General features: G+C 35.5%; 3 protein-coding genes across 6 annotated transcripts; 2 read left to right on the forward strand and 1 right to left on the reverse strand.

The window, feature by feature from the left end:
* The first annotated feature begins 11,713 nt into the window (after nt 1–11,713).
* Nucleotides 11,714–13,325, forward strand: LOC116174604 (locomotion-related protein Hikaru genki-like). Its single transcript, XM_031492545.1, has 5 exons — nt 11,714–11,900; nt 11,964–12,107; nt 12,531–12,752; nt 12,805–12,996; nt 13,047–13,325. Exons 1-5 carry the CDS (start codon nt 11,714–11,716, stop codon nt 13,244–13,246), a joined length of 945 nt encoding a protein of 314 aa, XP_031348405.1. The 3' UTR covers nt 13,247–13,325.
* Nucleotides 13,326–19,757: 6,432 nt separating this feature from the next.
* LOC116173832 (polyadenylate-binding protein-interacting protein 1) lies at nt 19,758–26,279 on the forward strand. Its single transcript, XM_031491544.1, has 5 exons — nt 19,758–20,363; nt 20,409–20,678; nt 25,304–25,482; nt 25,535–25,663; nt 25,725–26,279. Exons 1-5 carry the CDS (start codon nt 19,857–19,859, stop codon nt 25,810–25,812), a joined length of 1,173 nt encoding a protein of 390 aa, XP_031347404.1. The 5' UTR covers nt 19,758–19,856; the 3' UTR covers nt 25,813–26,279.
* Nucleotides 26,280–27,776: 1,497 nt separating this feature from the next.
* LOC116174428 (TGF-beta receptor type-1) lies at nt 27,777–60,562 on the reverse strand. Of its 4 annotated transcripts, none has more exons than XM_031492343.1 (10): nt 59,965–60,562; nt 59,618–59,741; nt 47,116–47,273; nt 38,524–38,757; nt 38,240–38,470; nt 38,024–38,191; nt 37,804–37,976; nt 37,577–37,758; nt 37,324–37,526; nt 27,777–30,088 (listed from the first exon to the last, which is right to left on the reverse strand). In XM_031492343.1, exons 1-9 carry the CDS (start codon nt 60,023–60,025, stop codon nt 37,343–37,345), a joined length of 1,515 nt encoding a protein of 504 aa, XP_031348203.1. In that variant the 5' UTR covers nt 60,026–60,562; the 3' UTR covers nt 27,777–30,088; nt 37,324–37,342. The 4 variants fall into 4 exon arrangements, with proteins under 4 accessions (XP_031348203.1, XP_031348202.1, XP_031348204.1 ...); XM_031492342.1 differs by lacking the exon at nt 47,116–47,273 and adding an exon at nt 45,807–45,979 and having other exon boundaries at nt 59,965–60,561; XM_031492344.1 differs by lacking the exon at nt 47,116–47,273 and adding an exon at nt 46,405–46,556 and having other exon boundaries at nt 59,965–60,560.
* Between the last annotated feature and the right edge of the window lie 386 nt (nt 60,563–60,948).

The raw sequence follows: 60,948 nt of genomic DNA on the forward strand, positions 1-60,948 counted from the left end.
GCTCAGCATTCTCGATCGCCACTCACGTTTCATGTTGTAACTGGAGCACGTTGACGGATTTCATTTGACTGGAATTTTACTTAATTTTTTTTGTGATTTCATATTCATATTTCGTGTTACGTTGGGGTTACCCGTGTATGTAGCACTAAAATTCGTGGGCAAAAGATGTTTGATTTTTTTTTCTATTATTCTCCTGGAATACGTTCTGACTTTTTAATGCGTGCGAAAGCTGGCGGCGACGGTGAGTCGTGAGATATGACGTGGTTTGTTCAAATTACAACAATTATTTTGCAGTTGTTATCGAGGGTGCTGTGTCGAGCGCGAATTGTTGATTCAGAGGGATTACCCGTAGTGTGGATTTTATATTGTGTTAAGAAGCGCGTGTCACTTAGACTGTCTGTAATTTGCCACAAGGTGTTTTTATATATTAGTGTGACAGTCTAATAATCGAAATGGTGTAGTATTTCCGGAGAAAGTTAAGTGCGCATGCGTGGTCAAACGCGTGAAATTGCGAACTAAATTTTCATTTCCGGTTTAGAAGCTATTACCATAATTACGAACAATAGTGGAAGTTTAACCCACACAGAATTAAAATCGTGTAAGCGGGATTGCGAGATATTAGATAATATTGCGAGTACGACGTCAAACGAGACGCGAGGAAATATAAGAACGTACTACTTGAAGAATCAGTATTTAGAATTTACACGACTAAAGAACATCGACGTGAATTTACTATATACAGCTGTGGATGAGGTAACCATATTTTTTATATTTTTATACTCTAAATAAACCGATTCCTTTAAGGGTGTTGAAAATGTAGACTTTTATCACTTAAATAGAAAAGGAAATTTAGGCAATTTTCTCAGGGTGTGCATGTTAGTGGAATAAACTTATAACCAACAATTCGCTGTCGAAACACGTATTGAGCACGAAACGGTGATGTGGTTTTCTGTTGTTTCTTTATTAAAGGCCAAAGTGTTAAGCAGAAATTCGTCTTCGTATTTACAAACAAACAACGTACTTTGCACATAAACATCGCATTTATAAAAATCGCCCAACGTAAAACTGTCTGCTTATTTTATATTGCAAAGTTTCTCACATAAAAAGTACTGATCTACACCGGTCAAAACGATGTAACAAAGTCAAATACACCTATTTCCGCAACACTCATAAAAGCATCCCCTAACTAATACCTAAAGTTGAACAATTTGGAGACGCGAAACTTCCAATTTACACGTTATCCCATTTGATGACCTTCCACGAATGACGTCTTTGCCATTGCCGATTTAGTTAACGCAACAGCGGCGACGATTCCATTTTTTTTTACTTTTTGCTTTCAGTTGGCGCGAAGTTTTATTCTAAATAAAGTTTCCAAGTTTGGCCGTCCATCGTTTGAGATATATTCTACATGGCTGCGATTCAGTAAAAGATAGATCAAAACAACAGTTTTGCCTCTTTCTACCGGATGCCTTCATTAAAACTTTGACTTGTTTTTATTTGCAAAGTTGAGGCACAAATAATTTTATTTTGGATTTAGGGAAATATTTACCAGTTCTAAGTGACTTATTATATGTTGCTTAAAATACAACGACCACTATCAATTAAGTCTGTTTTTGGTGAGAGAGGTATGGACTTGAAACTAAATATTACGATTTTGTAAAATTTAAGATTAAACTTTAATTCCTTACATTCATACTCAAAAATTTCAAAATACGAAATTTCGTCGTCAAGATCATCAATTTGTTATGCACCCATACAGGGATGCTACTTTTTGGGTAAAAATACTTTATACAATCTGGAAAGACATCCAAAATCCTAGAAAAAGTCGTTAATTCTGTAACGAGTACTTACAAAACTTAAATTGCCTTTTCTAGCTAGGTTAATACAAAAAAATCACATATTCTCTCTATTAAGAAGCAGTTGTAACGGGTCGCCCGCGTCATTTTAAAATTAAAAAAGTAATTTTTCGAATTTATTTTTGAAGTATGGGAAAATTTGCAAATGTACCGCTTCATAGTGATCTTGAACAAAGATATGTCTGGCGATCACGAGACATGTCAAAAAGCGTACCATTTCTAAAGAGTACAATTTATAGCAGAAGAGAATTTTACTCACGTCAATAACTGCTGTAAGTTAATATAATTTTTTGAATTGTATAAATTAGGCGTCGGTTATTTTTGGGAACTTGCATATTAATTTGGTTTGAAGTAATTTCAATTTTTCCTGAATGAATCGCCCCATCAAAATTAATTGCATGAACAGATTTGTATTTCATGTATCGATAGGGATCAGGTTCAAACAAAAGGTTTGGATTATGTCGTTTTATTGACTGAGATTCGCATATAATTTCAGTATTTAGTTGGGTTACTTATGTATTTCTCAATGAGAAAAAATAACTAAATTTAACGTTAACTTCAATTAAACGTATCTGAGAGGACTAGGTGAATACATTTGTTTTAAAACCGGCTCTAAATTTAGGAAGTAAAACACTTTTGGTTTTAGTCTTTTAGTTTGTATACGAGATGACCATAACAAACCGCAAAAACCGGGTCCGTTAACTTGCCCCCCCCCCCCCCCACTGAGAGATTTGATAGTCGTATTATTTTGAAATGAATGCGCTCGTTATGCGCTCATATGCGCCACCGATAATAACTCTTGCGCCATTATCGTTTTTTAGAAATCCGAAAAAACATTTGGGGGGGCCAAGTGAACGTAGCCCCCCCCCCCAGTACGTATTTTGTCCCTTGTAACTAGGTCACCTGATACATTTGGTTATGCGCTCAATTGCGCCACTTGAATTAAAGCTAGCGCCATTACGGTTAAGCCGTGACAAATTTTCAAAAAGTGGGGGGGCCAACTTAACGCCAACTTACTTTTTTTTAACATGTTTTCATACGAAATTGTACTCTCAGGTATGCGCTGAAATGCGCCGTAAAAATATATCTTTGCGCCATTATTGTTTTTTGGTTGTCCTTAAATATATTTGGGGGGGGCCAAGTGAACGGAATCCCCCATAACGCATTTTGCTACCGGTATTTGTGCCACTTGATACATCTGGTTATGAGCTCAATTGCGCCACTTGAATTAAAGCTAGCGCCATTACGGTTAAGCCATAAAAAATTTTTAAAAAGTGGGGGGGGGCTAACTTAACGTTTTCAAAAGTTACGTTTTTTAACATGTTTTTTCTACTACATCGTACCTTTCATCATGCGCTAAAATGCGCCGTAAACAAAAATCTTGGCGCCATTATAGTGTTTCAGAAACACTCTACAGGGTGTTTTTTTGGGAGCTTTAGTTAAACGATTCTGGGAAAGTAAAATAGGTAGGTTTTTAAAAATTTGTATTTAGGAGTTACTCCGAAGGCCGAATCGATGTAAAATATTTTCAAAATGGACGCACTTCCGGAAATAACTTTTGAAAACGCTAAGTTAGACCCTCCACTTTTTAAAAAATTTTTATGGCTTAACCGTAATGGCGCTAGCTTTAATTCAAGTGGCGCAATTGAGCTCATAACCAGATGTATCAAGTGGCACAAATACCGGTAGCAAAATGCGTTATGGGGGATTCCGTTCACTTGGGCCCCCCCCCAAATATATTTAAGGATAACCAAAAAACAATAATGGCGCAAAGATATCTTTTTACGGCGCATTTCAGCGCATACCTGAGAGTACAATTTCGTATGAAAAGATGTTAAAAAAAAGTAACTTTTAAAAACGTTAAGTTGGCCCCCCCCACTTTTTGAAAATTTGTCACGGCTTAACCGTAATGGCGCTAGCTTTAATTCAAGTGGCGCAATTGAGCGCATAACCAAATGTATCAGGTGACCTAGTTACAAGGGACAAAATACGTACTGGGGGGGCTACGTTCACTTGCCCCCCCCCCCAAATGTTTTTTCGGATTTCTAAAAAACGATAATGGCGCAAGAGTTATTATCGGTGGCGCATATGAGCGCATAACGAGCGCATTCATTTCAAAATAATACGACTATGAAATCTCTCAGTGGGGGGGCCAAGTTAACGGACCCGCAAAAACCTTCCCTTAATTACGTTCCTGGGTGTCCTACTAACACGAAATCGAACAAAATCGAGAAAAACGAGCAATTACTAAAAGTGCAAGTGCACTACCGCAAAAAGACAACGCTTTTTTCACATTCAACTTACGCCACTGATGAAAATTAAGCATTGTCAATATTTATAAAATAAATGATTAAAATAATAAATTAACTAAACTAACTCAAAGTACTCATAATTAATCGTAATTGTCTGTTTCTTCCCTTTAGACATTACAACACTAATGACCGCAAACTACATAAAAGAGAAATAAAAATCGGAGAGGCAATAAATTCTCACATTTTTCTTTAAATTTGTACTAATTACAGAATGATATAAAACCACCCGTCTTTTGCTACTTTGCTAATTACACTACTGAACCCTTTGACGTGTAATTACGATCAATAAATCGCTAAACTTAAATCCGCAAGTAATATGGAAATAAGGCCGACAAGTTAGGCTCCAATTGAGTATACCCCTCGACGTAATTCGTCGTTTTCACTGACATTCATCATGAAATTATTAACTTTATCTAAACAAATTCAATAATACCAGCTTAATATCAATTGTCTTGCGCGAACTCGAATAACGTTTTTAAACACAGATTTCTTTTCAATAGTTTATAAATCTGTACAGTCAACTACAACGCAAATTTAAAATCTGGTTAACACTGCAAACGCTGCAAATTACTATAATTGGCAAACTACAACGCTTACGAACTATAATTGTTCATAAATAGGTACCTTTATTGTTCAAGAACTTGCGGTACTAGTTGCGGTTTGATCGTTTCTTCGACATCGAATGGGATTGGTACTACTGGTTCCACTTCTTGTAGTTGGCATGAGCTGAATTCTGCACGGACCGCTCACAGAATTCAAGAGGGGTCTTTTTAATCTTCTCGAAAAACTAATACTTAAAAATTATCGTTGAACTTTTCAGCTTCAAATTCATTTCCATTTGAATGAAGACTTAAACAAACGCCAACTCGGGTTATTATTAATGAAATAATTATTTTCCTTCATAGAGCATTCGGATATGCGACTTTTTTTTTTTTTTTAATTAAATCGTGTATTTTCAGATCAACATACAAGTGTTATACATGACATTTATGACAGTAAAGACACAAAATGACGAGAATAATGACAAGACTTATTCTAATGTCTCTGACGGATCATGCGAATTTATAAAAATTGAATGTATAACATTTAAAGGATTGGCTTAATCACTATCGTCTTTGGAAGCTATAAGATCTTGCCGCATTTTTCGTTTTAATCTAATGAATAAGTTTTTTTGGCAAAGATTGAAAAACACTGCACCGTCGCACGCACTTGCATTTTTAACGAACTTCTTTGCACATTTTAACGTGTCTTGAATAGATGAAACGCCTAATTCGTAGTGGAGCTGATTGTTGCGTATGTACCAAGGGGCGTTTACAGCAATTCTAAGGATTTTGTTTTGAAATCGCTGCAATTTCTGAATGTTGGTTTTGGAAGTGTTGAGCCAAATCGGACTAGCGTAGAGTATTAATGGTCGTAATAAGGTCTTGTATAGCAACGTAGTGCATTGGGGTTTGAGTGAGGACTTTCGATTTATTAACGGATAAAGCTGTCTTAGTCGATTGTTGCCTTGGGAGAGTTTTTGGTTTATATGGTAACTCCAGGTGAGACGAGTATCTAAATGAACTCCAAGATATTTGACTGCACTGTCCTTTGGGTTCCATGGTATGATAACTGCGCTTATTTCGATGTTGGGTGGGTCAATAATTCTTCTCAGAGTGAATATCTTACTTTGACATTTTGCTGGGTTGATTCTGATGTTCCAGTTATTGTACCACTTAATAATTTTGTTTACGGCATTCTGTAATTCGTGAACTGCTTCTTCCAATATTGTTCTCTGTGTAATGATGGCAGTATCGTCGGCAAATATGGCTAGGGATGCTGTTACTGTTGGTATGTCTGCTGTAAAGATATTAAAGAGAAGTGGCCCCAAGATGCTTCCTTGTGGAACGCCAGCGTGAATTGCTTTGATTTGTGATGTGTAAGAATTTACTTTAACTGCAAATGTTCGATGTTCAAGGAAGGAGAAGATTATTGTTTGCAGGTAGCTAGGAATGCTCAGATCCAGTATCTTTTTCTTCAGACCTTCGATCCAAACCTTATCAAAGGCTTGTGCTACGTCGAGAAGGGCCATTGTGGTGTAACACTTATTTTCAAATCCAGTTGAGATAATTTCGCTGGCGCGATGCTGAGATGGTGAGGATCTCCCAGACCTAAAACCAAATGGCAAAGGCCTGTCTACAGTTCTCGGATAAATGAATCTTATTTTCAAATCCAGTTGAGATAATTTCGCTGACGCGTTGGAGCTGGTGACATGTTGAGTGCCCTCTCCTAAAACCAAATTGGGAAGGTGGCAGGGTATGTAGTGTTTCAATGTCTTTCAATAATCGAGTGTAAATAATTTTTTCGAGGACCTTGGAGAGAGTGTTTAGTAGGCTTATAGGTCTGTAGTTATTGATGTCGTGTTTGTTTTTGCCCGGCTTGGCGAACATGAGGATATGTGCGACTTGTAACGTGTAGGTAGAGTTGGCGCTGCGTTATCTCAAGCTCGCCCCATAAACGGCCAACTAGCTTAAGGTTAAACACAAAATAACAGCTTAAGAATTTTCCACAGCGGTAGTTCGTTCTCGGTAAAACGATCTTCATAACTTCGTTGCACTTATCAAGGGTTAAGCGCCACTCAATTTCTAACTTAACTCTCCCCGTATGAAATTGAGAAGTACAAAAGTACAAATCAATGAAGTACCAAACAAAATACTGGTTTATACAAGCAAATGATAAAAATCAAAATAAACACGGACAGCGTAAACACAAATATTTATTATTTTATTTTGCATTTATTTTTGAGTGGGCGGGGTTTCAGCCAAGGCTGCTCTACCAACCCAACCCACTACACATTTACAAATATCCATGCCCGAACCCGGATTCGAACCAGGGACCTTTAGCACCACAGTTCAGCTTTAACTGATAAATTGATGTTCCGAACACAAACTCGAAAGTAGAGGCTAAATATAATTAAGTAAAACATAGAAAGAGATGCTAACCTTAATGTAAATTAGACTAAAGGGCCTCGCCTTACTCGTAGTAAGCTTACTATCAAAACTACGATACTGGACTCGGTAAACGGTAATGGAAGTTGTTTCATGGTTAACGATCGAATCCTTGATATCAAATCTGGTGCATGACCCAATGACCCAATTTCAGCAAATGGCGCCCCTGATCTGCAGATAGAAAGGATGTCAAAAGGTGTTGACACGCGCAGGCAACGGTGGTTTATTTATTTATGTTATTTTATCCTTCACTTGTTCTGGGCCCTCAACAGGCTTGCGCCCAATTACAGAGTGACCCGCATAATGCTTTTTTAGAGGTGCCTCTGCAGAAGGTCTTAAGATTTAACCCAAAGTTACACACTCGTACATCGACGGCATGGTAGGCAAAGCGTCTTTCAACGTAAGCTGGTCCTTACAATTGAATTAAATTCAATTTGTCCGTTAAACTGATAACAATTAACTTTAACCCTAAATTAAAACCCTAAAAGAAATTAAATGTAACCCTCTTAGTTGATAACCAAAAATGTACATAACTCTTTAAATAAGAGGGCTAATTATAGATGAATGAAACAATCGTCCATGGAAAAGGTTTTACAAATATCAGCCGAACCTAAAGAAAGATACACTTCAAGTAAGTGTAATGCAAATGGAATATCTACGAAGAAGCAAAAAACGCGGCTAATATCCTCTATAAAGAGTTAAAGGTGAATCCGATTCAGTAGCTACTGCGGAATCCTCCGATTAAAAATACAATCGCCAAAGATTTAGAACATGTGCGTGACGGCAATTAAAATTCCATGCGTTTCCAAACTAACGCCTCAGCTGTTTTTTTCGCCGAACTGTCACTTCGTATGGTTCTCGACAGAAAGACGAAAATGAATGTGTACAATCCATAACCACTAATCGCAGCGCCGCAAAATTTAAGAAGTGTGATTTATGACGTTTATAAAAGTGACTTCGTTCACGCTTTCAACTTGTTGAATTATTTTATGAAAATCAGCATTCCGTGAAGCGTTTTTAGAAAATTACATTAATTTTATAGTACTTTTCCGTCCATCTAAACGCACTATTGATGGAATTATTAAAAAAATTCAAGAGACAGGTTCGATAAAAGATCAAAAAACTGAAAAATACAGTCGTAACGCTCGTCCATAAGAAAATATTGATTTGGTTCGTAAAAGTGTTGCTGAAAACCCTGAAATGTCCATTAGACCACGTTTACAACAAGTTGGAGTTAGTATATCAATAACATGTGGTTATCCTAGGGATTATCTGAAAAAGTTATGTCTATAATAATAATCCAGTGTCGATTCCTGAACCTAAGAATGAAATTATTCGTGTCATTAGTGAGATATAGAACCTGAATTATGTCAAAATGTCATTGAAAATATTATCAAAAAAAGGGGACCTCTATCGAGCTGTAAGAGGAAGCCATTTTGGTAGATATTATTTTTCATATATAAATGTCATAACTGATACTTCAATTACAGCGTACGTGACGCTAATAAGCCCCCCAGGTATGATCATGAAATTGATAGAAATGGATAGAGGGCACCTTAATAACACGTTTTCAATTAAAAAAAAATGCGGAAGAAGGCCTAAATTTTCCACAATCTTAATTAAAAGTTCACTTCATTTTCTGGAAATCTGGTGTTATTTTACGTATATTTCGTCACTCTTAAGTTGGCGAAACTGAAAAATTTTATGTGACAGCTAATTTTTGTAGGAGGTTAAGTTAACTTCTTCGTCTACTAAATTGAAATGTGCTGGGTTTAACGTGTATATTAACACATACCTAATACAATAAAAGTTGTCTTTTCTGTATCGATCACCGAGAGGGGAAACCAGGGCACTTCCTGCATGTTTCATATACCAATCTACTCTGCTGCCGATTAATTCGGAACACCTTTTTCGTATGAATCGCCGCTTAGCATCCACCGCCTTATACAGCCGAGAGGGGAAGGCACATCTCTCGCATCTTCCATGGGTAGCCTCTATGTTAGCGATCACCGATTAACTTGGAACGCCTTTTCCTTATGAATCGCTACTTAGTAATATTACATGTAAAGAACTACTTAATGCTTATAATGGTATAATAATAAACAAATGTATAATAGTTGTATATCATTGTTTAAAGTTTATTAAATCGTGGAAAAATAACATAACCTCTTAAGAAACTAACTACAGTTGGCACTCAGGAATGTTAAGAACACCACTACAACTGAAAAACAATCATGAACTTTGGAGAAATATAACCTCACTTTCGACGAAATAAATTGAACTTTTAATTAAGATTGTGGAAAATTTAGGGCTTCTTCCGCAGATTTTTTTATTGAAGACGGTTCGTTAAAGTGCCCTCTATCCATTTCTATCAATTTCATGATCGTACCTGGGGGGCTTATTAGCGTCACGTAACCTCTTTCATGTAACATTTACCTGCAAAATTTCATTCAAAGCGGCCCATTCGTTTTCGAGATATCGTCCTAGCGGACAGGCGGACAGACGGACAAACATCGCAAAATTATGAAACTCACTATGAGCTCGTTAATAATTTACATGAAGAGAGCTCAACTAAACTTGCGTGTGGTGTAAATTGACCTGAAATAAATGCATAAATGTAGTCGCTGGGGGCGTAGTGCACGGAAACTTAATTAACTTTAAGCTTGACGCACTTGTGTTGTGCGCTTTAATTATTAACTAAAATTTTGCCCTTGCGAAGTTAATGCGAATGTTTGCACAAATATGCTAGCAGTGAACGTAAATTATATTAAGTTTAGCTGAAAGGATTATTTCCTTTTGATTGGTTCTCTTCTATAAATTATATGTTATCATATTATGAACATAAATTGTGGTATTTTAAAGAAATGTGTGTTGATTTTGGGTAGTTTTTCCATTATAGCTGTGGGTAAGATCAAGATTGAATTTTAAATTTTGGTTTTGTAAACCGCAAACCATTTCACTGCAGCTGCCAGTGGGGGCGAAATTTCAAACCATAATACCAGTTCGCGTTCCCGTCGTCAATTAGTCCTGAGTACTACCACTTATCTTGCGCTCGTAGTAGTCCGAAAGTTCAGGACTCAGTCAACGAAAAAAGAAGTCGGTAACTTACCGGAAAACCTAAAATAACTGTTTTGCTATTACGATACTTTAAAAACGCGTAACATTGGGTTATATTGTATATCATGCTGGCTTTGCGTCGTGTGTCGCTTAGATTATTTTGTTCAAATGATGGCCTACGAAAAATTGGTTCTTACTAATGCATTGCCTGAATCAAGAGTGTGAGTCATATCTAACATAAGCTTTCGAAATTACAAAAGCTGTCGTCAGCAGCAAACATCTGATCGCTTTGCCGACGATTTCCTTGTGTTAGTTTCTGTTGAACATTTGCGGATTATCCATCAACATATAATTGGACTGCGCGTGTCAATGATAAGCGCGGATACTGCAGGTGAGAGCGAAGGGAAAACTAAGAGGGCGAGCTGTAGGTTACGGTTACGAATCTGATTGGTTCGTTCAATTTAATTTGAATGTGATCGCGTACGCATCTGTTGAAAGAACCAATCAGATGCGTAACCATAAGAGACAGCTTGCCCTCTTAGCTTTTCCTTCTCTCTTCCCTGCAGTATCCGCGCTTAGAATTTACACGCGCAGTCCATTTATTATATGGGATTATCAAATAACCTAACACACTGTTGTCAGATCCATGCAATTCTTTACGAACGAACCTGTAATCGGTTGATGTACATGATGAAAACGAAATAAGTAAGTAAACAATTTTAAGCCCGTCCGAAGGTTAATCACAAAATAATTTAATATTCGTGCCAAATTATCTGCGTACAACGTTTACTAATAACTTAAGAAGATAATAATTGTTCTTGACTGTTTTAAAAGTTAAAGGCATTCCAATTTCTCAGCTTTTAATTAAGCAGCTCTTCCGTTAGAAACTTTATAATCACATTAAATGTTGACAAAACTTTGCTAATTACGTTACAATGTTTTTGCAAGAGAATACAATACATCCTATCGATTTTTAGTCACTTCTCATTTTACACGATTTAATTTGTATTTCTATTCCCGGGAATATATTGTACTAGTTACGAGAGTTAGGCAGGATACAGTATTGCGATAATTGTAATCGGTTTATGTACGTACATCCCCTTTAAGTAACCGGGATTACAATTTCCCTCAGGATTTTGCTTTTTGCAACGTTTTTGTTTTCCTTGATTAATTATTTGGTAATTGTATTAGTATTTTTCAAGCACGATTACTCGTGAATTATTTATTTTTAACTGTAGAAGGCGCATCTAGATTTTTATTGTTGGTGTGTTGCTAGTAAAATGATGAGGGATGATTGGAAAATGAAGAACCGTATTTGATATGTACCGACATCAGATGGGAAAGAAATGAATTTTATATTTACTATGTATTCGCTTTCGGTTTTTATAGTAGATTATATCAAAAATTCCTTTGCGAATTTTTAAGGCTCATGTAATATTAAAATACATCGGTTACTCAAGGATCCCTTTAGTGTCGCAAGAAACTTTCATGTTTATAACATATGTATTGGCAACTTTTCGTGTCGACAACTGATATTTTATCGTTTGCTTCAGGATGGGCGATAGCTTCCGAAGAAAGAGATTGGAAGTACAGATTATCAATTTATTACGCAAAACCGCAAGATTCGGGAACGTTCACGTGCTCAACACCTCGAGGGGTAACAAACAGCATATCGCTTCACGTCGCCGGTATGGATTTATCTTACAGCATACAATATGCATGCGGTACGTAATCTAATTTTCTTTTCGCAGCCGTACATTGTGGCCCGATTTCCGTCTCGAGCATGCATCTTACTGTTCGAGTTGAGGGCACAAGATTGGGGCACACGGCAATTTTCCAATGTCCTATTGGATTTAAAGTTAACGGAAACGCTAATCTCACTTGTCAGGCTTCAGGTAATATTACACAGTCTGTAGCTTTAAACAAATTTTACATGAAAGCTCGTCTCCGGTTCACGTTTGGCGTTAGAGTAAATAAAGTACATTCAACGAAATTCATTTTACCTTCCGTTATTCCATTAGTACAGTATTTCAAATTCTCCTTTGGGAATTTCTCCTGGAATTAGTGGATGCTAGTATGTTGTTTCTAGTTTGATCTTATATATTTGTATGCAAGTGTATGATAAGAACCGAACAGCTTTTTATTACAGACATAAACATATGTCATAGTTATTCCATACGAATTTATTACATCTAAATAAATCCAAAAAGACGGCTTGATGGTAGGATCAGATGACAATGATTTTATGGTCAGTCCTACGTTCAGGACTATATATATCCAGCAAAATGCGCATTAGTAACGAATCCGAAATCTTTCAGGCAAATGGTCGTCATCAGTGCCATCTTGTGACCCAGTACGTTGTCCATCCTTGGTAACTCCTGGTGCTCTAGACGAACCCCATGTAAAAGTGATGGAGCACAACTGCAGCTACGGGGGACGCGCCGTATTCAGTTGTGCGTGGGGTTACCAACTCGTGGGGCCTCCGGGAGTCGAATGCGAACTCGACGGTAACTGGTCCGGACCAGTACCGAAATGCTTACGTAATTACATCACCAAAACGCTTACTTATCATAACCAACGGCTTTATTGCAGCAATCCAATGCTCTCCTCCAGTCATACCCGTAAACGGACACCTCATCCAATCCGAATCCGCTGGAATGGACGGCGGAAGGTACGCCGTTGGCAGTCTCGTCCAGTTTGCATGTCGAGGCGCTCACGTACTAGAAGGGGAACCAAGCATAATTTGTACCGAAACTGGGTACTGGTCGCATCCTCCCCCATTTTGTAAGTTACGTATCTCACAAAAATAATTGTTAGCACACGCACCCATTTAGGTAAACCGAGATGTCCGTATTTGGGCGAACCCGAGAACGGAGCGGTGGTACCTTCAAAGTTTGCGTACGAACCCGGCGATGAACTTCAGGTGATCTGCAATCCCGGTTTCGAATCGCGACTAGAAGCTCGACCGAAGTGTCTCGCTGACGGACGATGGTCGATGCCCTTGCCCCAATGTACCATTTACTCTGAAATATAATTGAAAACGGACTCACTGTATATTGTATATATGTTTGTGATATACTTAATTACTTTTAAATATATTTTCTTTTTTATGATGTATAATAATGATCTGATGCCGAATGTCTTATCGTAGATTTGAATATCAATTTTTTGAACAAAATAAAAATATATTGTGACAAACATTACAAAATGTATGCAGGAGTCGCTACAAACAACGACTGTGTTAAAGAACAAAATTTTTGTAAAAATAGTGCAATATAATATAGAAATAGAGTATTGTCCAATGAGTCTACTGCCTTCGGAAATTCATATAAAATAGTTCTTTATATTAACTGTGTAAAATAAATATCAATAATTTTTAATTGCTTTTATATCTAGCAGCACGATATTAATTCATATTTACCTTCAATGATACCTTGCATCATATAAAATTATAACAGTATCACCTAATAATCAGATACACAAGACTTATTCTACTTTTTTTTAAGATTCATAAAACCAAAATCTAGTCATTAATAACGGATCAGAAGGTTTGTAGCATTAAGTTGTGTTAAGACATCTGTTTTTGATCTCGGTTATCGAGATACAAGTCACATGGAAAGCAAGCTAAATCTTCTAGGTATGTACAAGAACACGTAAAAAACTTCTACGGTTCAATTTAGACAAAACAACTGGGAAAATGATAAATAGCATGAACACAAAGAAACACATCAAAATGGCACGGCCCGGTTCCAGCATCCACCTTTAATTTAACACGAAAAGTGCAGGTGAGAATTCAAGCAATATTCATGGTAAAGTCGATTAACACACTAGATCCCACATACTCAGCCGAAGATATGTTAATTACAGGATCCCCCTTTTTGGTATTGCTTACGCACCGTGTCGGTCAGCGGGCACGAGAGTGGAAGCAACATGATACAGCGAAGAAGCGGAACTGTATGAGGTACTTCCTCCGCGGTATAACGATTAAACGACTCATATAGGGCAACATCAGACTGATAATACACTTCCACGTGAATACCTAAAGAAATAGTTAATAAAAAGTATAAATGCGCAACCACCTGTACATTATAAACAAACAAACATCATTCTGCAACGTCATGCTCCAATAAACAAATCAAAGCCTAATGTAAAATGTAAATAATTGCGACGTGAAATTTGGAGATGCAAGAAATAATAAAATGTTTCTTCCCTATTACCGGCTTTATGGTTCAGTGGTAGAGCGTTGGACTATATATCCGGAGGTCGGGTGTTCGAACCTGGGTTGAGGTGAATTTTTCATCTGTGGAAGAGATGGGAATTATTAGTTCATTTGTACAAAATTCGCCATTTTAATTAATCTTATTTGTTTACGAAATCAACAGTACACTTGCAGCAAATAATTATCTCATTTGTGACACTTGTTTACTTTCTGGTATTCTTTTGTTTTTTTATTATAGCAGCCTACTCCGATGTATAAACACGTAATTAATTAATGAGTAGGTACTTTTGTGAAAAATATTGAATAACATAAAAACTGCGGGGTTTAAGGACAGGGCACCCCTTTTTGAAGAGACAAAAGACAATCGAATGGCGAAATAAAATAGTGGTAGTTCCATTTGAAAAAGAATAGTTATAGCACTTTGAACAAATGGCATTGAAACAAATAAAAATATGCAGGATGTTCTATTTAAAAAGATCAGTTATTTATTGACATCGTAAAAATGGAACACTCTGTACATTCAAAAATAATTTCTGTAGATCCGCAACCACCAATATTTTTTACCAGGTATCAGCTATGTAGGAAAACCCGACGCACTGTTGCAGGACCCTGTATGTAGTCAAAAACTATAATATTGAATCAAAAAATTTTTGTGGCTCTTTATAAACTGGGAAATTTTGTAAATTGTAATTTTTGGCTCTCCAGTTTCGAGCATGCTGCCGGCTACTCCGAATTAGGTTTTCCTGCAGTTTTCCTAATTCGTAAGGTAAATACCGGAATAGTATAGAATAACTTAAGACCTTCTGCAGAGGCACGTCTAAAAAGCATTATGCGGGTCACTCTGTAATTGGGCGTAAGCCTGTTGAGTAGGCATGGGAATTTTTTTTTATATATCGATAGGTATCGATAGTTATCGATATATCGAATAACAATAGGTAGAGCTAAAAAAAATCGATATATCGATATGTCGATAACTATTGATACCTATATCGGTAACTCTTGATATAACAATATGTCGATAACTATTGGTACGATAAGATTATGTTATTGTTGAGATTTCAACGAGGGCTACTATTTTTATTAATAAAATCCATTTTCGGGTTTACTCTCGTGTAAAATTACTATTTTTAGTTGCGCGGCGTTTCGGAAACTTAACTATGCTCCATTTCTCAAGAGAAGCGCTACGTCATCATCCATGCCAAATCCACGCAGTAATAAAATCTTTAAAAATTAGATCTTTTCTTCTTCAGCAACACACCATCTGGACACTGGCCATTATACTGCACCAAACACTATGAAAGAAACGATAGTTTCCGAATTTCGCAAATATGAAATAAAATACTTATCGATAAATAAGTAAAATATATCGATAGGTAAGTACCCGATACTTATCGATAGGTGAAAACAGTTATCGCCCATCCCTAGCGATAACTATCGACATATCGATACCTATCGATAGTGTTCATATATCGATAGTATTCATATATCGATAGTATTCATATATCGATAGTATTCATATATCGATAGTATTCATATATCGATAGTATTCATATATCGATAGTATTCATATATCGATAACTATCGACATATCGATAAGTTATCGATATATCGACAGTTATCGATATTTCGATAATTATCGATAAGTATCGATATTTCGATAATTATCGGCATATCGATAAGTAAAATATATCGATAGGTAAGTACCCGATACTTATCGATAGGTGAAAACAGTTATCGCCCATCCCTACCGTTGAGGGCCTAGAACAAGAGGGACAATAAATAAAATTTAAAAAAAAATTAGTTCAATAGCAGTGGCGCAAGGCGCGCTGTAACGTCGTTACCAAAAACTTCGAAGCAGCTTAAAGTGTAGGTCTCTGCTGTTTAGGAAAATTTTTCGAAATTAAAAAATTCCCTTTATATGATTGTTTTGTCCGTCCGTTCGTCTGCTCCTCGTTTAACTCGAGAACGAAAATAGACAGCGATGTTAAACCCTCGCCAATCTATTTCAACGAGTTCAAGGATCAGTGCTATTGAATGTGAGCCGGATTAAAAGTCCTGTTTCCGAATACGAGCCGATTTAATTAGGTTCGGGCGGTGCGCGAATAATTCCCCTACTCAAAATTGTATGCGATTCTTCGTGTCTTGTTTTATATTAAGGTAGTTTACGAAAGGGCGCAATTTTAGTGCTTTCCCTAGAGGAGCCATTTGGGCATGCTAAGGCAATTGACTCTTGCTATATGAGTAATAATCGAGGTAATAATTATTTATGAGTATCACCAGCAGAGCAACTACCAACGGCGTGTTCATCCAGCACAATAGCACTCATTTAGTCAATAATGCAACGCAATCATTTAATTACTCAGTATGAAACAAACTAAAGACAAAAAGACCTGAGGGCCGAGGTTGGTGTCCGAAGAAACGGTTCACCCACTCGATTCATTCGATCGTAGAAAAACCATCATCAATTGCACTTTTGCTTTGCTTCTGAGGGATAATGGGGTTCTCCGCTCTCCCCGCTTCGACTAAATTTCCCGCATTTGCTGCCAGCCAGCTAGCCAGCCGGCTCAAATGATTAAAAGCTACCTTTGACACAAATTTGCAAAGATGCGTTAAAAATGAAATAACTAATAAGGATATTTAAGTGAGTAAGTTGGAAGAAAATTGAGAATTTCTATGTTCAGACTCTTAAAATCAAGCCATTGAATCTATTAAAGGTAGATTTTCAACAAAGTATACAGATTTCTGTATGGATCTTTCCCTTTTAAATTCAAATACTTTCCCTGATAATAAAATTGTAGTCTTGCCTAATCATCTACTGGAAAAACGTTGCGAAAAAATGCCGGACCTCAGGGGCGGCTCTCTATAAAGAGCCAAGGAGCCATGGCACCACCTCAAGGAACCTGCTAATTATCAATTCTTAAAATATAATTAACTATTATTAATTGTGCTCACTAGAGTACGTAATTGTGTTTTAAAACCTTAAAACAAAAAAAGTAAATGATTTGATAAATTAGGTACCAAGAAAAATTCATTTGTGCTTATCCGTGGACTTCAAATACGGTCGAGCCGTGCCAAACTGAAACTGGCTCGTATTTTCCTACAAGTGTGGACTTCCGCGGGGAGTAGAGGGGTGGGAGGAGCGAAACCGAAGTAGCGTTTTATACGTACAACTTGAGCCATCAGAAGTTTGGCTCATAAGCACAATTGAATAATGTGTGCGTGTATTACTATGCTTTGCGCCGTTTTCCTTGTTTCAGTCGTGATAAGTCAAACAATTTTTTTTACTTCTGTGTAAGATTACACTTCCCGGATTAATTGTTACGTAAAATACACAAATTAAAAAATCATTTAAATAAACCTTTTTCCATGCATTCTCTGGAAAATAGACTTTAAATAAAGCAATTAAGCAGGCCGTTACCGGACTTAAATATCGTTAAAAAACGAAATGTGTCTGAATCTTCTTTAAGAGGACCACACGACAATAGCGATAAATCCGAAAATAAAGGAGTAGGTATTCAGGGAATTAATAAATTTCGGGTACCTACTTGTTTAGATAAAGATTTGAATAGTTATTTGTACAACTATTGCTGAAAATGATACTTCGGAGTTCGGCCTCATTAATACAACTGCAAATAAAATGTTGCTATTGTTTATAGATCAGACTAAACGCCATGGAAACGGATAGTACAAATCGTGAAAAAAGTAACACTTTCCATACAATTTTTTGTCAAAAAAATCCGCTAATTCTCATCTAAAACAACACAAAATGAATTACTGGAATGCATGCTTGAAGTATACTTATAATAAACAAGCCTCCAAAGAAATTAAAGGGGCTAGATTTGTTTCCGTCACTTGCATTATAAATATTCGAATTATACTCAAAATCTAAATAACTGGAATAATATGAAAACAAAAATTTGTAACTATTAAAATAATGGGGAGGAGGGCACAATTTGGCACTACCTTCTACGCAGCTTACGAGCCGCCACTGCCGGACCTGTTCGATTACGAGAAGAAATTTTAAGATCTTGTCGGGGGCAACCACAATTGAGATTTCTTGAAAAAAAAATGTATAAAAATTGTCAACCGTCCACCGCATTGCTTCCGAACGATGCAGATAAACAACAAAATGTAGATATCTCTAAAAATGCCGTTTGTGGTAGTTGTCAAAACCTGTTTTAGATGCTGTTAGAGTGCCAGTACCAGTAGAATTTATATCAAGAAACATTATAGCGAATATTCGAGAAATTCCGAGGCGCCATTAAAGAAGAAGAATCGGCGATAAAGAGCGAAGACAGATGTGACGCAATTTTTCCGGGAAATACGACGTGTTTGTTAGAGAACATTCTAGAATACTCGGGAACCTCCAGAAAGAACGACGTTTGCTATATAAGCAAATCGAATTGCGTTTCTATCAGTCCCAATTTCAACGCCGTAGAAATGAATAGTTCGCGCTTATAATTACTGTTATAAATTAATCCATTTTAAGACTTAACAGATTGTGTAACAATAATCTAGAAGCATTTATGTTGTTGGGAAATAATTATCAACAATCAGTGTTAGAAAACGCATAAATGTTTGAAATTAGGGCGCACGGAGTACCCCCTCCCCCACTCGCTAAGTGGGCCGATATATATTTCACGGACTGGTTTATGGTTCCCCATCCACCCCTGATCGCGATCGAATAGGTAACCTATAAGAAAATGCAACAAAAATCGAGAACTCAATTTATGAAACGTGTTGAAAAATGCCGATAAAGACTAGTAACGAAGAGCTGATAGAAGTAAGATAAATCACGCCACTTTATTAAGAATTACTTACAGGAGGACAAACTACCAAAAAAAATAGCATGCCTCACAAGTCATAGAAAATCGTCTAGTCTTAGTTAGACCGAAGAATCAATATTTCTGAAGGATTATACCCTGGAGTCTGACTCTCCAGGCTGGAGATCTAGCAGAAGTGAAAAAAATTACGCCAGTTTGATTATATTAAGAGGTATAGTGGACAAACTGCCAAAAACTAGAGCAAAGACTTTCCTCTAAAATATCTTAAAAAGTCGACTTGTCTAAGACTGATTAAAAATAAAATTTTCTGAAGGATTATAGCCTGAAGAATTGGCAGAAGTAACAAACATTAAGCTACTTTGTCTATATTATGAAATCCAATGGACAAACTATTAACTACCCCTAAAATTAATGGAAAATCCATTCACGACGATATGTGGACGTGGGCTACTTGTACTGGAGGTATGCGCTGTTGCAATATCACCAATTCTCGGCTACCTTTTCGCTGCTAGCTTCACCTTGATCCTATCACACTTCAAAATATACCTACTACACATGCGCCGAAAGAACATTCGATCATTGGTGTTTGTTATAATTCTGTTGTGTTGCAAATATTTTTGTAAATAAATTGTTCACAAAAAATGAGTGATGGGAACTCCAGTCATACGTGGGAGGAAAACTGTGCTAAACCTTTAAGACGTCCAAGTTCAGTAAGAGCGAATAACACGACTAATGGAAACAACTCCAATGGACAGGAAACTGAAAACAGAAATGGTCAGCGAAATTCATCTGAACTCGTCATTGTACAGAACAGCAGATTATCTCCGAGGGCCCCCGAATGGTATCCGGCAAATTACAAACAACCCAAACGTGCTCCACACCAAGCCGCCCAGGACCGTCTACTACATCTTAAGCAACACTTGAACAAAAAAAATGTAAACACGTCCGAAGATGAACCAAAAGTGGAGCCCGAAGACGGTGAAGATACAGAGTGTCGAGCAGTTGAAATCTTAGAGAATCTAATGCAAAATCTAATCAGAAATCCGGCGCAATTTCAGGACATTTTAGGCTCATTTATTGAAACGTTAGCCCCTTTCTATATGGACTTTCAATTCATAAATTACATTACTGAATTAATCGTGGAGAAGGTAAGAGACTGTCGTACGTATTTCGACCTCAATCGTCCATTTTAGGTATTAAGTGATCCGAATTTCCGGTATAGCGCTGTGAGATTATGCGTTGTAATCCAATCGGAGTGTGGATTGTTTCGATCGGCTTTATGTCTTCTCTGCCAGAAAAAGGCAAATAGGAATAACGACTTTAATTTAACTTTGCTCTTGGCGGAGTTATACACCCAACTTGATTATGACACGATTTACGCCGACTTAGTGATAAATAGTTTGATAGGTATACTCAAGAGCTACGATGAGAACAATGTGAAGGCAGCTTGTCAAGTGTTAAAGGTAATTATGATTTATGTTTCTTTTGGCGAGCAATGTGCCACTTATATTAATAACATGTGAAGTACAGTGTTTTATGAGCACATTCACATTTCACATGCTTGCCAAACCTCAGCAAGCCCTCTGACGTGCTGATAAAGCATTTGACTTGCAAGTGCTTGTAGCCGATCTGTCATGTGTCGATGTTTTGGTGTAAATCAACGGGAATTTGCTTCAAGTGCTTGCGATGTTGTTAAGCAAGAAACAAAGATAAGAGGACAATGTTTGTTTTGTACCAACATAACCACAAAGTTTGACAGTTAGAGGTAAACTAGTAACTGCACTAATTGCACAAACAGTACACCTTTTCCCCATTCAAAGAGTTCAGATAAATTATTAAACGTTATCCAATAAGTTATAAACCATAAAATGGGCTAAAAATCATGCAGAAATCAAGCTTTCTATTTATAGAAATAAACAAATCCTCTCATTGTCAAAAACGCTACAGCGTTGCCAACGTTGCCGCAGTTAAACATAATACAATTTCGTATAAGCTGTTTCATTTATACTTATTAATTGCTTGTTTTTCATAATTCGTATAAATATCTAAAAATCAATTTAGATTCTTCCAAATATATGTGTTATTAATATCATCTCGTGCAATGAGACTACTCAATGACCATTTTGCCAAACTGCACCAATTTTCATGTAAATTTGAATTTAGGTTCTACTTACGCTCGTCCGTAATGGCCTTGTATTAGGGGTAGCTTTGTGCTGGGAGGTGCATGAAAAAGGAATGGATTGATGGAATTTTGTTCTAAAATACTTTTCGACGGAGTCCCAAGTGATAGTGTCAATTTTTGAACCAAAACCCCCACATTTTCTGATGGTTTTTAATGAATAAAAATTATTCTTATTAAAAAAATTGTAGCTTATACACAAAAAAGGATGGTGTACTTATGGTGTATAAACCCAATACAAGTGGAGTAATTGCTGGTTGAAGGGTACTTTTTTGTTTTTTATAACAACCCCAGCATCATAAAACTGAGTTGAAAATAATATTGGTCCCTATTTTTTTTTGAGGGAAAATATCTGAAAATCGCCCCTTAGTTAACACCTCAATTGCAACATGCTCTATAGAAGTTTTACAATAGTGCTTAATTTTGAAAAAATTTGAGCTTTCTCGGCTTTTTCTGCAATTTTGCAAAAAAATTACAAAATAACAAAAACTGTTAATGTTACGCAAAATTTTATGGAACTCGAGCACAAATTTGTAGGTTTTGCTGTTCTGAAAGTTTCAGATTTTTGTATAGGATAAACATGGCACTTTCAACTCGAACCCCTTCAAAAATAATAAATAAATGCTGAAAGAAAATTTTTTGATGTTGAAAAACCTACATGTTTTTTGACGGACTTGATTGCGTTAAAACTACGCGACTAAGGGTTAAAAAATTCGTTAAGCCGCTTGTGAGCAAGAGACGAAGAGTGCACTTTCAAGTATGTTTTTTCGTTTTAATATGCCCTTGTGGACATTTCATCACTTTTTTTTTTGAAAGTGAAAGTGCACTAAAAACCTCGCTCGTTCGGTGCTTTAAATGAGCACAGAAAAGACGTTTAAATCTCGGTTTAAATGATCCATTTTTCAGTACAAAATGAAAGCTTATTAGATTTTCTACAAGTTTGATTATATACATCTTTAGGAACAAACAATCCTCGCCCATACATTTTAGGGGTAAATCGTTACAGTAAAACTTGTACAGCTTTAAATTCCCTATAAGAATATACAGTGTCCCAGATCGCGTGGGATTGCATGGGTAACTTTCTTATTATTAAAGATAGAGTATTGGTTAATGGACAGTGTTTTGCAGTTTTAGATGCTTATTTAAAATTTGCTTGTGGAAATTCAAAATGTCGAATAGGTTGGACGTAAATTCAAAAAAACTAAAATTGGTCATTTTCTTTAATGTCATATATCATTAGATCAATAGATTTTCTTTTGTTTTTTTTAATTCATCACTGACTACTTGATTAAAATATAAAAACCGTTCATATAACTGGTATCTTATTTTCAATCTTATGCTATGATAACTCGTTGAAAAGAGAATTAAAAAATCTATCAAATAATCTAAAAATCCAATGGCATGGTGCCTATTTAACTTTAGGAAGTTGGTAAATGTTCCTCAAAGGTAGCCATCTTGAATTTTTTTTGACATCAATTCTAAATTAGGCGTATCAAAGACAAAGACAGTAACTTTTACATAAAACTCTTATACTTTCGATGATATAAGACATTCAAGGAAATGACCAATTTGAGTTTTTTTGAATTTACGTCCAACCTATTCGACATTTTGAATTTCCACAAGAAAAGTTTAAATAAGCATTTAAAACTGCAAAACATTGTCTATTTAACCAATTCTCTATCTTTAATAATAAGAAAGTTACCCATGCAATCCCACCCGATCTGGAACACACTGTATATCATGTTAATTTATATTGGGCACGTCACACCCTACAGCCCTTTTAAGATTTCAACGAAAAATCTTGATTTTACAATTAAAATAAATAATAGTTTTGAACCATTTAATGGCTCCATTTCTCTACATACAGGGTGGTGCACGGTAAGTGGGAACATAGGGATTTAACATGGGAAATTACTTTTATGCAATATCCTGCCCTCCTGTACATGTTACAGAAAAAACTGTAGAGATTAAAGTTTAAAGTTGTTCAGAATTAAAAGGTGCATACCTCGGTGCATACAAAACTGTTTTTACATGTTTTATTAAGCTTTTGGTATACCCGCAAATTTAAAAATAAATTTCAACATTTCTGTTATTAGTAGCATTTTTCATAAAACAACAAAAGTCATGGCTATGTTAAATCCCTATGTTCCTACTTACCGTGCACCACCCGGTATACTCATATACAGTGTGTCCCAGGTAGAAATGACACCTCACGGAAATACACGTTTTGAAGCACTAGGAATCGGAATCAAACAAAATCTTGATGATGTCGGTTGGTCTGTACTCTCATTTCCGACTAAACGGGTGAACCTATTGGAATAAAATTTCGTACACATATTCTTATCTATAAAAGAAAGATCTGAAAAGCTTTTGGGCAGATTCACGTATGCGCAGGTGTGAATACCAAGCGGGGGCAGGTGGGGGCGGCGATTTCGAGGGGCCCACAGGCACAAAATATGTAGATCCGGCCCTGACTATGAGGAGGGGAAGGAATGTCTGGAGTTGCCGACACCTGTTGTCTTATCTCGTGTGCTAGTCATCCCAAAAACACTTCATATGATAAGTTTCCTGTCCGACCGCACGCAAATTAATGCGATAAACTATGATAAAAATCATATAATGTTTTTGACAGAAGCTGTTCAGACTGTAGGGAAGTTAATGCTGCACAGGGTGGTTAACCATTGGGATCTCCGTAACGGTGAGATAGTGTAGGTTAAATGGAGGCAAAGTTGCCCCTTTTTGTGACTAAAAAACGCATTTGAAATTTTTCAAAAATCTGAAAAATAACAATAAAAATAACTGAGATATTGCCGAAAAACTGAAACTATCAAATTTCGTTTACATTTTCCCTAGCCTAAATGGTCGGAAATGGACGGATCCCGATAGCAGCTTCTATGGGCACTTTTCTCCAGAGAATATGAATCTGTAGGGATTTGGTGGAACTTTGTTTTTTTTGTTCATGGGACCTCCCCCTCTTCACATTCCTGAAGAAATTGGAACAAGTATTTTTAGTTCCTCTGATTGCCCATTTTTAGTCTAAATTGACTGGACTAACAGTGCAGTCCAGGTAATTCGAGTTGGATTCCAAGTTGCTGACATAACATTTTTCATCATTTTTTTTGTATGGTTACAGTCCTAGGGGGTAGTTTTTAGGGATTGAAAATCATTAATTTATAGTAATTTACTCCTCAGAACGTCAATAAAAGGTTTATTTATTTAAAGATTTTGATGTTTTTTATAATTATGTAGGGGTAGTCTTCTCCCCAAAAAAATAGTAAGCGACCAACGGTACACGTTCACACTTAAAGGGTAAGTGGAATCTAAATCTAAATTTTCATGCAAATCTCTTGTTGACTTCCTTTCTGCCTGCTATTTTCTTTCTTTGTCTATCTTGATTTTTTTGTTCAATCTCTGACCCAGTTTCCGTCTACGTACTAGCCTCCTCCGCCATCGCTTTTTGCGTCTACTTGACACACACAGCCTTTTGTCTCATTTCCCTCCAGGCCTGTCTAAACCTCATTCTTGTTTCTCATCTCTCTCTTGCCTCTTCCTCTAGCTCTCCATCGGTTTTCGTCTTTATTTTTCTATCCATCTATTGACCCTTCGCCGACTTGCGAAGTGTTTTTTTCTCTCTTTGCTTTTTGTGTCTTTGTCTCTTTTCTCTGTCTCTTGCTCCCCATTCTTTCTTCATCTGCCTAATTCCTTATCCATTCTATACTTGTTCTAGCTCTTATTCCTGCACCTTTTCTTCTCAATGTCACTACTCCGTCCACGTCCACAAATTGTCTCGGTATTAAAACTTGAAAAATCGTAAAAACTAATTCTCATAATTACAATTCAATTGCAATCAATTTTATCCCTCCAAAAGTGCCTTTTTACATTTGTACTTGATCTTGTTTAATTTGCTAGTTGACAGGATTCGCCTTGGAAAACACCCATAAAAACGAGATAAGTGATATTTTCACAAAATTATTTGCCGCACGAGATCATCAGTTACTAGCAATAAAAAACTTAATCGACTCAGTCATATCGTTAAGGGAGCAGAATTGGGGGCGAACAACACCGAGCATAAACACAACCCACAACAGGTTAGTACATCTTCATTGTGTTGTACGCAATTTATGCAACTAACTCGTGCAGCAATCAGACGACCAACGTTGCGCACGATGGACCCGTATTCTACGGCCCGGATGGTCAAGAACTGACCGAAGAGGAACAGCAATTTTTAGACAACTGCTCAAGCCATTCGACTCAATCGGACGCAGTTACGTGAGTTTACAAAGCACGGCAACTACTTTTTTAAATTTAATTTAACCATTTTTTTTCCAAGTGACTTCATCGATGAGGACTGGTGGGATCCTGAAATGACGGACGAGATTATGGAAGCCTTTGAACAATTCATCATTAATGAAAACTGAAACTGAATGGTCATCGTGACCAATATAAATTATCGGTAAAATTGGTTGAGCATAGTTGCATACTTTTTCTACATCTTTTGTTCGTCTATTAAGAGTGTACTGTAGTCATTAAAGCAGCAGCCTCTGTATTGTTTAAGAGGATAGGTGTGGTCTAAATGTATGCGAACTATTAATATAAGGAAGTACCTAATTACAATTTTCAACATATTAAAAAAAAGTTATGTAATTACTTATACAAGGCCTGTACATTTGACTAGTCATTTAGTGACCACAGTTTTCCAAAAAAATTTATCAGTAATTCTCACACCATTAAGTTATTTTACTTTTAGTGTCATGTTCGAACCTTGCAGTTACTGCTTTACTAGCATTATCAGTGGTGTGTTGATCTATATACGCTTAGATTTTTCTTAAATATAGTTTGTTTAAAACTTTGTACTTTCGTTGTATAATAAAAATGTTTTGATATTTTCTTAAATATAGTTTGTTTAAAACTTTGTACTTTCGTTGTATAATAAAAATGTTTTGATATTAATGTGACTTTTGACCGGTTCTCAATAGGTAATTCAATATAAGTTCATTACCCCATTTATAAGTTTTTTTTTTAAATTCATGCTACAACTTTCCAGAAGCATTACAGTAAAGTACAAGCAGAGCTGGGCAAAATACTTTTTAAAAGTATTTAAATACTAAATACATTCAAAAAAGCAAGTAAATACTTTTTTATGCAACATAAGCAAATATTAAATACAAATACTTTAAAAAGTATTTAAATACTCCCAAAGTATTTAAATACTTCAGACTACTACAAAAGTATTTAAATATTTCCCAAATATATTTAAATACTTTTAAAAGTATTTGAGCTTTCAAATACAAATACAATGTTAAGAAAAGTATTTAAATACCTTTAAGTATTTAAAAACTTCAAATACTTCCCAGCTCTGAGTACAAGTGCTGCTTTGTTGACCAATTTTAGACAATTCAAATTTATCGAGGCCCAATATGCTACAATTTTCAAAACGGGCTTTAGTACTTGCACTAAACGTAAAGCAATTGCCAACGATAAATTCCTCCCAAATTAGGATCCTTCTAAATGAAGTTTTCGTGTACCTTGGTGCTCACAAACCTTATGGACACTTAATAAGACAGTATCTCCAATGCGACTTTGACTTGGAAGTTGATTTAGACTATTCCAAGGAATTACACAATCTACATAATGAGATGCCTTTTTGTCCTGAATCTCTTGTGCCGCCAAATTCTACCTCAAAGCATTAAATTTATAACTCGATCACTCACTAGTAGGCGGGGGACACTTTGTAACCCGAAGGCCCAATCTTCAAATGAGTATAACTTTTGTTTGAAAAGTTATTTTAAAAAACTGTTTGACAATTTTGTTCCGTATGTACACAACAAATTTGTCTTAATTAGGTTTTCCCAAGTCGTAAGGTAAATGCGGGTCACTCTGTAATTGGGCGCATGCCTGTTGAGGGCCCAAAACGAGAGGGATAATAATAATAAAATTTCGTGGAATTGTCTCTATTTTCGTTGTCCGACCAAGAATAGCAGTGGAACTTTTTGTAATGTTCAAAAACCCCCAGATACCAAATTTCCTCGAAATCAGAATTTTTTTTCGCACCCCCAAGCAGGGGTTCGCCCTTTTGTGGTAATTTTGCAAAAAAAATTTCAAAATCAGATAAGAGCATACCCAAAAACCTGGGGTGGCTCCCAAACGAAACACGTTGGTCCCTCGGTTTATTTGGAAAAAGTGCTCGTCTTGATCGCGTCTATCGCCCTTTTTTTTTTAACACGGTCATGTAACACCCTGTATGTGATGGGTGTTAATATTAGGAACACAGCAAACAAAATGGATATCCCGGGCCTTTTTAAATTAGCTCCCCCCTTCTTTTCAAACATATGGAGGCCTAATACCAGTAGCCTATCATCGAAGAAAAAAATTGATGACAAAGTGTAGTTTTACGGGTTTATTTATGTAATTTTAAATACGTTTACAAATGGTATATACTTGCGTTCTAAGCCACAAAACATCTCTGTACATTTGAAATGGTTATAAAAATCATAAAGGCAAATGCTTTCAATATAACTCCATTTTCATACACAGCTTACTTATTACCGTGATTTTAGCATGAAAAATATACTATAAATATATAACTTCTGTATTTTACAACCGGTAAATAGAATAACTATTTCAAAAATAAAATACACTCGCATTCTAAAAAGCATTTGCTTTTAACAAAAAAAAATCTACCACTAGATATTGTTGAGTAAAGATAACTATTGCATTTTTGTGTGTACATTAATCCTGAGGAATTTTTAAACTACTATAGAGATTACAGTACCTTTGGGAACATTAAATTTTTCGTGCCAAACATTGTACTCTAATAAAGTAAAAATTGTTTTTTGTAATTTACATTTTACTTACGCGTGTACCTTAATCTCTATATTTCTACCGCAAAAATTGTGTTGATCGCATTTATAGAGAAAGTAAAAATCTCAAAGGTACAACATTTCGTAAAATTATATGTATGAATAAAATGCAAAAGATAACACAAGAAGAATATAAATTAATAATATAAATCAATATCACTTTGACTGTCTTAAAATATAAACACGATCGCACAGTTTCGATTAGCAGAACTTGATAACAATTTTATTCTGTATAAAACTCTGACATGTATTTGTACCTTGCAAACAGCACTACTGTTCTTGAAAATATATTACCATTTAATGGTTAACCATTATTTTGTGGATTACATCTGTATATATAATATTATATACATATTGACAAAATATGTTTTTAACCATCTAAAGAACTATTACATATAAGGTAGGTAATCGAGTTACGGTATTTGTAATACTATGGCGTCAATAAATTTATTGCCATAGCATTGTCAAACGTTCCATCTCCTACTGTGGATGCTATGAGTAAATGAAGTAGTGCAAAGAGCTCTGACAATGGCAAAACTGAAAATGATTAACTTGTGGGAAAACATACAGAAATCTTTTGTTTGTAATTTCGCATTCGATTTAGTTCGTTTCTTTTTTTTTCCTAATTTTGTAGTCTATTCAATCAGTCTCAGGTTTACAAAAACTAACTACGAAACTATCGCGATAATCCATCAAACGTGATAAAATTGGGAGAGATTGTTAATTAAATCTACAGCACCAAATGTATTAATTTTATACGCAAATAGAAAAGATAGAGACTACCTTGACAAACAAAAAATTACGTAGTTAATACGGTTAGTACGTTTACATAATAATTTCCTTCAAAATATTACGATTGTTATTTTGTAGCACAACTAAAACGTTAGGCTTACAATATTACAAAATATAATAATTACATTGTCGTCCAACAAACACCATTCATTCTCATTAATCCCAAAATCGTGCAAGATCTATTTGTATATGAGATATATTGTATATAACAAATCAACAAAACAAAGAATTATTATTATTACAGTATTTGCTTGTACTCTTAATAATGGAATAAAGCTGAATGCTTGCAAAGATTTCAGGAATAACACTTATTACATAATTATTTAACAAAATAAAAACATAGACTTTAGGAACTGCAAACTGTATACATATAAACACGCGCGCACTATCACCTGCAGATTTGTAAATTCGGGGAGGTGAAATGGTTAAAAAAATAACTTAAATTAACGAGGAATTGAATCACGAATTAAAAGCGGTAAAATTATGAGTACTTTGTACAAACCAAATGATTATCTTCCGATTACAATGGGCGTTTCGTAAGGTGTGATGTAATAAAAAAAAGTTCAGATATAAAATATTGTCTTTATCTATTTATTATACACTGTTATAGTTTATATATTTATGTAAAATAATTGACTTGATTGCTTTGGCAATTCGGGCAGTAGATTGTATTGTGGTATAAAAGGTCGCACCTTAGAAACGCGCACTATAATCGTAAACAGTTCAGGAAGTCAGAATCACAACATCGATAATTTCAGATACTATTAGACTATACATGTGTAAAAATATGTATGGAAGCTACTGTAATGGTAAAACCTATGAAACTATGGAATGGATAGGGCAGTGGTTTAAAACCTGTTTTTTGTATTTCTTGTGAGATAACTGACTTTTTCAGGGTAATACTTATGAATATATAAAAAATCACCATGAATGATATTTGGTACCAGTTCAACAGAAATATTGTATAAATTTTAACATGTCCATAACAAATCACATACACAATTCATCCACACAATATAAAGAATCACTTCATCACTACAATCTGAAACAAAAAAAAGGCATGTTACTTATGTGCTGATACATCATTTAATTTTTGTTACACTCCCCGTATATATCTTATGCTCATATGCAAGTTTTTCCAAATTTTCGATGTTTTTATACCCTCGCCAATGATTTGGAAAACAATCTCTGAAATACTTAAATAGGAATTTTCAAAGCCGTCTACCCGCTGAAATCGTACAGAACCGCATAGAAACGAAAAGCTTTTTAGTGTGATCAAATGAAAAGGTGAGAACATGGTATGGACGTGAAATGCATTAAGTTTTGACATGACCAGTAGATGTGTCTCGTCCTGACGTTCCACTTGCGTTTTATGAGTACCCTCTTCCAACACCTTGTTTTCAAAATATTCGCTTCGACTTTACCAATACCTATGTCACCCAGATGATTAATTGCGCCTTTGTGAGCAACCATGTGACAGGGGACTAATGCCGCGTTCACACGAGGCGAGTAAGTAGGCCAATAGCTGGATTCCAGTAGCTGACCTGAATTAACGTTGACATGAAGACAGTTCATTGGATTCCAGTCGGCCCAGAACTATAAATCATCAGTGTTCTGTGAGGACACAGCATTACTGCCCCACTTAGGCATGGGAATTTTTTTCGATATATCGATAGGTATCGATAGTTATCGATATATCGAATAACAATAGGTAGAGCTAAAAAAATCGATATATCGATAATCGATATATCGATATATCGATACCTATCGATATGTCGATAACTATCGATATGATATATCGATATATCGATATGTCGATAACTATCGATATATCGATATATCGTCGATAACTATTGATATATCGATATGTCGATAACTATTGATATATCGATATGTCGATAACTATTGGTACGATAAAATTATGTTATTGTTGAGATTTCAACGAGCGCTACTATTTTTATTAATAAAATCCATTTTCGGGTTTACTCTCGTGTAAATTTACTATTTTTAGTTGCTCGACGTTTCGGAAACTTAACTTTGCTCCCTTTCTCAAGAGAAGCGCTACGTCACATCATCATCCATGCCAAATAAACGCAGTAATAAAATCTTTAGAAAATAGATCTTTTCGTCTTACTGACGATTGCTCAAAAAAAGAAGCACTTCAAAAACTTGAACAAAATGTTGCATCAAAATGGCTACTCTTTAGATAAAATAAAGAAGACAATCAAAGGGTCTAATCATGGCCTATGTATCGGTATCTGATTGATGGTTACAGAGGAGCAGTCACAAAAAAACAGAAAAAGCTAAGAACACTTCAAATTTAGATATACAGTTTCAATTGATTGACATTTACGAAATCTAACAAAAAATTCTTGATAAAGGTAGCAAAGAAACGTCGAGTAACTATTAATAGTCATTTTACACGAGAATAAACCGGAAAATGGATTTTATTAATAAAACTCGATAAGATAACTATCCCTGTCGATAACTATCGATACGTCGAATATTTCTCTCAAATGAGACGTGCAATTACCGCTTAATTACAGCGGTAATTGCATTGTAGAAAGCTAAAGAGCCCTGCGATAATTGCACAGTTAATATGGTAACTCCATTAAAGTTGCAAGAACTGCATTCGGTTATTTTCATATTTTGTTAAAAGAGCCCTCTTGTCTTGTCAGGCTCTTTCGCCAAAATATAAAAGTAAACTCATGCAGTTTTTAGACACGCTTTCAAAAAAATTATCGGTAATATTATATCTATACCTATATATTAAAAACTATCGCCATAACGAGAACTATCGATATACCGATACTTATCGATATAGCGGCAGTTTTCGATAGTTATCGGTGTATCGATAACCATCGATATTTCGATAATTATCGGCATATCGATAAGTAAAATATATCGATAGGTAAATACCCGATACTTATATCGATAGGTGAAAACAGTTATCGCCCATCCCTAGCGATAACTATCGACATATCGATATATCGATACCTATCGATAGTATTCATATATCGATAACTATCGATAACTATCGATATATCGATAACTATCGATATATCGATAACTATCGAAATATCGATAACTATCGATATATCGATAACTATCGACATATCGATATTTCGATAGTTATCGATAGGTATCGATATATCGATAACCATCGATATTTCGATAATTATCGGCATATCGATAAGTAAAATATATCGATAGGTAAGTACCCGATACTTATCGATAGGTGAAAACAGTTATCGCCCATCCCTAGCCCCACTGGCTACTCTTGAAGCCAGTGGACTGGTGTGACATTTTTCGACTGGACTGGATAGTAACTGATTGCGTTTACATTAGGCCAATAACTGACTCCGTGTAAACACCAGTGAATACCAGTTAGGATCCAGTTCAGTCAAAAAATGTCGCGCCAGTCCATTGGTTACAACAGTAGCCAGTGGGCCAATAGCTAAGCGCCCCCACAACTCAAAGGAGGACTGTCGCCGATCGACTGCGTCGTGTAAACTGCACATATCCGCGCCCGAACGACTCTGCCAGTTGGGTGACAGAATTAGTATCAATCTACTTGTGTTTAACATTGGTTATGTGCACTGCTGTGTAACAATGGCACCTGACAAGTGGGGGTACAGAGAGAAAGAGTGTTTATACAACCAATTGAGCAACTGAAATGATGCAACGCCTGAATCTTTCTCAACATCAATTTTCTGATCCATTCTTTCTTCTTTTCCAATTCTTCCTGGAGCATATCACAAGATTCAGTGATAAAATCGTGACGTAATTGGTAAAACACTGTATTTATGTCCTCACTGGACCCTGGTGATCCAAGGTACCGGGCCAACTCGACATTCTAACTGGCACCAATGAACTGGTTTCCTGTAAACGTTAATTCGCTAGACTAGCTACTGAAATCCAGTCACTGGAGTGGAGTCCAGCTGCTATTGTAGGTATACTGGCCTCGTGTAAACGCGGCATTACACGGAACCAGTTAATGGAATTCAGTTATTGGCCTCGTGTACACGCGGCATAAGGAATTAACTGTCAGTTTTATTAAGCGGCAGAGCAAAGCGATGCAAGCTTTATAGGGGAGTCGATGGTGTCCGTCTGTCCGTGAACACGATAACTCTTAAACGCTTGGACCGATTTGGTTCAAACTTTGCACAGTTGACCTATATGCCACAAGTAATAAGCAGTGCTGTATTGAAGGGTATACGCGGGTATACGTCGTATACGTTTAAAAGTACTAGTTTTTATTCAGAGTTCCCGGGCAGTTTGTAGCCCCCACCCATAAGTACCTACGTATAACATCTTGGTGACAAAAAAATTTATTCCTTATGTTTGCAGATAGTGCACGCGAATTCCTTTGGGAAATGATATAAAAATACATTATGTTGTACCTACCTTTATAACAATAATTCTTAATATGTATACAGGATGTCTTAAATTGAGTAGGATAGCATGGCCATCTTTGTTATTTTTATACTTACAGATTCGGTTAATTTGGCAAAGTTGTGTAGTTTTTGATGCTGATGGATATTCCGATACGATATTTTGAAAAAAAAACAATTCGTTTCGTAGATAATTGGAAAAAAGTGAAAATCGCCATTTTTAAAAAATTCAAATATTTTATTTTAGAGAGCTGTCGAAAAGTTTCAAATAAAAGATCGCAAGATGCGATGGGATAAATTCAATAAACGTAGAAAACAAATTTTTAAAATGACGATTTCCAAGATTTGACATCAGCTTCCTTATTTTAAATAGACGCCATATTGGACTTTTACGTCACCCGATAAAAAAAATTACAAAACCAGTGATACTAAACACCATAGCTGATTATGATTGAAACCAAATTCGTTCGTTTATTGTCTCCCATAGTCACCATCGACACAGCCATGGAATTATTGCTATAAGAAATACAAAAATGTAAGGTCGATTCCCAGATGAAATATTTAGTATCACTGGTTTTGTAATTTTTTTATCTATCGAGTGACATAAAAATCCAATATGGCGTCCATTTAAAATAAGGAAGTTGAAGTCAATATCTCGGAAACCTCCATTTTAAAAATTTTTTTCTACGTTCATTGAATTTATCCCATCGAATTTTATTTGAAACTTTTTTGATAGCTCTTTGTTAAGCTCAATTTACATTATACTTTTTTCGTCTAGAAACTTTGACTAGAATTTGTGCTAGATTCGACACTATACTAGAAATTTAAATTTACCGCTTTTTGATGCATTGACTTTTTGTGTTTCAATGGCAGTGCTGCCAATTTCGGAAAACAAATCTCAATATTGTACATTTTGAGGTTAATTTAAATTGCTAGGAAACAACCATGAATAACAAGCAAAAGAAACTCATTTTTGCTATGTACATGTACCTAATTCAAGAGACTTATATTTGAGGTTATGTTCAAGAGTATAAAAATAAAGTTGTTGGTAGCACGGAATTTGTTCTAATTTGGTGCTAGTGCGCAAGTCACAAGTATGAAAGTTGGATGGAAAATGGGTCTGGACCTAGTTTCAGATCTAGTTTCTAGATTAGAAACTTGGACGGAATTTTCTGATTTACATTGTCAAAATTTTAACAAGTTCATCTAGTACAAGTTCTAGTCAAAGTTTCTAGACGAAAAAAGTATAATGTAAATTGAGCTTTACTAAAATATTTAAACTTTTTAAAAATTGCCATTTTCACTTTTTTTGAATTATCTATGAAACGATTTATTTTTTTCAAAATATCGCATCGGAATATCCAATCCTTTGCCAATTTAACCGAATCTGTAAGTATAGAAATAACAAAGATAGCCATGCTATCTGCTATCCTATTCAATTTAAGACACCCTGTATAGTTTCAAACATGTTTGTTGTTACGTTGTGTTATTATTAGAACTCAAAGAATAAAACAATAAACCTGTTTTGTAAAAAATTACAAATGGAGCCCCCCCCCCCTCCACATGACAGGACTCATTTTACACACACCCCTCCTTCCGGTTAAACCGACGCCTGCGTATACCTTTACCGTCATTTACCAATATACCACTGGTAATAAGCCTATTGAAAATGGGTCAAATCCAATGATCCCTTGGGGTCACGCCTCTCTGTCTCTGCCAAACGCTTGAACCTATTCGGTTCAAACTTTCTACAGTTGACCTATATTCCACATGTAATAAGTTTATTGAAAATGGGTCAAATCCAATGACCCCGTGGGGTCACGCTTCTCTGTCCCTGCCAAACGCTTGAACGTATTTGGTTGAAACTTTGCACAGTCGCCTTATATGCCACATGTAACAAGTCTATTGAAAATGGGTCAAATTCAATGACCCCGTAGGATCACAGCGCTCTGTCTCTGGCATACGCTTGAACCTATTCGGTTCAAACTTTGCACAGTTAACATATATGCCATATGTAACAAGCTAATTAAAAATGGGTCAAATCCAATGACTCCGTGGGATCACACCGAGGTGCTCTGCCGCTTTTTTAGCCGCTCTTTATGGGTTTATTTTAGCCGAATTTTGTTCACTAACTGATGTTCGAGCTTAACTATCGTTTCAGTTTTGGGGGTGGCTCCAAGAGTACAGAAGGTATATAGGCACACCTTACTTACTATCCAGCTGCACAACTCTCTTGATGGGAACGATTTGCGCCGATCTACGCGCGCAGTGTTTATCCCCCGCCTCTTGGGGTAAAACACTGCATTGACGTATATTGGCATGTAACCTAACCTACCTTCATTGCAATATTATGTAAAATTTTGAACTTTCATCAAAAGTAAGCTGTGCTTTCACATTACAATACAGCTCAAAAATCACCTACTACAGTACTGTCAGGTGACACTACTTCAATGATAAAAATCCGTTGAATTCGGCTCCCAGCGAAACAAAGCCGCCTCATTCCATGTTGCTTGGTTCTCGACTGCCAGGTCAATCCAGAATTGAGGAATACAGCCGAAATGTAAGCTCCCTCCCCATGACCCACACCACCACGGAGAAATACAGTGAGATTTGCTCAAATTTTGTCCGCCAATCTTACATTAGTCTATTTAGAATCAAGAAAAACATCTGAAGAGCCCTTTATCGCCCTCAACGTCTTACATCAAATGCAGATGAGGTGCGATATTGTGATGATATGGGAAATGGCCAATGCGTTAATGTTAGGTATACACCCACTTGTAGCCTGCTGTGTAACAACAACACTAATGGCCGTATGCGCCGAAAAATTTAAGCTGAGCTTAACTTAAGCCTAGCTTAAAATCCATGGCAACCATTGTCCCAATAATCATTACTATGGATATCAAACTACACTTAAACTAAGCTCTGCTTAAACTTTCGGTGCATATGGCCATAAGTTCCAAAAGATTAATCAAATTATCACATTAATTTAATTACCTAAGACAAGAAAAACCGACCCAACACATCCCAAAGTAACTTTCCGATTAATTCTCCCCGTGTATGATTAAGAGATCCCTTTAAAACACATACCCCGCAAGATGGCGCCATAATTCCAAAGTTAGGTATATTTATTAGACACATTACTCTCGTATTACTGAAAATCATGCAAATAAGAGGATAAATTCTGATTCTACTAGTCATAATTGCCCAAATATCATCTCGCAAAAATTGATAATAAACGAGTAATGTGGTTAAAACCATCTGACATTGACATCGAATAATAATCAACCATGTTGGCAAACCTATCAAAGTTCAGGTATTCTCCCCAAGATGGCGCTTGTTATCACCAAGAATGTTAAATGTGTCCAGTGTGATTACTCACACCAATAATAAATACCACTTGCTTTTTTGCCAAAAATAGCGGATGATTGCGATCTTAGAGAGTCTAAGATTGATATCTAGTGACTTTAAACGCGCTAAAGTTTAGGCGGCCTCTATGGGGAAGCGGTAGGTGTTACCATTATAATGACAATCGAATCTGCTGACTGAAATTTCATGAAAAATATCGATTTTTACCGACTTTAGCGCCGCGCTTGGCAAAATCTGGCAACTTGTTTTAAAGGCCCCTCTTAAGCCATACTGCAACTTTAGGCGTTTGACCTATGCCAACAGACAATCTGTGGAAATGACTAATGAATACCCTGTGATCTGCTTACAACAACAATTTTGTTTTGAGGAGTGCCTCAGAAATCGATCCTTGAACCACTTCTCCTCTTCATATGGGTGACATTTATTAATATTACAAAAATCACATACGAGTAGGTACTAATGTATCACCTCAATAACTTCAATTAACGGTTTCCCCATAACTGAACAATATACTTACCCTAATTTAACATTGAATCTCATATTTTGAGTTCTTCCGACGCTCTATAATTTGCAAGAGTCTTTTTAATTCGCAAGGCTGTTAGCCTCGCGTTCGAATTGTGATACCAACACTCCTTCATTAGTTTTGATATCACATGTAAAGCTTCGCAACTTTGCCATCTATTTGGTATATTAGGCCTCTGTCGATCTACACAAACCACCCTGCAATGCAACAGTGATCAGTGACGGTCGATTTGGGGAATGCGTCTTACCTCCTCATCTCTTCGATGGTGGGATCTGAAGGTACGGCGTCGTAAAATGGAAGCTGATACTCGTCATATATTCCTCCCACGTTACACCTGCGCGCGATCTCCCAAAATATAAGACCTAACGCGTAGACGTCGGCTCTTTTGAACGAGTCGAACTGTTCTGTGTTCATTTTCTCGTCCAAAACCTGCACAATGCGTTAGAAATTGGTTGCCATCACAAAGTTGCTTACCTCTGGAGCCATATATCTTTTAGTTCCTACACGATTATTAAGAGGTATATCAACACTATTTGTGGTAACATCATGTCGGACAGCAAGGCCAAGGTCACCGATAGCGCACGTACCGTTCGACTTCACTAAGATATTTTTTGACTTTAAATCACGATGCGCTATCGCCGGTTTTCCTAGATAAATCGTTACTAAGGTCACACTCGTTAAGGCAGATACAGACCTTGAGTTCCCATTATGTCCATATGTAAGTGAGCAAGACCCGTAGCAATAGAAAGCGCCATGCGTATCATGGCGCTGGTATCGAAAGTACTCCTACCGAGGTAATCGAAAAGCGACCCGTACTCGTGATAATCCGTAATTAACCAAAGCTGGGTCCACGTACCATTGTCTAAAATGCATGGTGATGAGAGGACTCGGAACGATACCGAGAACAGACCTTTATTATCTGCGGCGATGAAGCCCAAAATATTGTCATGTCGCAGCATGACCGTTTGATAAATTTCCGCCTCCCTAAACCAAGATCTCTCTTCTCTAGAACTAAAAATCTTAACAGCTACGTTTTCGCCTCTCCACCGACCTCTCCAAACTTCTCCATATCTTCCCTGCCCGATTATCTCGACGAGTTGTATTTGACGTGCTATACTACGCTGAACGAGCAATGGTAAACCTACGGTGAGTTACCAATTGTAAAAACCCGTCGGACATTTCGTACCTATTTACCAGAACCACTACCGCTCGTAGTCATTTCTATCATGTGCTTCAAGCTAACTCCGTTCAGTATTGGATGGTCGGGAGCTTCTATGCTATCCTCGAGGCCCAAGTGATGGTGGGTTGAGCACTTCCGCTGCCAGTAGTAGTAGAAACCCAAGGCGATTGCACAAATGATTACGGTAGGCACAACAATAACGGCGGCAATTTCCAATGTGCCCATTGTCGTCGTCGCCGATGACATGTCTATTATTTTAACAAAAGTCAGAAAGAATTTTAAATGTAAGTACAGGGAGTTTCAAAACGTTAGTTATGGTTTTGAAACAGCCTGCGTAAGTTTTATATAAAAAGTAGCAGCATGCGATCATGAAACTACCATCCATGCGTTAAGGAAGCGTTAGAAAAATATAAACACATACCCGAAGCTAAATAAAGCAAAGCTAATTGTACATTATAGGATATTAGATTTTTCTCGAAGCGTGCACGTGAATGAAAGTTGAAACACCTGATAGATAAATCCTGAAAAAAAGTTAAAGGTTAATGTTTTTTCCAGTTATCATTCTTTGTATCCCCTGCATATGTAATGGTCACTTTTTTGGTATCCCCATTGATAATAATGCCAACTGCTGACAACAATACAAATTTAATCTACACATTCTCAGAGAGCAAGTGAAAACTACTGCTTGTGAATCTTACAATGTTTGATAATTAAAGCCCGAACGTCACCACGTGCAGAAAAGGGCCTACCAATCAAGCTCAATTTTTTGTACAAACCCTCGATATTGTCAGCAATAGTTACCTTTCATTTAATAGACACTTTGCAAGAGATGTCAATTGTCAAGTGCTTATCTACATCAAAAGCAGGATGGACCTCTTGTACACAGAATCTTAGCTTTAGGCTTTGACTATGCTCACAGCAAGTTGGTTCTCCAAGCAGTCGCCATCTACTGGCTACACACTTTAAGTAAGGTACAGAATTACTAATCATCACAGTTGCGCTTGACACACCAAGTAGTCCGGGATTTAGCGATTCAGCTGACCCACACTATAATCCGAGTTATGGAGCGATTGTCGGATTATAGACCTCCTATAGTACTCTTTTACTGTAGGAATCTATGATAGAGTGCCGGAGTACGAAGCGCCTACTGTATGGCCAAAGCGAATGTCAACATATTATATATTTTTGAAATCGGAAAGAAAAGATCTATTTAATTTTTTAAAAATATACAGGGCGTTCAATTAAAAATTTACCAAATTTGCATTTTTTACTCACTTTACGATATTTATGTTTTTTTTTACTTTACATTTTCTAGAGATATTTATGATTGTATTTAAAGTTCTTATCTATCTCCAATAATAACGCGCTGTCTAAATACACAGAATAACCCTGTACAGGAAATGTTGGAAAAGCAAATATGTACAGGGTGGTTCAAATTCGTGGCTCACCCTTCGAATCTCCGTAACGGTGAGATACAGTGTAGGTTAAATAAGGGCAAAGTTTCTTCTTTTTGTGACTAAAAAAGCATTTAAAATTTTTGAAAAATCTTTGAAAATAAATGAGATATAACAAAAAACTTAAAAATGTCAAGTTTCGTTTTCATTTTCCCTAGTTTAAACGGCGGGAAATGAACGGTTCCCGTTAGTACCTCCTATGGGCGCTTGTATAACACGCTAGATGCAGAAGCTACAAGCTACTACTTTCTTATTTCTTATGGGCGCACCACATTGCGATTTTGACTAAATGAAATAGAGGACAAAAAAGGAAATTCATTTGAATGCATCGCCATCACAGTCACATCGGTTCAGTAAGATCTAGTTAACCATGGATGTTTTGTTGAGAAATTAATATAAAACATTTGATTTTGACATTTTTCTTGTAAATTTATGTAAAAGTATAGTGTGACATTATTATTAGTGTCATTATTTTTCGTTTTTTTGGCCTCTACCTCATTCCGTAAAAAGCCAATGTGGTATCCATATGAAATAAGTAGCCTGTAGCTTCTACATCTAGCGTGTTATACAAATTCTGACAACGGCTTCAGATTCTCCTAAAAAAAAGCGCCCATAGGAAGTGCTAACGAGAACCGTTCAATTCCGGCCGTATGAACTAGGGAAAATGAAAACTACATTTGACATTTTCAGTTTTTATCACATCGCAGTATTTTCAGATTTTTCAAAAATTTCAAATAGGTACGTTTTTTTAAGTCACAAAAGGGGGCAACTATACCGCATCTCTCACCGTTACGGAGATCTCAAGTGGAGTATTTTTTTTATACTTTCAAAAATAACCGAGATACCCTCGCAAAAACGAATTGAGTCGCATTTACAATTGCGGGGTTGCCACGTTACTGTGTCAAAACTGCCAAGCGCGACCAAAGCTTCTTAGAAAGAGAAGGAAAACTATTTCCTACGGATAAAAAAGTTATTCTTATTGGGACAAGCTGTACAGGATAGTTCAATAGTGTAGGTCCTTTTTGTGACTAAAAAAACACGTTTGAAATTGTTGTTAGCACCTTCTGTGGTTACTTTTTTCAGAGAATCTGAATCCGTTATCAGAATTTCCATAACCCGCTAAATGTAGAAGCTATAAGTTACTAACGGGCGATCAAAAAAGGATTGAGACGCTCGGATTTACGTCGAGTCGCCTTTGGAAGTTCAAGTTAAATATGATTTTCCATGTAAACAAAAATTCCAAAGGTAACTCGACAGCAACTCTTTTTTTATGAACGCCACATTGGATTTTTACAGAATGAGAGGGCAAAAAGAGAAATTCATTTGAATGCATCGCGATCATAACTGTGTTGATTCAGCCAGATCTAGTTACCCATGAACGAATTGTTGAGAAATGAGTGTAAAAACATTTGGTTTTGAAATTTTTCTTGTAAATTTGTATAATGAGTGTGACACGTCATTATTTTTCGTTTTTTGTGCTCTCATTCCGTAAAATCCAATATGGCACCCATAAGAAATAAGAAAGTAGTAGCATGTAGCTTCTACATCTAGCGTGTTATGCAAATTCTGATAACAGATTCAGACTCTCGAAAAAAAAAGTGACCATAGAAGGTGCCCACGGGAACCGTCCATCAATTGAACATTTTCAGTTTTTTGGTGATTTTCAGATTTTTCAAAAATTTCAAAAACGGTTTTTAGTCACATAAAGATGCCCCCATTTAACTTGCAATGTACTTCTCACCGTCGCGGAGATCCCAATTTGAACCACCCTGTACAGCACACAAAGCCCAAACTGCTAGGGAAACCGCAAAGACAATTTTGTACACCATACATATTAGTTGGACTGCTTCACAACCCTGGCATCTTGGGCGATTTCTGGGAAATATACGAATTTCTTTTGAAATCTTTTTGCCACTTGAAAATATTCTCAGCCTCGTCTTAGAAATTCATTGTCTGACAACTGATTAAAGTTTTGAAAATATCTCTCAGAAAACCAGATTTTGGACAGTCTTGCGATTGAATCACTGGCGTCATATGGGCTTAGTTGGAACAGCCTCTTACAAAGAATTGAAATCACTTGAAATCACCAGTTGTGTTCAAACGATGTATTGTAAACGAGAAAGTGTCTACACACTGTGTCCATGATGGGAATATCTACCATGGGGATCTCCGAAACCACAGAAGATATGACGTTGGTCAAATTACATACAAGATGCGCAATTAACGACTTATTATCCTGCTTTAAAGAAAACCAAAAAACATTCCGAATTTCCCAATTTCATTTTCATGTTTTTCTGATGACACCAAAAAATAAGAAAAACACTACTTTCTCATTGCTACTCTACAAGATGGAAGATGGCGTTGAGAGTTTTTCAATGTAACATTTCGTTTCGGAGAATTATTTTTTATGTGGTCCGTAAAAAAAGTACATACTGTATTGAGTAGAATTTTTTATTACTGATACAACAATATAGGGCACCCAAAAAAAACCAAAAGCCTGAAGCTGTTGATTTCAACAGAATGATACACCCACGCATAACGCCCTGATCGTTCAAGAATATATACCTATCGGAGAAATTTTCCATTTTCCAAAATTTGTCCAATGAATATTCTCGGCGTTGTGAGCGCGTGCACCATCCTGTTGAACCTTTGCTTTTTTTGTGTGACGTACCTGCATAGTATTCGTAATAAAAAATGCTATAAATATACAGGATGTACTTTTTTTACAGGCCCTATAAAAAAAATAGAGTTTATGATGATCTCTCTCGAGCTCAAAAAGTGGGAATAAGAATATTTTCCATTTTTTTTTTGTATCTGTTCAAATAACAAAAACATAAAAACCAAATCGGCAAATCCCGCATATCTTGGGAAGAAATCGGAATTTTTTTGATTTTATTGCGCAACTTTTCTCTAATGGTATCGAAGATCCCCATAATAGACATCGTTATCTTGGACACAGTACGGTGTCCATTTTTCGAGTGCCACTATGGGGATCTCGCTTATCTTAAGAGATAGAAACTTGGTTAAATTAGGGCAAATTTGCGAATTTTCGTGCTGAATAATAATCTAAAAAGAAATTTATATCTTCAATAGTTTTGAAAATATGGCAAAAAATCGAAAATTTCTGATTTTTATTCTTAACTTTTTCATGGTAAACTAATTGTACTAGACATTTCTAATTAACACATTAATCAGACACTTTTTAATCGAGATTTTGAATGTGGCATCCCGTTTTTAATAACTTTCAAGATAACGGAAAAACACGTGGCAACTTTAGTTTTTTTTATGGGCGCCGTTTTGGATTTTGACATTTTGAGATTAGGTCTTTTTTTCTCTTTACAACGATATATCACACATGGATGGTTCAGTATCACATTTTTTCTAAAAATACAATTTTCATTTTATGCGAAGAGTGCTATGCAAAAACAAAACGTTCTTTTGTTGTGAAGAAAATGTTGACTTATTTCAAGCAGTGTCATTTACGTTTGTGCTAGTTTTATTGGTAAAATATTATTTATTGTTATGTATTTTGTTCTAATTTGAATTATAATTTTCTTGCAAAACGAAGGTTCAATTCTGTTCATATGAAAATCGAATTTTCTCAACACATCTAGTTCCCTGATGTCAACGCTGCAACCGGACATATGCATCAAACTGTCAAACTTTTGTTCACAATAAAAGAACGTTTTGTTTTTCCAAAGCACTCTTCCCAAAAAATTAAAAATTGTATTTTAGGAAAAATGTGATACTGAACCACCAAGTGTGATATATCGTCGCAAAGAGAAAAAAAGACGTAATCTTAAAATCTCAAAAGTAAAAATGGCGCCCATAAGAAAAACTAAAGTTGCCACGTGTTTCTCTGTCATTTTAAGTTATTTAAAACGAGATGTCACATTCGAAATCTCCATTGAAAAGTGTTCGAATAATGTGTTAATTAGAAATGTCTCGTACGACTACTATCGGAGTAAAATGTATCAATTGGTAAGTTGTTGTTAACATACGTAAATTGTAAATTTTTGCTGCCAGGACTTTTTACGTTATCGAATTTTCCTCACAAAAAAGTACTCTAAAATGTGTGATTTGTCGTTGTTGTACAGGTCCATAAATAGTTTATTTTTCCACGAAAATTCATACATTTCGGGTATTACATAACCCAATTCATGCTGTAGCTATTGTAGAAAAAATTATGGAAATATCTTGTTCCCTTTTTGCGTAATTAGCGGAAAAGCAAAAACATTGCAACGCAGCTATTATTGAAGGAAACGACTTCATTCTTTTTTTATAAGATTAATAAAATAGCAAACGTCATAAATGCGTACATATTGTCTGAAAACAACTTGTGGATGTTTGTTTTTGTGTAAATTAGCTAATATTCTACGTACGAAACAAGATGAATAATAACCTGCGGTTTTCATGTGTGATGTGCGGCAAACATGATTAATACACAATAACAATTTCATGCATATATTATTTTACCGTGTACTTAGCGTGTGTGCCGCTTTATACGCAACGTTGCTGCAAGGTACAACTTTGCGATTATTCCATTTGAGTGAATACTTTTTTGTAATTAAATCCTAAAGTTCTGAGTTCGTATACTTTCATTGAAAAAGCGCGCTTTCCCGTACATATTTCACTATCACATTTTCCCAAATTTAACAAGAAATATGACATTACGTACGGATAAGTAGAAATAGTTGACGATTCTATTACGCTTTATTTGATAAAAATCGGTTGGGTAGTTTTTTTTTATAACCGTTTAAAGCCAGCGGACTCTACATTTTACTCCGATAGTAGTTGATGAAAAAATTAAAAACGAAAATCAGAAAGTTTCGTTTTTGGCGATATTTTCAGAACTATGATGATATTTTAAATTTCTTTTCAGATGGTTATTCAGCAGGGAAATTCGCAACTTTGCTCCCATTTAACCAGCTTTCTATCTCTTAAGGTAAGCGAGATCCCCATAGTGGCACTCGAAAAATGGACACCGTGTATAGGTACAAGGTGTAACAATAAAGTAGGTAAAAAAGTTGGTTAATAGTGGGGACCAAAATAAGTATTTTTTTTCCAAATAAACCAAAAGTCCAATTATAGTTTAGGAGCTAAACCCCAAAAATTTGCGTTTCTTGAATAATTCTCTTTTTCATTAGCTACAATAGATGCAAAGAATGAACTTGCAGCTTTACCTAGGTCTTTAGGTGTGCTCTTTCTGATTTTGTTAAAAAATTCATACTCCAAGATGATGAGCCTCTAAACGGAAGTCAGAATTTTTTGTTACTCCTCACTCTTGGTGAAGTATTTTTCTTATGTCATGTTTTACTCGACAGAAAAATCTAACCAAGTATTGCAGCTGACTTTTTTAAATTTTGAAAACTAAGATTTAGTTTTTATGTTCAACGGTTTTCGCACACTGTTTAGAGTTGCGCCATCTGGCGGTAGGAGTTTTAGAAACATTTTTTTAAAATCAATTCGATTGTCGTATATGTTGTGGTTGCCGAGAAAAAGTGATGCAGTCCCACATTCCATTTACTCTACTCGTTTACATATTCCTTGATTAATCAAAGTAATCAATTATTTTTAACAATCAATACTTACAATACTATGCACTCATTTTTTTTATGTTTCCCACTTTTAAATATTATCTTCTTCTAAAAAACCCCTTCATTGTATTGTTCTAGATCAAGATTCAATACTTAACCTCTTTAAGACACGTTATAAGATTCACATTGTATATTTTTGTCACCAAATTGAAATACTACAAAGATGTGTAGATTAAATTGCTGTAGCTTAAAAAATGGACCAAAGACAAACGTGTAAAAACCTTTATTATTACTTTCAATTCTAACCTGGTGGTAGCGACATTGAAAGAGCTAACCTCTCGTTACAATAATCACTATCGTCGCAGCAATCTGACGCTCGCTTTTCGATCGTGTGATGTTCGTATAAAACCACAGTCTCTTTGCAATAATCGGAATTTTGACTACTGGGATGGAAATAAATATTTTTCTGATCCAAACATCTAGTAAATTGCAAAATGTTTTAAACATAGGTACAGAAAAGAAGCAACAACAAAAAAAGTAAATAAAAATTACAATCTAACGCATTTCCTGAAAATTAATCGTCTAATTAGTACTATTTGGTAATTAAAAGTAGCGGGTTATATACAGAGAGAAGTCTGCCACCGTGTAAAAGAAGTGCTGCCACCTACATGGTGTCGCAAAATTGAATTTAAAATGCATATCGTAGAAATTTAATCGTCATTGTGTTTTAATTGTACAGATTTGTATTTTAAATGCAATTCGAGAACACTGAAAAAAGATCATTTTGATACAAAAGGTGCATTAGATGCACTACGATGAGCATTGCAAAAAAAAGATAAATATATACAGAAGATAGTGCATTGGAAGTGCGTAAGTAATTTATAGTAGCAGCGTAGGCAGTTACCTTGGGGTTTAGGTAATAGTTTAGGTTGAAGGTTCACATTGCAGAAATCTTCGTTTTTGCAGCACTCCATAACAAATGTATTATTGAGAGGGTTCTGTCGATAACAGAACAAAGGATTATCATGAGGAATTTGGAGATTCCGTTCCAGGCACCTAAATTGCCAAATTGTGTTTAATTTACGATACAAAATTCAGAAACGAATGAATAAATTTTAATTTGAAACTCCTATAGTTATCACAATATTTTAATTATTCGTAGTACACTTTTCATTGCTTACGATACTCAACAAGACTGATTCTGCTAAATAGAAAAGTGTACTATCGAAACTATTGGACAAACCACACATTTACGACCATAGCACATTGTGTGTTGTGGTCTAGTGTGGAAATTGGCATTAGCCAGTCTTTTAGGGAGTTGATTGGATTTAGTGTTATTGGTGAACGATTATTTCGAAGCTCTTCCATGATATAAACTTCTGAAGAGGAAGGAGGGTAAGGGTCCGGGAATGTTTCGCATTAACCTTAGCTTCACAACAAAGAACTTTTCGGCCAAGAGCGGTTAAAGTGTTTGTCTCTTTAAAAGCAAACGAATTAATCACACAAATACTCACCGTTTGTACGAAATACGGATTAGTTATAGTTTTAATAACAAAACGACAACATAAGGTTAGCCTTGTTTATATAAAATAGGCATCACACGGTTACCTGTTACCTTGATTTAAATAAGAACGGGGACGAACAAGTTCCGCCCTTAAATCCGCATTACACATATCGGCGTGATTGCAACAAATCTGAGCCGATTCTGCTGTAGCAGCGCGTCGACACCATTTCGAGCTCTCGGGAGGAAAATAGTTGCTTCGGTTTAGGCAACTAATGTTCATTTCAATATACCAGTTAGTGCACATCAAAAACATTCAGTAAAAATAAATAAAAGTAACACTTATGTCTGACGCACTTCGCCATTTTTTACCTTACTCTGCCTCATCCTGTAAATAAATCTTTTTTAACTGACCCAGCAAGTAAGCAGCATCTAATCACCCTGTACACATTAAATTATTAAAAAATGAACACTGTTGTAAAACCGTACATAATTTTGCAACCTTCACAGTATCAAATATTTTGAAACATCCTATATACTATTGTTGATACAAAAATAGTGTATCTCTCTTCATTGGTGTAAAAGTACTACTGATGATTATTCCAAGCGAAACCTATTTTTTGGTATGGTCATCAGTCAAACTTTCCCCATTCGATCTACTTTATAGACTTTATAGACGCCGCCTATTTCAAATAAGCATATGAAATTAATTATTTATATTGTATTTTATATTTATAAATAAAAAATAGTCTTACCCAATCCCACCCCCACCCCCTCCCAAGTCGCACTTACTGTGCTGTGAAATGAGTGTGGTGGTCTGACTACTGTGATTTGGGCGACTACCTAAGTAATCAATAAAGTCAAATAAAACAATACCTTCAAATTTCCTCCACATCTTCACCAAGTATGGCGACTTGTACCTCTCAATATAAAAACTCGAGGTTTTTTATTTTCCTTTATTTTTGAATAAACAGAATTTCAGTCAACCTAATCCGCTCTACACAAAATCCATGCCCGAACGCAGTGCCGTAGAGCATTCACATTACTCTGCCAAGCAAGTCGGCCAATGTCAAAAACAATTCAGTCACGGGTAATAAAGAAAAATGATTTTAAGACTAGTAAAGATAAAAATCGCGCTGTTTTTTACATTAAATTCTCTGACATACACAATATTGTTTTACAACTGGTACATATTATTTCAGATTCCGTGTTACAGACGAATTATTTCTTTGGTGTATTTTTCAACCAATTATTGTCAATTAAATGTCTCCATAAATAAGAAAGTTGGCATTGAGCAATCTGCGCATGCGCACAACTGCAATATGCGATATGTTTGCATTTACTAGAAACATCTGTGGTTAAAATTTGAAAAAAAAATGTGTATAGTTGGCATTGTGTAGTCTGCGCATCCGCACTTTGACTATATCATTGAATAAGCACCTTAAAGAAGTATAACGCCCGTGTTAACTGATGAAATAAGAAAATCTGCCCAGGATTCTGTCGTCCCTCTGTTGTGGGGGAAAGTGAACCACAAATTTAAAGCTAGTTACCGACTTTGCAGATTTCTTTACTTCTTTAACATTCCAATGTTGCCAGATTTTTAGCAAGCGCTTTGAGTTTGAATAATACATAAAAATATTGAATCAGCTTTTATTCAATGCCAATAACAATATTATGTAAGGGAGGATCAATCTGAAATGTAAGATCATAACAATAAATAAAGTAAAAAATGTAGTTTAATCTAATAAGAAAACAATAAGAAAACAACAAGAACTGTTCTAAGGACCATTATCTTTACATAATAAACAATCAAACTTTACCTAGCTCCATGTAAGGATCTGGTAAATATGACAACACTGTTCAACTCTGATAAACAAGGAAAACAAAGGACCCCTAAGTATAACGCCCGTGTTAACTGATGAAATAAGAAAATCTGCCCAGGATTCTGTCGTCCCTCTGTTGTGGGGGAAAGTGAACCACAAATTTAAAGCTAGTTACCGACTTTGCAGATTTCTTTACTTCTTTAACATTCCAATGTTGCCAGATTTTTAGCAAGCGCTTTGAGTTTGAATAATACATAAAAATATTGAATCAGCTTTTATTCAATGCCAATAACAATATTATGTAAGGGAGGATCAATCTGAAATGTAAGATCATAACAATAAATAAAGTAAAAAATGTAGTTTAATCTAATAAGAAAACAATAAGAAAACAACAAGAACTGTTCTAAGGACCATTATCTTTACATAATAAACAATCAAACTTTACCTAGCTCCATGTAAGGATCTGGTAAATATGACAACACTGTTCAACTCTGATAAACAAGGAAAACAAAGGACCCCTAAGTATAACTGGTTTCCCTGTTTAAAATAGTCATTATTTACCACCCGAGGCCAAATATCCTTCAATATTTGTGGTAATTAACCACTTTGCAGTGTATGCAACACACCTTACACCAATTTCAGGTTTTCGTATGTAGTTATACTTCTTTAAAGTGCTTATTCAATGACTATATCCAATATGTTCCCCTTTACTAGAAGCATCTGTGGATAAAATTTCAACAAGATATATTAGTAAATAAGAAAGTTGATATTGCGCAGCCTGCGCATGCGCACATTAACCGTCGAGATTTTTCTTGGCTCAAGTGCCAGAGCTATAAGCTACTGAATTCAAAAAGAGCAAACTAAATATATTGAAAATTGCAGTAGCTTCGACCTCGGATGAACGGAGAGTGGCTATAATAGCGCCTTCCAGCATGAATTGGAAAATGCGCTAAAAATGCTTAATGAATTAGACAAAAAGTTTGAAAAGCTTGAATCTTGTGAGCGTAGGAAATTTTGGAAATATTTCAAAAATATAAGGAGTATCCTGGAAATGTGTGGAAAGGTTTGGAAATGTTTCAATGATTTTGGAAATGTAGAAAATTTTGGAAAATGAAAGACAGAAGAGGAACACGCTAAACCTTCTCCATGTGATTTTATTTCTTTTTTTTTTTACTTTATTTTGCATTTTTGAGTAAGCGGGGTTTCAGCCAAGGCTCCTCTACCAACCCAACCCTCTATACATTTAGAATATCCATTCCCTTACCTGAATTCGAACCACACAGGCCGGCGATGAATTAAACCTCGAATTAAACTAAAAAATGCTTGACGAATCAGACTAAAATTTTAAATTTAAAGCTTGTATCTTGCAAGCGTGGCAAATTTTGGAAATATTTCAAAAATGTATAGGGTATGTTAGAAATGTGTGGAAAGCTTTGGAAATGCTTCAATAATTTTGGAAATCTATACAATTTTGGAAAATGCAAAACAGAATAGGAAGGCTAAACCTTAGCCATTGGATTAATTGAAGTAAAACATTCTTAATAAATCTGGCTAAAGTTTGAAGCTTGAATCTTATGAGTGTGGGAAATTTTTTAAATATTTCAAAACTTGGAAATGTATAAGTTTTGAAAATGTTCTAAGGATGTTGGAAATATAAACAATTTTGGAAATTGTTGAAGGTTTCATTGGTTGATATTTTAAAAATTCAGGATTTGAAAATGGCCGTAGTAATTGCATGGGCGAAACATACACAGTATGTCCAAGATAAGGATGTCTATCATGATGATCTTGGAAACCGTAGAAGATACGAAGATAGGAATAGATGCGCAATTAAAGAGTTATTATCATGCTGTAAGAAATAATCTTCGAAAGAACTAGGAATTTTCTGGATTATCTTTACAGCATGATAATAAATATAATAACTCTTGCGCATTTGACCATCTTCCTATCTTCTACGGTTTCCAAGATCCCCATGATACACATCCTCATCTTGGACACAGTGTATATGTAAGCACCAGAAAGATAAATTAAGACTTATTAATTTTAAAAAGTGCCAATCATGGTTAAATTTAAATGATGAAACTTGGCATTTATAATTTGAAGCTGGAACGGTGGAAATGCCTTATGGGTGTGGTTCAATATACAGTTTAGCGGTATACTTTTAAAGCTACTTGAAATTCATGACTTAAAGCTATAATCCTTGTAATTCATCCTATTCTAGGAATTCTTCAAATTCTTTAGAAGATTCATCAGTTTCTTCCTATTTTCTATTAGTCCAGTCAAATTATCATAATACCTTGCATCAGATATGTCATCTCTAATTTTTCTTTTAAATTGTTAGGATGAATATGGATGTCAAAAACCAAGTTTTCGACATCCAAAGACCTGTGCGAGCAACGCAGCACTCGAAAATACGCAATTTTTTCTATTATTTTTAGGTTTTGGTTAGTTTTAGTTCTGAAGGACAGATTTTAAAGCAATTACTGTCGTATACTTTTTTAAACTAGACAAAATGTGTGACAATTCAAGCCCTTAACCGGCTCTGTAAGTCTAATAGTTTTGGAGATACAGCGTTTCAAAAATTCGTAAATTCTTCAGTTTTAATCAAATTTGCCTTTTTTTCGCATAAAAACCTCATGAACATTTTTATAATTTTGTTCGTTTGGGGGGACTTTGTGGTGAGGAGTCTCCATAAATCCGCACAGAAAGAGCTAGAATGTTGATATCCTCTGGATACCCAGCATCTCCCATGATAAGAAAGTTGTCATCATCTTCTTCAGCAAGATCCACTACCTGTTGCATGGATTCCAAAATCTGTGAATTTGTTCCTTTTGCCTGACCTTGCTTGACCATTCAAAAGGGACACCGAATATAGAAGATCTGTGACAGTAGCAGAAAGCCTTACTCACAACACTATGGTTTGAATGAATAAGGCATCATATAAACATGGACATTTTTCCACTAAAAGACAAAAATCAATATTTAATTTGCTTTCATTATCCGCAATTTTTATCACTTCTTCAACAAGTTTATTACGACTCACGACTTACGACAATTCTTCGTGCATATTTTATAAGTTTACTTTCTGCGAAGAAAAAACGCAAATTTTGATAAAACTTGTAAAACTAATAAATTTACCAATAGTTGAAGCGCCGTATCTCGAAAACTATTAAACTTGAGGAGATCGTTACGGGCTTAAATTTTCAGAAATGTTGTCTAGTTCAAAAAAGTATATGACAATAATTGCATTAAAATCGGTTCTTCAGGAGTAAAACTTACAAGAACCAAAAAATAGTAACAAAAATGACATATTTTCAAGTGCTGTGTCGCTCGCACAGGTCTTTCAATGTCGAAAACTTGGATTTTTCATATCCTAACAATTTAAAAGAAAAATTAGAGATGACATGTCTGATGTACGGAATCAGGGCCGCCCAAAGGGGGGGGGGGGGGCAACTGGGACGATGTGCCCCAGGCCCCCGATTTCAAAGGGCCCCCGTGTTGGCCGTGGATCTGTGAGGATGAATGAAACAGCAATAGAGTTGCCGTTGGCACATTAACATTAATATTTTCTTTGAAATTTTTTCTATTCCAAAACAGGGCCCCAAATTTACTTTGTCCCAGACCCCTGAAATTGTCTGGGCGGCCCTGTACGGAATGCCCATTTTTTGGTCTAATTTGACTGTACTATATGGATTCTACGAAATTCCAAAAAGGACTATTTTTTTAATTTACCAAAACTTTGAGGTGGAATTATTTTTTTCTTTCATGTAAAGTGGAATTACATGTGAAATTTCAACTTTTTACAGAAGAACTTATGTTACTTCGAATTCTTTCAGATCCTCTTCTTCAGATTTTTCAATTGTTTTAATTTTCTAATCCTTCAGATCTATTAGATTTCATTTCTTTGGATTCTTCCGTTTCTGATATTTCATGGCCTATGACTTCAATTCTTCGAATTTAAACAAATCGAAGTTATTTGAAATATTCTCCTTGGGTCCTTTGGATGCTTTAAAGTTTGAGGTTTCAATTTTCGATACTTATTGATCCTTAGGTTGAGAGATACTTGAAATTTCAAGGCTGAAGTTTAAAGTTTCGACTTGAAAACACTAAACTGCATCTTGACACTTGAACCTGGAAGATCAAATGTGTACTTAACGTAGTGGCGATGAAGCTGAACCTTTGCGCATAAACTTGAAAGTGCAATTTGAAACTGGAAGTATAAAACGTGAATGTAACGCTTCAAACTGGATGCTGGAATCTGAATTCTTAAACCTCGATGTTTGTGTCTGAAGTCAGGTATAGGAAATGCATGAATTTCACCTTAAAACCGCTTTTCTTTGTTGCCCCAATTAATAGAGTAAAGAAACAAAATCACGCGGGGAAATTATTGGTGGCCTTCGAAAGAAACTACTGTAATTATAAGACTGTGTTTACTATTTTTTAAACAGAACAAATTGGAATTGCAAAATCAGCGTTAGCTAAACAACCATGAATTAATCATCACTTCAGTAGAGTAAATTATGTAAATATTATCAGTAGATGAATATATTTCCTCACAAATCGGTCTGAAAGAAATCATTACCACTTTGTAAAATCCATTGCACACAACTTTTCATTATACTGTTTAAATAAATATCAAATTAGTCTAGTTAGTAGATTTGTACTTGCCATCTTTGTCAACCTAAAAACGAAGCAAATAAGTTTAGAATGAAGTGTCGGGTGTATTTAAAAATACACATATTGTAGGTATAATTAGTTCAGATTTAATTTAAGGGATCTTAATTTTAAGTGAACGCACGCCGGAAGCCTATTAAGCGTCGCACTTCCTCTGACGAAACATTTCACGGAATTCTGTATTCCATTTTTAAAGTGTTCAGTGGAAGCGGAAGCATGCTACATTCGTTTATTTTTGAATAAATAAATTATTACTAGGCCGTCTAAAATGAAGTTTCCTAAAAATATTTCTGAAACCCAAAAACATGTTTCAAAGAAGAAAAGGCGATTTTCAAAAAGTTTCTGGGAAATCTAGAAAAATCTTAAAAAGATTTCGGCGAATATTTTTGGATCCTAAAGCATTATTCAAAAGTTCTTAAACATAAGTACCTCCGAGAGTATCTCTAAAAAGGATTTAAAAAGATTCCTAGAAGTACAACGTTTCTAAGAGAATTTACTATAATTACCTTAAATATTTCTTAAAACTCCAGAGCTTCCTACTTGGTTCCACACTTTTGCCCATCTCTGTACAAACAATTTTATGGGATTGTTATAAAACGCTAAAAATGCATATTACTCTCCCCCAGAAGTGGGCATTTCATTTTTTGACTTTAGTTGTTTCATATAAGCAGTTTTATTAAGGCCCATTAGGAACCATTACAGGTAAAACTGCGCTACAAATTTAGAACTCCACAGACCGCTAATAATACATTATTATCTACAGAGTTATAAATAAACGGGAGAATAAAACTATTCAGTAGTCAATTTGTTTGCTTCTTTCTCATACAATTGTCGGGGGTAATTGTGCAATCTCCTGCAATTACCTAACTTTGAAATTACATTAAACTGCACTTGTAGCAAAACATTTAAATGCCCACGTCTTGTCTGCATACTAATGCTCATTGGGTAGCTACAAAAAAATAAACAAAGGATTAGTAAATTTGACAAAAACTATTTTAACCACAGATACATAATGAAGAACAATACGCCATCTAACTTTCATGAAAAGATTAAAAACTGCTTAAAGAAATCAAAAAAACTAATTTTAAAAAAATTCTTTCTCAAGAAAGTATATTGCAAAATCTATGTACCCTACCTACAGTGTGTCCTATTTTGGTTGATCCTGCAGTGTATCTCAGCTGTTTTTAAAGATAGAGACTGAGATAGACACTTTGCGACCCTGCGACACTTTTAATACCACACACGTTTGTCTCTATACAGGGTGAAAAGGAAAAGTTTGACTTTGTGGGATCTTTACTACCCCTGTAAGATAAAAAGGTAAAAACTGCTTATTTTAAATATTTTAACGTAGAATCCAGTGACGTACTCAAAAATAATGTTGAGCCACCTTTTCTGAGATTTGACTGAAAGTTGTAATGCAACACCCAGTATATCTTAACGTTAATTTTTTGCATTCCTTTTTCTGATTACATTGATGTATCACAACCTATATTATTTAATATAATTAAGTATATATCATATCATCTTTTTCAAAATTTTGAAATGACATGGTTCTACCATTTTGATTGATCGGTATCGGTTGCCTTAGTTACCATGGATACAATAAATAAAACAGAATCTCCATGAATCCATGGCCTACTATTTAAACACTGTAAAAATAATAATAATAATAGTATTTTATTCCATAGACAAACTAGTTTGTGTGGAAATTGTCAACAAATATTTAAATTACGAGTAGGTACATTAAGTATTATATAGGTAAAAAACAAATTACACATTAAATAGCGACAAACAAGTTACATTAAACAGTAGATCTTAATTCCCAGATTGGAGGGTGAATTGATTCCAATTTTTGTCTTAGTGAAATGTGGTCGAAGATTATCATTACCTCGGATATTGTATTGATGTATATCCTTACTTTTAACCATCTTGTTAGAGTTGACATAAATATATTGACAGATTTCAAATATATACAATCCTGTTAGAGTGAGAATTTTATGTTTTTTGAAGAATCCTCGACAAGAATCAAATTTGCGAATATTTGCAAGTGTTCGGATAATTCTCTTTTGAGAGAGAAAGACGCAACGAGAATAAGGGGATGGTCCCCATAAACAAATTCCGTAACGAATGATAGAAGCTTTTTATTTTTCGTTCACGGTTAAAATTTAAATATAGGTTGTGATACAACAATCAAAAAAAAGAATGCAAAGCAATTGACGGCATATAAAAATACCGGGAAAAATACCAACATTCGGTCAAATCACAGAAACAATGGTAAAAAAAAGTTTTTACTACGCCACTGGATTTTCCGTAAAAATATCGAAAATAGGCAGTTTTTACCATTTTTATCTAACAGGGGTAGTAGCTAGGGTAGTAGTCAAAGTCAAACTTTTCGTTTTCAGAAACAAACCTGGATTGATTTTGTTTGTGGTATTAAGTTTCACCATTGAATGTTTCACAAAAAAGTGGCACAGGGTCGCGAAAACCCCAAGTCTCTAACTAAAAAAAGATGAGATACACTGCAGCTCGCACTGCAGTCATAACCAAACTACAACACACAGTGTGTGCAAGGCGTAACTAGGGAAAACCCAATTCCAAGGTTTCAGGTACTCATACTGAAGGACGAGTGGCAGCGTCACATGGTTGACTGGAGGGTCAGCCGTGACTGGAACCCCCAATAAAACACCTTCCCCACCTTATAGTACAAAGAGGTTACCTCGCATGCTGGGCTTTGCGGAGCAAGATAAAGGGGACTGTACCGAGCTGCCACCCACCAAAATGATCACCTCAAAGAAGATGTGGTGCCATCAAAACCCGGAGGTTATGCTCACTGAAGAGGAGACAGAGGGCGCATTAAAACCTGGATTCTCCACGGAATTGAACTCAAACAGGGACCCATTGGCACAGCTTCATAGAATTATTGAACAGGCGGCTATAGCGGGAAACATCTTGGGAAGGGGTCATGATCCTACCTTCACTGACGTTACGGATTTTCGAGGTTTGTGAAGATTTCGAAGATTTTGAGAATATTTGAGGATTTTTAGGATTTTCTAAAATATTGAGAATTTCGAAGGATTTTGGGGATTTCGATTTCGAAGATTTCAAAGATTTTCGAGGACTGTGAGAATTTCGAGGATTTTGGAGATTTTGATTTCGAGGATTGTAAGGATTTTGGGGATATAGAAGGATTTTCGAGAATACCTCGGAGAATACTTATCAAGAATTTCGAAGATTTCAAGGACTTCGAAGATTTTGAGAATTCTGAAAATATCGAGGATTTTGATAATTTGATTTTGAGGATTTTGGAGGATTTTGGAAATTTCGAAAATTTCAAGGATTCCAAAGATTTCGACGGTTTTAAGGTTTTCGGGGATTTCAAGGATTTTGAAGATTTCTAGTATTTTCAAGAATACACATCAAGAATGTCGAAGATTTCAAGAACTTTGAAGATTCCGAGGATTTCGATAATTCTGAAAATTTCCAGGATTTTGATAATTTGATTTTGAGGATTTTCGAGGATTTTGTGAATGTTTGAAGATTTAGAGGATTTTGGAGATTTCGATTTTGAAGATTTCAAGGATATCGAGGATTGTGGGGATTTTGAGGATTTGCAAGGATTTTGGAGATTTTTAGGATTTTCGAGAATATTGAAGATTTTGGGGATTTCGAAGATTTCAAGGATTTTAAAGATTTTTACGATTTTCCAGAATATTGAAGATTTTGATTTCGAGGACTGTAGGGATTTTGGGGATGTCGAAGACAGAATTCTCGATGATTTTGAGAATGTCTGAGGATTTCAAAGATATCAAGGATTTCGAAGATTCCAAAGATTTCGACAATTTCGAGGATTTCAAGGATTTTGAAGATTCTGAAGATTTCTACGGTTTTCGAGAATACATACTTATCAAGAATTTCGAAGATTCAGAGGATTTCGACAATTCTGAAAATTTCGAGGATTTTGATAATTTGATTTTGAGGATTTTCGAGGATTTTGGAGAATTCGAAAATTTAAAGGATTTTCGAGGTTTGTGAAGATTTTGCCTATTCTCGAGAATTTTGAGAATATTTCACGATTTAGAGGATTTTGGGGATTTTGGGGATTTCGATGATTTCAAGGATTTTCGAGTATTGTGGGAATTGTAACGATTTTGAGGATATCGAGAATTCTTGAGAATTTTGAGAACGTTTGACGATTTTGAGGATTTTCGAAGAATTTAGGGATTTTGATTAGAGTATTTCAAGAATTTTCGAAGATTTTGCAGATTTCGAGGATTCTGGAGATTTCGAGAGTTTTCGAGGATTTTCAGGGTTCCTAGGACTTGTGAGAATATCTAGAATTCTGAGAATATCTGGAATTTTCGAGGATTTTGAGAATTTTTAAGGATTTCGATAATTTGATTCTGAGAATTTCCTGAATTTTCGATGATTTTGAGAATTTTTGGGAATTTCGAGGATTTTGAGCATTCCGAGGAATTTGAAGGATTTCAAGGATGTTTCAGGAATTCCTCAAAAGGAAGTCTTTCCTGTTCCAAACATTCCTACGGATAAATTTAAATATTATCAATTGGTCAATTGAAATCAGTTCAAACGTTGATTTTTTTGCACTTTCAGCGAAGATCAATAAAAAAGTGCCTAAAAAAATTATGTGAAAGTAGAAGAGATCTTAGTATGTGCCTCAACAACTTAGCCGCCGCCGGCGCGATTATAAAGTGTTCCCTTTAAAAAAACGCCACTGGAATACAAGTCACTGGTGATTTTGGTCCAAGATTTTTTTGGGTATCTTATGGAAAAGGGGGGAGGGGGGTACCAAGGATCTTACTTAGATGCCACACCCTCTATATCTTTTGACAGGTCTCCTAATGAGTCACTGTCGAATGAAAAGATACCTCCACAATATGGGCCTCGGAATAAACCCACTTTGCAGAGGTGCCAGGAAGAAGAAAAAACTCTGCATATACTACCACTGTAAGGGATATAACAGATAAATGCACAGGTTTCTTAGTGGGGAATAAAGATGTGTCCGAGAATGCTACAAGATGTTGTTCCAAGGATTTTAGATTTCTTCAAAGATATTGACATGCTAAGGCTAAGAGTACATGAGACCTTAAAGCCCTGGTACAGTGACCACCTCTGAAAATAATAATAAACTTTTTTCTCGACTTTTTTAATTTTAATAATAGTAATAATAACGAGAATAATAATAATAATTTTTATTGAAGACTCAAGGCTCCTACACCATATTCAACTGGAATGTACAGTCAGAACACAGCTGTAATAAATCTGTATGTCTTAAGTGTTCTTGTGTGCAATTCGACTAAAAATCTTCGGAATCTCCTTAGGAGAACTTTCAATAAACATTTTTCTGTAAAAAACATATCTCCCTACAAATATTAAAAATCTGCTTATCTTCTTTGAAACATTATTTGAGTCTCATAAAAAAATCTTGTATTACTGCTAGTTGCTTTTGGTGTCCAATTTTAAGATAGTGGATAATGCCTTGGTTTCAGGCTTCGTAATTTATACTGCATAAGAACATAATTGTATCATGATTCTGCCAAGGAGGCTAAAAAAAAGTAAAAGTTGAGAAAACATAAAGACCCAACTTACACAGTATACAAACAAACATTTCTCAAAGAGCATTCTTTATGCCAGATTATTTAACCAATTGATTGAATGCATCACAAATAATATTCAATGTTTGCATCCCTATTAAAGTTCCCTACAATCAGCCTAAACTATTCATTGTGTTCTCTGAAAAATGTATATCGAAGATCCATAGTAATATCACTTATACTGTCAGACCGAGTGTCAGACCATGGACCTGGATCATATGATACAGAGTGTACGTCCCTAAAACCTACCTACCCACATATTTAAAGGTCTGGTTTGGTACGTCCACTTAGAAACGGTACTCTTTAAGTTGTAGCAAAGTACGTAAACATCGATATTATATAAACCAATTGAGAACATGTTAGTAACATCAAATTGGAAGAAGGTAGGGAAAGAATTGGGATCAATTTCGACAAAGGATTCAATTTAGACTGGCTACATATCGTAGTTGCGACCATGTGATAACTCGCAATTGGTAACTAAACTAACGAAATAGTGTACTCGCCTACCTATAATTAAGTTGAATTGCTCCATTTTTAACCTGCTGAGTGGACGTATAGCAATAGCCGTCGGTTTCGCACGTATAGTTAGTATTTCGGCATATATCGCATCTACATTTTAAGGATCTAACTCCTGCAAACGAAAAAAGAACAATTAAAGAAAACCGATCTAACAGGTAATTAAAACATAAACAGGCGAAAAGATATTAAAGAAATAGCCTTGAACTTAAGCAGTTCGAGAGGTTCATAAAAATTTTGCCAAGAAAAGTCGGGATAAATTGAATAATTATTTAAAATAAGTAGACAAAATAGTCTGGCATATTAAAATGACTATAATTACGTGACCTTTTACTCACCATTAAATTTTTGGCACAGCCAAAAAACTCCAATAATAAAAATTAAGGCAGACCTACACATTTTTTTTGGATGCACTTGTAAATTAAATTATCACTTAATAAATAATCTCACGCATTTTTTATTGTAATTATTTACATTTTTACCGAAAAATTCGGCACAAAAAACTGCAGTTCTCTGCCATTTAAGAAAAATCTCCAAACTTAAATCGAGTGTTTAGCACTTTTCTACACATTTTGTACATTGTTAAGGATAACGAATAATACTTATGGCTTCCTCTTTAATCGATTTTATTAGATGACACTCGGAACTTTACGTATAAATTGTGTTATTGAAATTTATTTAAAAAGTTTAATGACTGGTATAAAAATATCAGCCATGTCGTTTTTGCTTCTCACTAGAACAAACTAAAACAACAGAGAGCGCTGTAGGCGTGGGAAATTTAAAACGCGAAAAAAGCGACAACCAATTTTCAAGTGATAAGATAGAAAAGCTATAAACAAATAATTGATAACGGCCGCGGTGTCGCCTGATAAGTCACCTTCAAATGCACATCAATTTTGTTTGTGAAAGCGTACTGGGTGAAAGTTTGCGCAAATCTAGTTCTATAAATGTAAATGCTGGAACAGCATTTATTACAATAAACTGGCGTCAGTTTCTTGTAAAAGAAGTTAAACATTCCGATAAGAACGATATTGCTTGTGGCCTTTGAATATACGAATAGATTTTACGAAATATCTGACGACGATAATGATTAATGACTATACTATAGCGCGATTTATCATCTATGTTATGTTTATATTTTTATAAAGGCGAGGCCTGTTTAAACGTTCCGTCCTTATTCCGGAAAATTCTCTTTTTAGTCTTCAGTATCGCTTAATTTTGAAAACACAAAATGACATGTGTAAAGACATACTTTATAAATTGTTTATATGTCTGTCTGTCCAGGCACTTGGGGCACACAATAAGGGTGGCAGGTATTTTTC

The sequence above is a fragment of the Photinus pyralis genome, unplaced genomic scaffold, assembly GCF_008802855.1.
Source record: "Photinus pyralis isolate 1611_PpyrPB1 unplaced genomic scaffold, Ppyr1.3 Ppyr1.4_LG6, whole genome shotgun sequence".
NCBI classification, from domain to species: Eukaryota; Metazoa; Arthropoda; class Insecta; order Coleoptera; family Lampyridae; genus Photinus; species Photinus pyralis.

Excerpts from the sequence above, each read along its gene's own strand:
- LOC116174604 (XM_031492545.1), top strand. The coding sequence starts at position 11,714 with ATGTATTGGCAACTTTTCGTGTCGACAACTGATATTTTATCGTTTGCT. Across the intron at positions 11,901-11,963 it reads CATATCGCTTCACGTCGCCG|CCGTACATTGTGGCCCGATT; the intron begins GTATGGATTTAT and ends TTCTTTTCGCAG. Across the intron at positions 12,753-12,804 it reads ACCAGTACCGAAATGCTTAC|CAATCCAATGCTCTCCTCCA; the intron begins GTAATTACATCA and ends GCTTTATTGCAG.
- LOC116173832 (XM_031491544.1), top strand. The coding sequence starts at position 19,857 with ATGAGTGATGGGAACTCCAGTCATACGTGGGAGGAAAACTGTGCTAAA. Across the intron at positions 20,364-20,408 it reads CTGAATTAATCGTGGAGAAG|GTATTAAGTGATCCGAATTT; the intron begins GTAAGAGACTGT and ends CGTCCATTTTAG. Across the intron at positions 25,483-25,534 it reads ATAAACACAACCCACAACAG|CAATCAGACGACCAACGTTG; the intron begins GTTAGTACATCT and ends TAACTCGTGCAG.
- LOC116174428 (XM_031492342.1), bottom strand. The coding sequence starts at position 60,025 with ATGTGTAGGTCTGCCTTAATTTTTATTATTGGAGTTTTTTGGCTGTGC. Across the intron at positions 59,742-59,964 it reads GCTGTGCCAAAAATTTAATG|GAGTTAGATCCTTAAAATGT; the intron begins GTGAGTAAAAGG and ends TTTCGTTTGCAG. Across the intron at positions 38,192-38,239 it reads CATCGCCGCAGATAATAAAG|ACAATGGTACGTGGACCCAG; the intron begins GTCTGTTCTCGG and ends CATGCATTTTAG.